Genomic DNA, 72089 nt, shown 5'->3' on the forward strand with positions numbered 1-72089 from the left:
GTAACTGCATATGTGTCTTTATTTGAAAATGTACAAATGTTTTGTCAGCAAAATGTGATGTGGGTATACCCCCAGTGTAATGGACAGCAGAAGAAGGCAACTTCTGCAGGAGACACAGTACAACAGATATGTCCCAGTGCAGATGTATGGAAGTGACTAGTCCAGGCACACAATACAGTGAATTCACTCATCCAACCTACATAATAGACCATGACACAGAGTTACATCAGGATAGAATGCATGATGCCACATGAAGCACATATGTAGTAGTACACAGTTGACCAGTCCAGTGTAGATTGCCACAGAAGCAGGCCAAAATAGATGACATTTCTATATTCCCAGTCACAGGAAATACATCACAATACACTGTAACTGCCATCTGTCATGTCCAAAACTCCATTCTATATACAGTTGCCAATGGCCAATGAGCATGAATGTATCAAGCCATAGGTAGCAGATGCATAGATTTACAGAACACAGTCAGTGGGTGGAATGACATGGGGACCTGAGAATGCAGGACACAAGGCTCACCACAGGAGCTATGAATCTAGCAACTTGCAGTGTGTACACATGTTAGATAAGATACATGTAAAATCAGCACCTTACAGTCAAGCACTCACGTCCCTCAACACACACGCAGGTGTTCCTGTTCATTGGCACTGGGAAGGACCAAGGCTAACTGGATGCCATCTATGGCCCCTATCACATGAGGGACATGTCCCACATCATAGAAGTCTGCCTTCACATAGGCCAAATCTCCATGTTGGGGGAACCTGATGTAGCTGTCCAGGTGTTTCAATAAAGCACACTTTACATCCTCCAACACAAGAATGAACATGGCCCGTGACATTCCTGCTATCAAGCACACTGTATTCTGAAAAGACCCAGTGCCAACAAAGTGCAGCACTGACAGGACTCATACTCTGGGAGGGATGGCATAGGGATTTCGTATGGCAGGTAAGAGATCAGGCTCCAACTGGCCACAGAAATCCATGATGGTCTGACAATTCAGATGATAGGTCTGGATGATATGCCTGTCCTCCATGGTAGCAAGGTCAACTAGTAGTCGGTACACTGGTACATGTCTCAATCTCCTCATGGCAGGGTATCTAGGAAAGAGAGTAGAATATGTACTGAGTGAAGAGTACTTCACACATGTAAGCAGTACATGTCATCATCGCACACACCGAACACTGTAGACATGCGTCGCAATGCTGACACATTTCATTATGGGCAAGCTGAAGCGTCACAGTGACATGCATGTCACATGTATTGGCTAAACTCTGATGGCACGACACAGACCTACTCTGCACTTTGTACATAAATTTGTATAACACACTTATTTAAGGACTGCAAGGCATGATATGTGCACAAAATGGCATATTCCTGGTCTGTTGCACAGGATAGTTGGAAGTGACCTAAGTCCACTGGCGTATGTGGTCATGGCGGTAGGCAACTTCTCATTGGATAACATTGCCACCCTTGAGGGATTGGGGCCAATGGCGATCAATACCAGTGGAGAGGGTCCTGTATGCGGCAGCTGTGACCGCCATTTTCTGCCTTCATGCTCACTTGACTCCTGACACTCTTGCAAGCAAGACCTCCACAAGGTGAGCTGCTGTGTCCTGTTTCGGGGAGCCAAAATGCCATGTCCTCAAGGGGATAGGGCCCCAGTTTTCATCCCAGAAGAGATGGTGAAGCTTGTAGACGGTGTCCTACCGCTGTATGGCCAGCTGTGTGGGGCACCAGAGAAACAGGTAACCTCAATGCCATAGTCATGTGTGATAGGGGTGTGTGTGATGGTGTAAGGGGTAAGTGTACTAAGGAGGGGGTACATGCATGCAGGGGGCATGGAGTAGAGGCATGTGAGCCGAGATGAAGGGTATGTGCGGGTATGTGTGGGGACGTGGTGAGTCAGATGAGTATTGTCCACTGCTGTTGGTATGGAGCATGTGTACCTGACTTTCTCCTTCTGTCTGTGTCATCAATGCGTGTGAACACCCATCAGAAGAAAGGGATGTTGCGTGCCATCACCAAAAAGTGTGGACCCTATGGGTCCACAGCCGGCAGAGCACCCACTTCAGAAAGCGATGGGAGAACCTGAGACGATGGGCCTTGAAGACGTCAGAGGCCCAGCTGGGGAATGCCTCCCAAAGAGGGAGGGGTGCCAGTCAGACCCTCACCCTCCTAAAGGCCCACATTTTGGCAGTGGCCTACCTGAGGTAGATATGTGTTTGAGGGCAGCACAGCAGCCACAAGGGGTTGAGTACAGACTGGGCTTAATAGGGATATTGTGCCTCAATGCTAGCAAAGTGACATCGTTATAATGACATCCTGTGTATTGTCAATTGGAAATGGGTATTATGCATCCTGTCTGAGTATAGATAGTAGATGTGTTAGCATCCTTTACTGTAAGTGGATGTACATCTCCAATTAATATACATCTCCATGTCTGAAATACGGAGATGCTCATATGACATTATGACATGTGTGAGACCATCCTGCCAATGCAAAGATTGTCTGTATTAGTGTCACCCTAAGCATTGAGTATGACCAGTTCCATCCATCTGAATTTGTGGCTCTGAGATGTCAGTCCACTCCCATCTGTGCAGCGTACCTGTATATGCTACTGTGTGTCTCTAGTTTTATCATAGGGACTGAATACATCATGTACTGGTAATGCTATTGACTGAATGTGGGGCTACCATCAAAGTTACACTACGGACATGGCCTTAATGGGACTGGTTCATTGATTTGATAGCTGTATTGTCATATATAGGTGAACTGCTAACTGTAGGGTATGTCAGTATTGTATGTACATGGGATGGATGAGAATGGCCTGGCTATTGATGTGCTACATTGCCATGTTAGTGCCGACATCATGTCCTAATGGTAAGTTGGGGACACATCTGATGGGCTGGAACTTTTCTGCTTCCCTTGCCCAAGGTGAAATGGCAGAATAGGAGAGGCTTCCCTACTGCACGTCACATGATATGTAGATGTGATTCTAATATTGCATTCAGTCTCCCCTGGCTGCCTCATGGGGCACAGGCAGTGGTGCTGGTCCATTTGTGGGTAATGCATCCTGAAATTTACCGTCTGAGATGTGTGTTGTCTGACCTCTGTGACAGGTATTGTCTTTTATGGAATGGTGTTTGAGAGTGGAGCTGTCATGTTGCGCAGTCTGACTGGTGTGACTGCATGTGTGGTTGCATTGTAAGTGGACCATGATGTAAAATGTGTATTCCTGAAGTAGATCTGGTGTGATGCTGCACTCAGTGATTGAGTATGGATGTGTCATATATGCTATATGGGACTTTTTAAATGCACTTAGCAGTATGATTAGTTCTAATATATATGGGTTTGGTGTCTGCTAATCTGCCTCTATGATTGGGTCAGACTATTCTAATGTCTATACCACAGACCTCCCTTTTTACACATCAGATGTCAACTGTTTAGGTGTCTCACTTGTAATGTCCAAATCAGTGTTGATTTCCATATTGGCATCACTGTACAGAGTGTTGATCTGGCATGTAATGTGACAGGCAGGTGCAGTATGGACTGTGAGTTGAATTGTCTTCAATGTTAGTATTTTGTTCAGTCTGCTGGACATCCAATGGCTGATGGAGAGGTATGATGTGTATTCAAGCATACAATTGATACTGCATCCAGGGCATGCTGTGCCAGAGACATGGCTTTAATAGTCATCATGTGGATGACTCCAGTTATGCTGTCCTACTTAGGTATTGATGTGGTGATGTAGAAGTTAAAGTTGCAATATAGGTGTGGGTAGTAGGGACATGTTTTGACATGATGTAAGTAATGTTTATTGGCACCCGCGATGGTCTAGCCAGGATAAGAATTGTCACAAATGTACTTTTTAACCAGTGTGCATGAAAGCTACATATTATCCCATTTTCACTCTATCTCTCTCCTTGTCTTTCCCTCCCTGTAGGAAAGTACCATCTTGCCTGGCATGTTACCCCCAATTTCACTGTATGTGTGTTTGTTTTAGCCCCTGTGTCACTGGGATCCTGCCAGCCAGGACCCCAGTGCTCATAGTATGTGCCCTGTATGTGTTCCCTGTGTGGTGCCTAACTGTATCTCTGAGGCTCTGCTAACCAGAACCTCAGTGTTTATGCTCTCTCTGCTTTCTAAATTTGTCACTGCAGGCTAGTGACTAAATTTACTAATTCTCATTGGCACACTGATACACCCATATAATTCCTTTGTATATGGTACTGAGGTACCCAGGGTATTGGGGTTCCAGGAGATCCCTATGGGCTACCTATATGTCTAACTCTCACTTAGTGAAGGTTGGGTGCCAAGTTGCTTAGTGTGTGGGCACCCTGGCACTAGCCAAGGTGCCCCCACATCGTTCAGGGCAAATTCCCCGAACTTTGTGAGTGCGGGAACACCATTACACGCGTGCACTATACATAGGTCACTACCTATGTATAGCGTCACAATGGGAACTCCGAACATGGCCATGTAACATGTCTAAGATCATGGAATTGTCACCCCAATACCAGAATGGTATTGGGGTGACAATTCCATGATCCCCCAGGTCTCTAGCACAGAACCCGGGTGCTGCCAAACTGCCTTTCCAGGGTTTCTACTGCAGCTGCTGCTGCTGCCAACCCCTCAGACAGGATTCTGCCCTCCTGGGGTCTGGGCAGCCCCGGCCCAGGAAGGCAGAACAAAGGATTTCCTCTGAGAGAGGGTGTTACACCCTCTCCCTTTGGAAATAGGTGTGAAGGGCTGGGGAGGAGTAGCCTCCCCCAGCCTCTGGAAATGCTTTGATGGGCACAGATGGTGCCCATCTCTGCATAAGCCAGTCTACACCGGTTCAGGGATCCCCCAGCCCTGCTCTGGCACGAAACTGGACAAAGGAAAGGGGAGTGACCACTCCCCTGACCAGTACCTTCCAGGGGAGGTACCCAGAGCTCCTTCAGTGTGTCCCAGACCTCTGCCATCTTGGATTCAGAGGTGTTGGGGGTACACTGGACTGCTCTGAGTGGCCAGTGCCAGCAGGTGGCGTCAGAGACCCCCTCTGATAGGCTCTTACCTCTCTTGGTAGCCAATCCTCCTTTCTTGGTAGCCAAACCTCCTTTTCTGGCTATTTAGGGTCTCTCCTCTGGGGTATTCTTCAGATAACGAATGCAAGAGCTCACCAGAGTTCTTCTGCACTTCCCTCTTCGACTTCTGCCAAGGATCGACCGCTGACTGCTCCAGGACGCCTGCAAAACCACAACAAAGTAGCAAGACAACTACCAGCAACATTGTAGCGCCTCATCCTGACGGCTTTCTCAACTGTTTCCTGGTGGTGCATGCTCTGGGGGCTGTCTGCCTTCACCCTGCACTGGAAGCCAAGAAGAAATCTCCTGTGGGTCGACGGAATCTCAACCCCTGCTAACGCAGGCACCAAAAGACTGCATCACCGGTCCTCTGGGTCCCCTCTCATCCTGACGAGCGTGGTCCCTGGAATACAGGTGCTATATCCAAGTGACTTGCAGAGTCCAGTGCTACTTCAGTCCAAGTTTGGTGGAGGTAAGTCCTTGCCTCCCCACGCTAGACTGCAAACCTATGTAGTGCATGATTTACAGCTGCTCCGGCTTCTGTGCACTTCTCCCAGGATTCCTTTGTGCACAGCCTAGCGTGGGTCCCCAGCACTCCGTCCTGCAGTGCTCAACCCTCTGAGTTGGACTCCGACGTCGTGGGACCCTCCTTTGTGACTCTGAGCCAGCTCCAGTTCACAAATCTTCTAAGTGCCTGCTCCAGTACTTCTGCGGGTGCTGCCTGCTTCTGTGGGGGCTCTCTAAGTTGCTGAGCGCCCCTTCTGTCTCCTCCTCCAAGGAGTGACATCCTGGTCTTTCCTGGTCCCCAACAGCACCCAAAAACCTTTACCGCGACCCTTGCAGCTAGCAAGGCTTGTTTGCAGTATTTCTGTGTGGAAACACTTCTGCAACCTCCAGCACACCATGAGACATCTTCCTTCCAAAGGAGAAGTTCCTAGCTCTCTTTGTTGTTGCAGAATCCTAGGCTTCTTCCATCCGGAGGCAACCTTCTTGCACCTTCATCTGGGGTTTCCTGGGCTCCTTCCCCCGGACACTATCGCAACTCTTGGACTTGGTCCCCTTGCCTTGCAGGTCCTCAGGTCCAGGAATCCATCTTCAGTGCTTTGCTGGTGTTTGTGGTTCTTGCAGAATCCCCCTATCACGACTATTGTGTCCTTTTGGGGTAGTAGGGGTACTTTACTCCTACTTTTCAGGGTCTTGGAGTGGGGTATCTTGGACACCCTGACTGTCCCAGGGACCCTCTACAAGCTCCCATAGGTCTGGGGTCCATTCGTGATTCTCATTCCACTTTTGGAGTATATGGTTTGTGTTGCCCCTAGACCAATGTTCACCTATTGCATCCTATTGTAATTCTACACTGTTTGCATTACTTTTCTTACAATTACTTACCTGTTTTGGGTTTGTGTACATATGACTTGTGTATATTACTTGCCTTCTAACTGAGGGTACTCACTGAGCTACTTTTGGCATATTGTCATAAAAATAAAGTACCTTTATTTTTAGTAACTCTGAGTATTATGTTTTCCTATGATATTGTGCTATATGATATAAGTGGTATAGTAGGAGCTTTGTATGTCTCCTAGTTCAGCCTAAGCTGCTTTGCCATAGCTACCTTCTATCAGCCTAAGTGGCTAGAAACACCTCTATTCTACTAATAAGGGATAACTGGACATGGTACAGGGTGTAAGTACCACAAGGTACCCACTATAAGCCAGGCCAGCCTCCTACACTCCCTCTCTTACTATATGTGTGCATCAGCATCATCAGGTGAAGGGGCACAGGTGAGTGGGGATGCATCAGCCCACGGGACCCAGTGAGACAGGGGGCGAGGGGAGTGCCACGGGGGAGTCCGGATCTACCACCTCTTCTTCAGAATCCTCTTCCAGTGGACACTCCCTGGGGGAGGCGGACCATCTGGGACCACCCCAGCACCATCATTGTCCCCCACCCCCCTTACTACCACTGCCCTCCCTGTAACTCCCCACTAAGTTGCCCGTGCCCGCTCACCCAGGACGTTGGGCATCTCCTTCACCACAGGCACCTATGCCGCTGCCCCAGTCAGCCCTGCTGCCCTCAGTGAGGAGGCTATTGACCTCTTGAGGTTGATCTCTGTGGGTCAGTCCACCATCGTGAATGCCAACCAGGGACTGGCAGCTCAAGTCCAACAGAGCAATGCATTCCTGGAAGGCATTCATGGTTCCCTGGCTGGCCTCCAGAGATCATTTGAAGCTCTGGCCTCCTCACTGATGGCAGCCAATGTCCTTTTATCTACCGTCCCCCCTCCACCTACCTCTTCCCTATCCCATATCCCTCTCCCAAAACCCATCCAAAGCACACATATACACAGGCATGCATCCACCTCAACAGACAAGGTTACCAGTGACAACCACAAGCACCAAAAGACCCACCAGCGGCATGCACACAAACAACACTCACCTGCAGACACAACAACATCCACTACCCACACTGACTCCCTCACCACCCCCTCATTCACAGACACTACACCAGTCACACCGGCAGCCACCACACCATCATTTGCAGATCCAGCCACAACACCTGCTTACACACAGTCACCACATTATCAGACCTGCAGACATCCACCCCAGTCACCACATCCACACCCATCACAACCGCTGACACCCCTACGTGCAGCACATGTACTATACCTGCAGACATACCCCAACAGATAGTCACCCATCCAGCATGGCATTCCCCTCCACCTCCTCCCCCATCCTCCCAAGACACCTAAAAGCCAGTACTCACCCACCTTACAGACACCCAGTACCCACAAGCATTCCATGCATGCACTTGCACCCAAGACAGCCAAACCGACACATCTTACAACCACTCCCTCTCCCTCCACTCCCAAACCCTTTTGACATGACCATGCCCGTGTGTAAAAAAAAAAATCCTGTCAGAGTTTTCCTTGTTCCCCACTCCTCTCCCACCCCAAGCGTTCTTCCTCCCTCCCTAAATCTGGCCCTTCCACCTCCAAGTCCTCCCCTGCCCCCGCTAGTGCCTATGCACCTCCCCCTACAAAGAAGTCTACCCCTCCCAGGACCAAGGCCCCCCCAAACCCAAACCCAAGGACACCCCTTTCCAAACCCAAGGCCAGGGACCCCTTTCCTAAACCCAAGCCCAACTCCCCCCCTTTCGCCCCCTCTCAATTCCTGTCCCCTTGATGCCCATACCATGTGGAGGTAATTTTGCAGTCAGGAGTCATGTTGGGGCTGTATAAGGTGCCATTTGTGCCTTTGGCACTTTGTACTGGCCATTGGCCTTTTATTTGTACATAGTTTGTTTTAATATTTTCTTATTTATTCACATATCTGGACCAACATGTTGTTGGATTCGATGTTTACATAGTTGTCCTGCTTTTCTTTCTTCATAGCAGCTTGGTGTGAGTGGTCTTTGTTTTGTGCGTGTGTGATGTGTGTTTGTTGGTTGTGCCAGCTACTGTGCCTGGGCTGCATGTGTGGGTGTGGCCCTGCCATTTGTCCCACTGTTATTGCTGTGTAATGTGTGTGTGTTGTTACATGCATGCATGTAGCAAAATTATGTATTGTTTGTGTTGAGATGTGTAATGGTGGTGTTGTGTGACCATGTGTGGTTGTTGTGTGTTCATCCATATGTGTGGTGATGGCTATGTCATGTGCGTTGAGTGTGTGGTATTAGCGTGTTGTGACATCTGCTTCATTGTATGGTGGTGTGAATGTGTTTATTGGTTGTCTGGTGTTGTTATGGGTTGTTTTCAGCATGTGTTAGCATATGGGGGTGTGCAATGACATTGCTTGGCATAGCGTCTGTGTAGTTGCGGTTGTGTTGCTGTTGTGTGTATTGGTGCTGTAGTGGATGGTTGTGTGAGACAGTGCTGGTGTTGTGTGTGCGGGTTGGTGTGTATGGCACGTGTGAGTTGACCGTGGTGTGTGTAGTACGGGTGTGCATGTGTGTAGTATGGGTGTGCATGTGTGTATGTCACTGTGTGTGTATGTGCCTACGGGTGTGTTGTTAGGTATGTGCGTCACCATTGCCTGCCATCCCTGATGTGTGTGTTGTGTGTGCATGTGTAGTTTGGGTTTTCCCTCCAATGTGTGGTAGGTGTGTGTGCTCACGGTTGCTGTCTTCATTGCCAGTTTCTGGAGTCATGGTGTGAGCAGGAGCATTGGGAGGACTTCCAGTTCAGGTTCCATAGCGACTCCAGTCAGGTATGTGTTCCTGAAGGTGACTCTCTTCTTTTATAGAGTAGGTTTCCGCCAGGGTTTTCATGGTAGTGCAACCGCAGCAGAAACCTTGGCGGTGTGCAGCTTTGCAATATGTCCGGCGGAAACATGGTCCCCGCCTGCCTGAAGGTGCCTACCGCTGTCAATGCCGGCATGTCCACACAGGTGGTCCTGGCAGTTGTTTGGCTGTGTTCTACTGGGAAGGCTTTCGTGGTCATAATTTGGCAGTCTTCACCGCCAGGCCATTGGTGGTACGACCGCCACTGCCAACATGGCGGTCCTGAGACCGCCAAACTCGTAAAGACACCCATTGTCTCCTGCTGGTGGAAGAGAGCTCAGACAAGAACTCAAGGACTTCTGAATCCTGTTGGCACCCAGTAACTGGGACTGCTCTCCAAGGGTCAAGTGGCTGACCTCCTGTTTACTTCCTTCAGAGACACAAAAACCAGAAGAACTCCTGACTACAAGAGGACCCGGGTTACTAAACTGGACAATGCAGTGGACATGGCTGAAGAGAAACCTAGTGCCCAGAAGCCTGTTCTGAGGAGGTAATGTGCTGCAGAACTGACCAGAGGAAGCTTTCCAAGCAGTTGGACACTAAGACTGAAGGTAAAACCTTTGATAAGGACAACCCACTTGGTATATCCAACCTCTGCTCCATAACAGTTGGCTTGAAATTGTGCCCAGCTCCAGTCCACCATGAACTGTTGTTTTTCCTTAGTGCTTGACTTCTTTTCAGGTACCTTACAATTTTAAAATTCATAACTCTGGATCTCCTTAAACAATTCTGAAGAACTTGGTGGCTGTTTGCTCATTAAAGTTTTCTCTATTTTTCTAAATTGGTTGAGAATTTTATTGTGTTGTGTTGTGTTCTTTACTTTAACATTATCAATACTGCTTCAACTTAACCATAGTTTCCAGGGGTTGAGCAGAGATTTCTCAGACCTCACATTTTTCACCTAACCAAAGTGCATGTATCGAGTTGGCAGGTGTTAGAAATTGGGTTTCTGGTTGGCAGAGGTATGCACTCTGTCCAAACAGGAACCACAATCCTAGTCAGGCTAAGTCAGGTACACACCATAAATTAAACTGTGCTCACCCACTGGTAGCTAGGCACAGAGCGGGCAGGCTTAACTTGGGAGACAATGTGTAAAGTATTTGTGCAACATTTGAAATAGCAAAACAGTGAAAACAACACACAAAAATAATCCACAACAGGTTAGAAAAATAGAGCTGAATTTAATGAACAAAACAGAACAAAACTGAAACAACAAAAATCCAATAAGTTGAAGTAGAGATAGGATTTTTTAAGGAATATCTGAAAATATAGTGCTTAGAAGCATAAAGCTCTAACCAGGACTCTCTAGTCACGCTAGACCATGTGAAATCTGGAAAGTCAGGCCAACCACGATGGAGAGTGGGTCGGATAAGGGACCAACCTTGTACTGCTGAAAAAGTAGATTGGATAGAGGGTAGTGTCAACATCGAAGACAGATGCAAGGAGCAGAGGAGGCGATGCATCACGTTGATCCCTTTGGATGCAGGTGATGCGTCGGTTCTGATCCACACAGACGGAGATGCATCTTTGTCGAGCTCCACAGCCACTGATGTGATGTCCTTGAGCAGCGTGGCATCAGCGAACCCCTTTGTGAGAAAGGCGATGGGTCATTGTGAAGTCACACATTTGGAGATGAGAAGACTTGTCCTCAGCATCAGCGGCCATACGTCGTCGTTGAGGAGAGATGCGTCCATTCCAACCAGCGGAACAACAAGGGCGATGTTTGGATATAGTTGCAGCACTTTATGCCCACTCGCAAGAGCCTAGGACTGGATTGGTACCACTTGGCAAGGTAAGACTTACAGCAAACAAAATCCAGGCGCTGTTGCAGGGAGGAGTGAAGACTCTAATGTCCCTGAGACATCAGAACAGGAGGCAAGCCAGCAAGCCCTTAGAGTCACTTTAGTTCTCAGGATGTAGAGATGCAGGTCCAGCCCCTCTCACTCCCAGCCAAAGAGAGCAGCAGGCAGCAGGGCAGACACTGCAGAGCAGAAGTCCAGCAGAGGCCAGCAGAGTGAGAGTCCTTTCAGCTGCACAGTAGTCCTTCTTCCTGGCAGAATGTCCTCAGGTCTAGAAGTGTAATCAGTTGGTGGGGCCAGAGGTCCAGTTCTTATACCCAGTGGTGCCTTTGAAGTGGGAGAGGCTTTAAAGAGAGACCTTTGAAGCGCACAGAGACCTGCCCTTCTTGTCCTAGCTTCAAACACACTAAAGGGGGTTGTGCAGCCCTTTGTGTGTGTTCAAGACATATCCCATTCAGGTGTGCCAGCTCCTCCCTCCCATCCTGCCTGGGATGGCCCATCAACATGCAGATGGCCACTTAATCACACCTAAGTGCCCTTTAAGTGTGGCTGTCTGGAGGGAATGGACAAGAGCCCAGCTGTCACCTACCCAGACATGTATTCAGAGATAGGCAGAAGCCACTGGATGATTTAAAGTAAGAAAATGCCAACTTTCTAAAAGTGGCATTTTCAGAATTGCAATTTAAAATCGGACTTCACCATAAGTTGTGATTTAAAACTTTGATTCCAGAGAAACCAACCATAAGTTGTGATTTAAAATTTTTATTCCAGAGAAACCAATATTGGGGGTCCCATCTTTTCCCAATTGGAAATTACACTTATAAAATGTAATAAGATCCCTATGTTATACTATGGAAGAAATAGGCCTTGCAGTGGTGAGAAACGAATTTGACTTTTTCACTACCTGGACATGTAAACCTTAAACGTACATGTCTAACTTTTTGAAATATACTGCACCCAATCCTTGGGCTGTCCAGGGCCTACCTTAGGGGCGACATATCTATAAAAAAGGAAGATTTGGGCTTTGCAAGAGGGTTTACTTGCCAGGTCAACATGGCACACACAGGCTCTGCATTGGCAAGACTGAGTCATGTTTAAAGGGCTACTGAAGTAGGTGGCATAATCATTGCTGAAGGATCTCCTGTAGCATTTAATTTACAGGCACTGGGCACAGATAGTGCAATTTACTAGGGACTTATAAGTAAATTAAATTTGTCAATTGTGGATAAGCCAATGTTACCATGTTTTAAGCAGAGAGCACGTGCCCTTTAGCATTGGTTAGGAGTGGTAGAGTGTCCAGAGTCTTAAAGCCAGCAAAAGCGAGGTCAGGAATACAGGAAGAAATAGGGCAAAAGGTTTAGGGTAAACCATGCCAAAGATGCCAGGTCTAACAGCAGGTCTGCCTCTCTCCCAAATTATTAACACTGTTTGTGACAAGAAGTTCCAGAATGCAGACAAAAAGTAGGATTAAATGAATTACTTATTGATGACCTGGTATAATTTCAGAGCCCTGTGTAGCATGGAAACATTCGCACCCACGTACACAAAATAGTATACTCCCAACTGTACATTAAAAAGGATATTACAAGTCAGCATAGAATGCTGTTATTTAGTCTGCGGCATTGTGCCTCTATATGGTCAGGGAGTTCCATTGAGGCTTGCAATATTCTTCTAATGTTTAGATGGGATGAGATTATTTAAGCTGCATTGCATTGTGTATAGCTAACTACCCATATAATGTTACATTACTTCCTATGTGGTACTCCTTGGATTTTCCCCTGTTCCACGTTAGGAGTTGTATTTTTCCATCTTCCCGCTAGAGTACATAACATGAACTGTTATATTCTTTCATTTTTGCCATTTATAAGATAAGTTGCACCTTGTCTGTTGTGACACTCACTCATATTAATAGTTCATTTTCATGATTGTCGTGAAAATCAGAAAAGTTCTTATTTTATTGAATATGACACTGATGCTGAATGTGAGCCTACAAACAACGACATATTTCTAATCTGACTGAGCAGTTCTGTGGTTTAAGTACTAAGCCATTTTTAGTTTCACTCTCTCTTGTGTGGCGATGGCACCGTTCATCACGTTCAAAACTTCACTGTTCAAAATAAGTTGCTGTTTTCTTATTAATGCAAATTCATGTCTGAAAGCTGTCTTTAACTATTTTATGTGTGTGTGTGTTTGTGTGTGTGTGTTTGTTCTCCTCCAAACTTCCCCTTGTACCACCCTGTGCATATCCTCTGCATTCTTCTGTTTTTTTGTGCTAATGCATTTTCCCTAATGCATGCCATTCACCAATTGCTTGCCCCTACTTGTGGCGTCCTTTCCCCTTTAATGTCCTCTTGCTCCCTTGAGGCCCTGCTTCAGTGGTGGGCCTCACAACCTCATTCTCCTTGTTCCCCTCTGCCTCATACATCTGTTTAAATCCCTTTATTCTGTCTTAAGGCTGCACACCACCCTTTTTCTCTCTGATTCTTGCTGGTGTTCTCTGTCTGCTTGTCTTCTTTTCAAATTAACCTCAAATGTTTTCAATAGAGAATAATCGTATCAGATTAATTCTTAAAGTGTTTTGCTCTTCTAAGAAGTGCAAAAATCCACTTACACAAGCAGTCATAAACTTGAGTCACAAAATCAGAATGGCATTTGCCAGTATAAATATTCCACAAAATGTTAGACCTGACAGCCTTAGGGTGGTCTTCCCCTAAACATTTTGCCCATTTGCCTCCAATTTTGCTGAATTCATTTTTGCTGGCCTTAGGACTCTGTGCACTTTACCACTGCTAACCAGTGCTAAACTGCTTGTGCTCTCTCCCTAAAACATGGGTTGAATGGTGTATACCTAACTGACATATTTAATTTACTTACAAGTCAATAGTAAGGTGCACTAAGTGTGCCCAGGGCCTGTAAATTAAATGCTAGTAGTGGGCCTGCAGCACTGCTAGTGCCATTCACTTAACAGCAGATATTACCATATATTTGGGTAATATTGCACATAGGTGCAAGTCCAGGATGAACCTCTTTGGTATTTTCTTAAACACTCCATAAAATGCTGTTTATTCAAAATAATATTTAATCCTATTTATCTGGCTATTTGTAGAGGAGAATCAACTTTTGTAAGTGTTTTTCTTTTCTGGAAAGGTACGGTCTTCGTATTCACATCATTTAAATAAAATAGCTTTCTTCTACCACTTGTTAGAGCACTTGGGGCCAGATGTACCAAACACTGGTTGCAAAATAATGGTTAGAAATTGTGGAATTTTGCAAACTATCCTAAGTAATAATAACTGTTCACGAAATTCTGTGCCATAATTCTGAATCATAGCAGGCAGCAATGCAACATACCTCATCAATATTTATGAGGTAAGTCACAAGTTGCACCAGCAGCACAGATGCACAGCCGCCTGAACTACTGCTTTGTATCAACTGGTCTGATGCAGAAAGTGAAGAAGGTTACGTATTTGGGGCCAGATGTACAACCATTTCATTTTGAGAATCTATAATTGCAATTTTTTGCAACTCGCAATTAGAGACTCACAAAATGAAATGTACTAATGTGTCTCAGACACATTTAGCGATTCCCAATGGGGGCGCAAATGACATACCTCATCAATATTCATGAGGTAGGTCGCAATTTCTGGTCCCATTGGAAATGGCCGCACTCACAGGGATGGTGGCCTGCTGGGTACAGCAGACCACCATGTCTGTGACTGCTTTTTAAATAAAGCATTTTTTTAAAATGCAGCCCATTTTACATAAAGGAAAACGGGATGCATTTCAAACAAAAGAATGAAAACTATTCTTTTCATTTTTTCGGAGTAGGCAGTGGCCCGTGGAACCAGTGCCTGCTAGGAAAAAATATTTTTGCTTCCATTCACAAAGGAGAAGGAGTCCCATGGGGACACTTCCCGTTTGTGAATGGGTTACCACCAACATGAAGTTGGTGGTCACTGCGATTGTTTTGTGACGGCATTCAAGGTTGCAAAACAATCTTACATGCCACTGAGAATCGCTACTTGGAAGGGATGCCTTCCAAATAGCGACTCGCAAACCTATTTTCTGATTCGGTAGATAGATTACTGAATCGCAAAATAGCATTGGTACATGCCAAAATGATATTTTCTGGTTGCAAACTGCCCGATTCTGCGACATGAAAACAGCTGCATACATCTGTCCCTAAGGACCATGGACTATAACCCAGTGCCACAACATACAGAGGATAAATGCGTCATTGAGTAAGTGTGGTAGTAATAATACTTAACAGTTCTGCAGTAGCCTTGCAAACTTTGTGCATGTTCTTTATTCTCTCGTGAAGAAGGCATGTATCAAGGTAATGTAATAACCTTCTGCACTGATTCAGGTCAAACATTAACTGGTAACAAATAGCTAAGAGCAGAGAATACCAACTGTTTTTATCTAGAATACTTTGTTCAGCTAAAAAATAAATTTACTTTCTTAATGTGTTTATATTACAGAGAGTCGTCAAAAGTCGATGTGTGCTGTCTCACAAGGTCGATAATGAAAGAGAACAATGGACATTCTGTCAAATTGGTGCAAGAACGAATTAGGAGTCCATATTTTATTCAACATACGAAGCAAGCACAGTATAATCTGTATGTTAAATAAATTCATGTGGCAAGCAGATAACAGAAAATACCCAGGCACTAAATACAAAAGTAATACAGAGATACTATCTGGGACCTAACCTTAGTCATCTACAGAGTAAACTAAAATGGCTGCACAAATTACTGTGTCTGAATCTAAATGCATCACATGATATAACTGAATGACCCATGAGCCTTACAGACAGTCATTATTCTGTACTGTGTGTTGCAGCATCTCAATGGTCACAGTGAATGTGTCAAAGTGATTTAATTAGCGTGGGCCAGGGTACCATTCGAGGACGGAATTTTCCAATCACAATATGAGCTGTATGGAATGAGCCTGGGGGGCATGGGGCAGAAATCATGGCCTTTGTGTGAGTTGTGACTAAGCTTGGGAACGTCCATGACAGAAGTAGCCCAATTTTGATTTCCAAATGTGCAATCCCTAAAAAACTGGTTGTGGTGCTGTGTGTAACAAGCAATCAGGAATTCAAGCTATGTAAAAAGAGAAAATATTAATGAAAAAAATCACAAAAATGAAATACAACGGATAAAAGTTTAAAAACTTACTAAGCATGCCAACCAATCGGCCGAGTGAATTAGTCCTCATTGCTGAGGTCTGCTGTGCTGTGTGTCATGATTTTGAATCCGGGCAAGGCTTACATCTATCTTCTGAGGATTGTAACTTGAGATCTATTTAACTGGTCAACATGATCACTTATTATAATAAGCTCTTCTAAAATTTCGAAGTGTGATATTGTTAACGCGTCCCTTTATGATAAATTATTACACATTGGGACTCGTTTTAGGCCAATGAATCTTTTGACCCTGTTGAGAGACACCTTAGGACGAGATAGCTAATCAACATGTCAATTAATACGTCAATAATGTCATCAATATTTATTAGAATAATACATTTCACTTTAGTCAAAGACATTAATCAAACTCAAGACATTGCCATGACCTTGCAGCCATGAATAACCACACCAGTTTAGTATGAATTTAGTAATATTTATTTCCTATTGGTTACAATACTACTAGCAGATTTATTAATCTCAAAACCAAGAAACACAATAGCATAGTCATGATATGGCAACTTTGATAAGATTTCATCAAAGCAAGAATCAAGAACATCAGAACATAGCAAAGCGTGAACATAAGCTATTTTTAGCAGAGTATCGTCAACAAAGCATTGGTTCAGTCATTTGTCTATTTGCGTCAGTTTTAGTGAACCCTTCTCAACTAAACTCTAATTAGCATTGGCATGTTGGACTTCATGCAAAACAATTTAGAACACCAATTTGGAAAACATCTAGCTATGGTCTCTGTCAAAAGAAAAGCAGTTGGTACCTAGAAAGGAAAAGCAAACAGACAATCACAATTTCATTGTCATATAGTTACCCTCCAAGCTTTGAGTTAGCACTCAGGTTTGGTCTTCGTCTTCAGGACATCAGTTGATACACCATCAGTCAGGAATTCAGCTCTCAGGTAAGTAAGGGGCACTTCCCTCATAAGGAGGTAAAGTGTAAATGGGCAATCTAAGGACAAGTATGATTCTAGGTAAGTCAGGCAGTCACTAATAAAAGTGACAGAGTTTCTGGATCATAAAATATAGCATCAGCATCTCCCCCTCTCCTAGTCTATTACTCCCTAATTCAAATTCACTTCCTGGTGACAGGGGTTTTTATCCCATTTTCGTTGTACATTCCCCTAAAATTTGGTTGGACAAAAGTTGCACCCTACTATCTTTAACCAATTAAAAAACACATTATGACATTAAATCTTTCACCCCGCATTAGTTCTCAGACAGTTTATTGGTCCATATAATTGACGTCTTCAGAGGTAGAATGTCCGGTATGATTTCATCCTTTTGTAATTCTTTGCGCATCTTTGGTCAGTAGCTCCATTGTCTGCACCGGTTTGGTCGACCTTGTATTCAACATTAGTCTACACTGTTGCATTTAGCTAGTTCATTTCTACAAGCAATATGAATTTTCATGAGAACGGATCTACTATAGTTACATTCAGCTTCTAGTTTGGAGAAAAAAACAAGAGTCATGTCCTTTAGCGAGTCAGCACACTGCACGTTAGAAAAAATACATTTAGGTGGTCATTACAACCCTGGCGGTCGGTGTTAAAGCGGCGGTAAGACCGTGGCGGAAACCGCCAACAAAGACAGCCACTTTAACACTCCGACTGCCCTGGCGGAACAAACAAACAGCGCAGCGGTCACCGCCAACAGACAGGCGGGAGACAATGTACCGCCCACACTATTATGACAGGCCAATCCGCCACCTTTTCCGGGGTGGATTCACCATGGATAAAAACATGGCGGAAACAGGAAGCCGGAAGGAAAAACGCTCACCTCTACACACCCCACGAGGAACGAGGACGCCATGGATCTGGAACTCCAAATTCTACCTGCAATAGTCTTCTTGCTCCTCTACCAGGAGCACGAATGCCGGCGGCGAAGACCACGGTGAGTACTACACCTACGACACAGGGGAAGGGGGAGGGGAAAAAACAGGGACATACACACGCAACACCCCCACCCTCACCCACTACAACACACACACTAATGCATATCAATACATCACAGTTACACCCCCCAAACCCCCCCGGAAGACAATAGAAAATGAGTGTAACCATTGTAATATATTAAAAGCAAGTAGGCAGAAATATAGATATACACCATGTACAAAATGTATACCAAGCATAGTAGTCCAGGTAGTGCTCTAAGAAAGTCTGTGGAACACTTGGACCACACGGTATGGGCAAGGCCCACACAAGATCCCCGACCATGACGGAGAGAACACTGCAGGGGCATCAGAGAGCAACTAAACAGGCACCTCAGGGAGAGGGAAATGGGGGGCACCTCAGCCGCTTGAGTGCACAACGCCAAATCCACGAGGGGGCCACATGCCCACTGTTCAATCCTGGGGAGTGCAAAGCCACAGTCTCTCAAGTCTCTACAGTGGGTGGTTTGCCCACTGTTCAATCCTGGGGAGTGCAAAGCCACAGTCTCACAAGTCTCTACAGTGGGTGGGTTGCCCACTGTTCAATCCTGGGGAGTGTAAAGCCACAGTCTCTCAAGTCTCTACAGTGGGTGGTTTGCCCACTGTTCAATCCTGGGGAGTGCAAAGCCACAGTCTCTCAAGTCTCTACAGTGGGTGGGTTGCCCACTGTTCAATCCTGGGGAGTGCAAAGCCACAGTCTCTCAAGTCTCTACAGTGGGTGGTTTGCCCACTGCCATATCCTGGGGAGTGCAAAGCCACAGTCTCTCAAGTCTCTAAAGTGGGTGGTTTGCCCACTGCCATATCCTGGGGAGTGCAAAGCCACACTCTCTCAAGTCTCTACAGTGGGTGGTTTGCCCACTGCCATATCCTGGGGAGTGCAAAGCCACACTCTCTCAAGTGGATAACAGTCTCCACTGGTTCTGGAGGGGGCATGGTGCCCAGAGTGCTTCATCCTGCTAAGGACAGAGGTACTGAATGACAGTCTCCACTGGTTCTGGAGGGGTCATGGTGCCCAGAGTGCTTCATCCTGCTAAGGACAGAGGTAGTGGATGGATCTCTCCACTGGTTCTGGAGGGGGCATGGTGCCCAGAGTGCCTCATCCTGCTAAGGACAGAGGTAGCGGATGGATCTCTCCACTGGTTCTGGAGGGCGCATGGAGCCCAGAGTGCTTCATCCTGCTAAGGACAGAGGTAGTGGATGACTGTCTCCACTGGTTCTGGAGGGGGCATGGTGCCCAGAGTGCTTCATCCTGCTAAGGACAGAGGTAGTGGATGGATCTCTCCACTGGTTCTGGAGGGGGCATGGTGCCCAGAGTGCTTCATCCTGCTAAGGACAGAGGTAGTGGATGAAAGTCTCCACTGGTTCTGGAGGGGGCATGGTGCCCAGAGTGCTTCATCCTGCTAAGGACAGAGGTAGTGGATGGATCTCTCCACTGGTTCTGGAGGGGGCATGGTGCCCAGAGTGCATCATTCACCCCGTGACGAACTCAGTTGCGTCAGTGCCCTTAGCGCTCATGGGCCAGCGGTGCTTGAGACAGCGGTGCCCTGTTCAGCGGTGTTTGAGATGGCGGTGGCCTGTTCAGCGGTGCTTGAGACGGCGGTGCCCTGTTCAGCGGTGCTTGAGATGGCGGTGCCCTGTGCAGCTGTGCTTGAGACGGCGGTGCCCTGTTCAGCGGTGCTTGAGACGGCGGTGCCCTGTGCAGCGGTGCCTGAGACGGCGGTGCCCTATGCAGCGGTGCTTGAGATGGCGGTGCCCTTTTCAGCGGTGCTTGAGGCGGCGGTCTCCATTGCAGGGACTCAGCTGCTGGCGGTCCTTCATGGCCCAGCGGGGCTTTTGCTGGCGGTCCTTCATGGCCTAGCGGGGCTGGTGCTGGCGGGCCCCTCCTGGGCAGGTGGGCTTGTGCTGGCGGTCCTGTCCTGGGCAGCTGGGCTTGTGCTGGCGGGCCTGTCCTGGGCAGCTGGGCTTGTGCTGGCGGTCCTGTCCTGGGCAGCTGGGCTTGTGCTGGCGGTCCTGTCATGGGCAGCTGTGCTTGTGCTGGCGGTCCTGTCCTCGGCAGCTGGGCTTGTGCTGGCGGTCCTGTCCTGGGCAGCTGGGCTTGTGCTGGCGGGCCTGTCCTGGGCAGCTGGGCTTGTGCTGGCGGTCCTGTCCTGGGCAGCTGGGCTTGTGCTGGCGGGCCTGTCCTGGGCAGCTGGGCTTGTGCTGGAGGTGGCCTCCTGGGCAGCGGGGATGATGGTGGTCTTCTCCACTGTGCTGCTCTTCCCAGACTTTCTGGGTTTCTTATGGCCCTTCCCCACCTTGGAAGGTGTCACAGCTGACTCCACACTCCCACCGGGACCCCTAGGAGCGGCTTTGGTGGCTGGAGTCTTCCCCTCTCCCGCCGGGCACTGGCCAACTTCTGATGCTTCACAGGTGGGGGACTGTCTGTGCTGTGGCTCCGTGCCACACTGGCTGCCCTGGTGGCCGGTGCACTCCAGATTCCGGTGACTATAGGCACCACTGGTCCCGGAGATGTTGTGGCTGAGGTGCTAGTTTGGGACCTAGGAGACGGACGGGTGGGGGAGGTGTGGGAAAGAGGTCAAGGTTGGACAGGAAAAGTTTTGTGGACACACTGGGACGGGTAGCTGGAGGGGGTTTGGGAGTGGAGGAAGAGGTGGTGTACGTTTGCTGACTTTGGGTGAAGGTGCATGCGCTGGAGTCTGTTGTGAGGTGGATGGCTGTTGGGTAGGTGCGTGCCTGCGTTTGTGTATCTTGGGAGGGGGCGTCACGGACACACTGGGAGAGGACACAGGGGACATGTGAATGGTAGTGGGGCTGGTGACTGCACGTGAGCGTGGTGTGGTGGTGGGTGTGCTGGAGAGGGACGTAGTGGCTGTAGAGGTAGTGCATGCAGGTGTGAGTGTAGACAAGACTGGGAGGGAGGAGGGAGACGAGGAGGAGGGGGACACAGTGGAGGCAGTGGATGTTGGTGTGTCTGCATGTGTGTGATGCTTGCGTGAGTGCCTGTGGGATGTGTGGTGCTTATGTTTGCCTGAGCTTCCCTTGTGTGTTGACGTGGGTGCATGCTGGTCTGTAGGTGTGCTTGGGATAGGCTGAGGTACAGGGCATTGGGTCAGGGTGGAGGAAGTTGGAGGGTGGAGGCTAGAGATAGGGACAATGGCTGCCATCATTGCTGAGGCCAGAGTCTGAAAAGCTCGCTGAAGGGCCGCCTGACCAGAATGAATGCCCTCCAGGAATGCATTGTTTGTTGCAACTGCCTTTCTACACCCTGGATGGCATTCAAAATGGTAGACCGCCCAACAGTGATGGTCAATGACCTCCTCACTGACGGCAGCAGGGGTGACTGGGGCAGGGCCTGAGGTGCCTGGGGTGAAGTTGATGCCCACCCTCTCGGGTGAGCGGGCACGGGGCGAAGGCTGAGGGGCTGCTGGGAGGGCGGTGCTGGAAGGGGGGGTGGCGGCTGTACCTGTAGATGGAGCTCCCATCAGAGGACGAGTTTGTGTCACTGATCTCAGCTCCTTTCCCCACCGTGGAGCTCCCCTCGCCCTCTGTCCCACTGGTGAAGTCCGAGTCCGTAGTGTGGCCCTCCATGGCCATGTGGGATGCAGCCCCCTGGTGCTCCGGTGCCAGTGCTCCTCCGCCTGATGATGCTAATGCACACAAGAACAGGGAGACCACAAAAAGGGGGGGACGACAGAAGAAAGACATGTTGAGTGCATGCATTACCGCTACTATTGGCGGACACAACAGACACAGAAGCCCCCTGCACTATGCCGCGCTCCTGGGCTCCACTGTTCAATTCCTGGGAAATGGCCTACAAGGCTATGGACGACATCTGCACACATAGATGACACAGGGGCATGACTAGGTGTAGTTGTCACTCTACAGAGGTGGGGTGGGGTGCCACATGGCCTGCCTTACGGAGGGGCCTTGCCTACGGAACTCGCCCTGGCCTAGGGAAACCCACAGCCCACCTCCCCCAGCCAGACACCTCCACTGCGCGCAAAGTCAGCAGAATGAGAGTGTACTCACCCCCTTGTGGCTGCTGTGATGCCCTCAAGCGCCCATCCAACTCCAGGTAGACCACCGCCAGGATCCTGAACATTAGGGGGGTCATGGTGCAACAGGCATCCCTCCCACGTTGGGAGGCCATCCCCAGCTGAGCCTCCGCCGTCTTCTTGCTCCAGCGGCGAATGTCCTCCCATCTTTACCGGCAGTGGGTGCTCCGTCTGTGGTAGACCCCCAGGGTCCGGACGTCCTTGGCGATGGTACACCAAATATGTTTTTTCTGGTGGGCGCTGACCTACATGAAATGTACAGGGGAAAAAGAGAATTTATTACTAACTACACCGTTATTACTAACTGCACTGTCAAACTGATTGGCCCCCATCCCTACCCTTGCCATGTGGCACATGCATTCACCGTCTTTCATGCACGCAGCACTCTCCCCCTTCCTTCTTACATCCAGCCTTCTCCACACAGGCATAGCCCATACAACATGCTCCCTGTGTACTTACTGTTTGTCTGGAGGACCGTAGAGTAGCGTGTACTGGGGGAGGACCCCATCCACGAGTTTCTCCAACTCCTCCGATGTGAAGGCAGGGGCTCTTTCCCCAGACACTCGAGCCATTGTCTCTTCCAGACCGAGGTCACAGCAGCAGTTGCAGTGTAGGTCCTCTCCTGTCGAAGATCAGGTATTGAGTGATTGAACAGATAGAAAATGGCGGTCACGTCCGCGGCGGTGCGTACCGTCACCGCTGGTGTACATCGTCATTGGTTCCTGGGACCCATAGGGTCTAATGTTAACCAATGCAGCATTGCGCCGCGGTCTTCAACCGCCTACCGCGACGGTGTACAACGCCAGCGCAGTTACCTCACATCCCATTGTCCCACTTTAGAGGTCAGGCAGCCGCCATTTCAGAGGCCCACATGGCTTCATTTTCAACTGCGTCACACATCCCTAGGCCTAGACTCAACACACATACAGGCCACCTTTGTGTATGATTCATGTTCTGTGTAAACTGTGGGTACGTACCTCTGAGATGTTTGACTCTGTGGTCGCTGTTGTCCTTCATAGGCACCGTCCGCTGGGACATGTGAGGAGATGGCGGCATCCTCCGGTGTAACGACCATTGGTGGACCTGTCGACAATGGAGGAGCGATTATCACATACAGACTTGACCGTGCCACAATCAAGGAACTGTGTACCCAGTTGGAGCCAGACTTGATGTCAGCAATCCGCCATCCCACAGGAATCACCCCTCAAGTGCAGGTGCTGTCAGTGCTCCATTTCCTTGCAAGTGGGTGTTTTCAAACAACAGTGGCCATAGCATCAGGGATGTCCCAGCCTATGTTTTCCAACGAATTGTCCAGAGTGTTGTCTGCCCTTCTGAAACACATGCAGAGCTACATCGTTTTTCCTCAGGTGGAGGATTTGCCTACAGTGAAAGGTGATTTCTATGCCCTGGGACACATCCCCAACATCATAGGTGCCATTGATGGGACCCATGTGGCTTTGGTCCCCCCCCCACAGGAGTGAACAGGTGTACAGAAACCGGAGGAGTTATCATTCGATGAATGTACAGCTGGTATGTTTGGCAGACCAGTACATCTCCCATGTGAATGCCATGTTCCTTGGCTCAGTGCATGACGCCTACATCCTGCGGAATAGCAGCATCCCTTATGTGATGGGTCAACTCCAGAGGCACTGTGTGTGGCTATTAGGTGAGCACCTGGAAGCAAGACAGTGGGAATGGTTGTCTGGGTCTGGGGATATCCCTCCAGGTTAGTGCGTGTCGAACAGTTGTCCCTCACCATTTGCAGGTGACTCTTGTTACCCCAACCTGTCATGGCTACTGACCCCAGTGAGGAATCCCAGGACAAGGGCAGAGGAACGCTACAATGAGGCCCATGGGCAAACTGGGAGGGTGATCGAGTGGACCTCCGGCCTCCTGAAGGCCAGGTTCTGGTGCCTCCATATGACAGGTGGATCCCTATTCTACTCACCAAAGAAGGTGTGCCAGATCATCGTGGCCTGCTGTATGCTTCACAACTTGGCTTTGCGACGACAGGTGCCCTTTCTGCAGGAGGATGGTCCAGATGGCGGTGTTGTGGCAGCTGTGGAGCCTGTGGACAGTGAAGACGAGGAAGCAGAGGAAGAAGACATGAACAACAGGAACTCAGTGATCCAGCAATATTTCCAGTGAGACACAGGTAAGAGTACAGACCTGCCTACTACATGTACTTTAACACTACTACCTCTCTACTGTCTGTCGTTTTCACCCAGTGTATGGTCACTGAGTTGTCACTTTCCCTTACGATTTCACAGATCTGGGTCCCGCTGTGTGACATCTGCTTAGTTTCCTCATGGACTAGAGCTGTGTGACATAGGTATGTTGACATTACAATTGAAAGAGCATTTTGTCACTGTAATTGCTAATACACTATTTCGAAATCACAGACAGACTCCAGATTGTTTTGTGCTTTAAGTGTGTTTTATTAAGTGCTGAATATGGGAGCGGTAGTGAAATGGTGAGGGGTGATGGCGGTGGAATGTCCATGGCAGAGTCCAGTCTATTAGTCTCACAGGTGCATTGCCCATATGGGCATAGGAAGTGGAGCTGGGGCAGTTTAAGTATGGACAGGGTGACAAAGTGGGAAAGTAGGATGACAATCAGGGTGGTCTCATTTCTTGACGGGGGTCTTGGCATCATGCTCTGTCTTGTTCCTGGATCTCAGGGACCGTTTGCGGGGTGGTTCTCCCTCTGCAGGGGGTGGGGTGCTGGTGTGGTGGTCCTGTGGCGGGGCGTCCTGTCCACTAGCGCCGGCGGACGTGGTGGGCAGTCCATGCTAGTGTCAGGGGCCCCTTGTAGTGCCACAGTGTCCCTCCTGGTGTTCACAAGTTCCTTCAGCACCCCTATGATGGTGCCCAGGGTGGAGCTGATGTTTCTGAGTTACTCCCTGAAGCCCATATACTGTTCCTCCTGCAGGCGCTGGGTCTCCTGAAACTTGGCCAGTACCGTTGCCATTGTCTCCTGGGAGTGGTGGTAGGATCCCATGATGGAGGAGAGGGCCTTGTGGAGAGTGGGTTCCCTTGGCCTGTCCGCCCCCTGTCGCACAGCAGCCCTCCCAGTTCCCCTGTGTTCCTGGGCCTCCGTCCCCTGGACCGTGTGCCCACTGCCCCCAGGTCCCTGTTGTTGTTGGGGTGGTGGGTTAACCTGGGTTCCCTGTAGTGGTGGACACACAGCTGATTGACGTGTCCTGGGGACGGAGGTATGAGCCCGCTGGGAGGGTGCTGTGCTGGTGTTTCCAGAGGAGGGAAGGTCTGTGGTGGCCTGTGACTCGGTGAGGGGAACCGACTGTCCTGAGGTCCCCGATGGGCCGGGCTCGTCATCTAGATCCAGTTGGACAGAGCTGCTGTCATCAATGTGGGCCTCTTCTGTTGGTGGTGTGGACATGTGTGGACCCTCCTGTCCAGTGACGTTGGGTAGGGGTCCTGCAGCGGTATAAAAGGATGGTTATTACATCTGTGTGTGGCATGGTGTGCAATGGGTGGGTGACCGTGTACCCCAGTGCTTGCATTCCTGTGTGGGACCTTGTGTGATGATGGTTTAGGGGGTTGTTTGAGTATGTGCAGTGGGCATGCGTTAGTGATGGGTGTCCATGCTTTGTTGTTGCATGCAGGGCTATGTGTTGGTATGGGTGGTTTGTGATGTTGGGACATATATGAGGAGTTGGAGTGCTGGGGGTGAGGGTGGGGGTATGTGATGGCATGCAGGTAGGGTGGGGGATGTAATAGTTAAGATTTGTCTTACCAGAGTCCATTCCTCCACCTACTCCTGCGAGGCCCTCAGGATGCAGAATCGCCAAGACCTGCTCCTCCCATGTTGTTAGTTGTGGGTGAGGAGGTGGGGGTCCGCCGCCAGTCTGCTGAACGGCCAGGTGGTGTCTTGAGACCACGGAACGCACCTTACCCCGTAGGTCGTTCTACCTCTTCCTGATGTCCTCCCGATTTCTTGGTTGCTGTCCCACTGCGTTGACCCTGTCCACTATTCTTCGCCATAGCTCCATATTCCTTGCAATTGAGGTGTGCTGAACCTGTGATCCGAATAGCTGTGGCTCTACCCGGACGATTTCCTCCACCATGACCCTGAGCTCCTCCTCCGAGAACCTGTGTCTTTGCCATGCCATGGGGTGGTGTAGGTGATGTGTGGGGTGGAGTGTGTGGAGATAAGTGTGCTGATATGTAGTGGGGTGTTGTGTGAGGTGCGTGGAAGTTCTGTGGGTGACGGTGTTGTGTGCCTCTGGATGCCGTTGTTCTTGCTGGTGCTCTCTCTCTCTGGCCTTCTTTCAGAATTTTTGGTAGTAGAGGTTTGTGGGTGATGTGGGTGTGTGTTTTATATTGTAATGGGTGTGTGGAAGTGGTGTGTGTATGTGTATCAGGTGTGTGTATTTCGAATTGTCCAATGTGGCTGTGTTTTGTAAAAGTGTGTGTATTTTGCGCACGGCGGTGTGTACCGCCAATGGAATACCGCAGTTGAAAGACCGCTGCGTGGATTCGTGTGTCGTGATAGTGTGGGCGTTTTTCTGTAGGCGTGACGGTGGAGGTTTTGTTTTCGCCAGTTTATCACTGACCTTTGGTGTGGCGGACTTGTGTGGGTGTCTGAATTTTGTCGGATTCCGAAATGTGGCTCATAATAGCTGTGGCGAAATTCCGTGGCCGCGGTGGTGTGTTGGCGGTCTTCTGCACGGCGGTAAGTGGCTTTTACCGCCAATGTTGTAATGAGGGCCTTAATATAAGAGTCAGGCAGCTAGGCCCCAACTCATGCTAACTAAGGCCTACAAGATTTATTAGTGAAACTTTAATAACATAATCATTAATAATTAGTATAAAACTATTCAAATGTAATAATTCATAAACATTAGTAATTTTCATTAGTCCCCGTATACATTGGCGGCCACTCCCCTTGGTCACATTTCAAAGGCACGTTTTGGCAAAACATGTCAATATAGTTTCTATGCGGCATCATTATACATTAGTTCATAAACATTTCATGTTCATATAGGTTATTTAAGCTACGCTCTCTCAGTCCCTCCTCTGATGACCCTAGTCATCACACAAACCTTTCCCTTTCAACCTTTCACTTTCAATTTTTCACTTTGCGCATAATACGCATTTCAACATCGTGCCCCTTGTGTGAACTTTCCCAAATTTCATTGAACATTTTCTCCCTTTCATTTTCTTCATTTCTTTTGCTTCGTTTTGTCCAATTTCTTTTGATTCTTTCATTCATTTTGCATGCTCCCCATAAACCCAATAAACAGACCAAGACAATTAGTAGACCCCCTAATATTTTTGCAAGTACCCCATTCCAAATATTTCTAAACCATCTCCCTACTCTGGCAATTCCCTTTCCAACCTTTTCCCAAACTCCAAGTTCCTTCAGTTCCTTCAAATCTGCACTATCTCTCGTTAAGTTAGTAAGCATACCTCTAATCTTTCTGCTATTATCAGGAATGAACGAGCAACAATGACGCTCATTAAGCATCTTACAGACTCCGCCGCTCTTTGCTAAAAGAATGTCTAAAGCAAACCGATTTTGAAGAGTCATAGCTCTTTCTGCAACAAGTTAAGTACCCATCAGGAGTATAGCCCCTGTAAAATTTGTCAGCATGTTATCCACAATAGTAGACAACTTTCAAATCTTTATGGAGTTTAAAATAACCCCTACTGAAGGAATTATGGCTCCAAATATGTCACCAACGACAGCAGCTGCTGTCTCTCGTTTTTGTCTAGCGTGTTGTAATTCAGACATTTTAGGTATTTGTTTTAAGTCATCAATCTAGTAAATCTTTGGGAAAACTATTCCCAAATAACATGTCCCATACCATCCCTTAGGGAGACGGTAATAAGCATTAAGCCCACAGATATAATAGATCCCAGGGATCGCTGGATCCTGTCCATTTAACATGAATGTCCATTTACTCTGAAACAAAAACACATGCCTGCATTCACTCGTTCCCACAAATAAAGTGTCATGATCAGATTTTGGCCTGTATATACAAAGCCTTCCTACATGTAATGCATCTATAGCTAATTTGCCCTGTGTCTTTATTGCGGTGTAAGCATAATCATTTGCATATGTGCGTTTCTCTAGTCCCTTTTCTAGCCTCTCTTTCAGTGCCTTGTGTCTATCATCAGTGTGATCTAAAAAACTTTTCTCTACAGGCGTTAATAAGCAAGTCAGATTGTTGTGGTGAGCATAAGCTGTCCCAAATGTTAGTGTCGGCTCAAAGAAACCTCTAACTAATTTTATACTATGCTCCTTAGCTTATTTGTTCAGAAATTCGATCACAGGCACAAAGGAAAACACTACATCTAAATTAGAATAAAAACATTGCACATGTTCCTGGTCATAGAATCTTGTTAGCAGCAACTACAACTTATGCCGTAGGTTAGTGGCAGGCTATGGTAGATGACCCCTTCTTGTACTGATGAAGGAATCTTTGTGCATACATAACAGTTTCTCACATCCATTGTATCAACATACTCGTTCAACAAGCGATAGAAGACATTAGTCGAAAGTTCCCCTTTTGAATTAGTTCCCTCATGCAAGTGTTTTGTATCTTGCTCAAACTTTTCCCATGGTGTTAGTGTAGCAGTCTCAGGTTTTGAAGCATTGTTAGTCACTTTCTTATCTAACCATGGCATTCCCACAATCACACCCACAATTATTATTGTACATACAATACCTAAGATAACACTTAACCAACCACACACTTTACACCTTTTGCTACTACCTCTAGTCAAAGCCATGATCTATAAAGAATCAGACAGCAGAATGATACGAAGCAAACAATCAGCTTGAGGATGATATGGAAGCTCTTTTTTTTCTACTAAGGCAAAATCTCTCTTTCTCTCTGCGTGTATTTACAGCGTTTCACTCACCCCAGGACCCTTTTGTCAAATCAGGTTTAGCAGCTTGTCATAATCGTTTTTCAAAGTCAATTCAGGTTATCAGTGTCACATCCGGTAATTTTTTCAGTCTCTTTTTCTCAGCTTTTCAGCCCTTTTTTTATTTTCAATTTCGATTTTAACACAGTCTCAGGTTGATTTCAGGTGCCGTAGTATTGACCTGGTACCTCTCGATCAAAAGAGAACGCTAAGAATTATTGTTGCCATTCAGGTGTTGCTGCATATGCCCATTCAGGACATGCGTACCTTTTATTTGTGACTCTCTTTCTTTTCAATCTGCGTTCATTCTGCAACTCTCCTTCACTGAGATTCTCTTTTCTAGTGTTGTCAATTTCTTCCACTATTTTGTCACCAGGGACCACTTTCTCTATTGCAGCTTGTTTCTTTGGCCAGTTATCACCTTTATGTGTTTTCTTTCTGCCTGGTCTTTCAGGACGCTGAACAGCAACCTCCTCTTGTACTATGGTGTTTTCTCTTGATGGACCTGCAAATGGCTCAGGAGTCGGTGTGCTTTGACCTCCCTCTGCCCTTTCCCCCTCGTCTTCAGGGTATGTAACGGGCTCAAGTTCTAACCCGTACCCGTCTACTTCTGGGAGAACCTCTCCTTGGCTTAGTTCTCCTGCTGCCTCTGCTGAGATAGGCTCATTGACACCTCTCTCGAACTTGTTTACTGCTTGAGGGACTAAGCCGTCCTCAGTGGGCTCTCCTTCAGTCTCAGTTCCCCTTTGAATGTTCTCCGGTCCTGAGACTTCCTTTTCTGGAATTGCTGAGTCGGAAACTTCAGGTTCCTCATCAGTCAGACATGTCACCTTCTTTGTGTGACTGGCATGTATCCAGTTTGGAACACCTGCACATTTCATAGCAGTGGTTGTTGTCAGTATTACTTGATATGGCCCTTTCCAGCACAGCTCCAAACACGACTTCCTCACGTGCTTCTTGACAACCACCCAGTCACCGGCTTGCAGGGTGTGACCTGGATCACTGATCGGTGGTAACGTGTTAGCTTCCACCTGGTGAGAAAAAGAGCAGACCACATCAGCCAGACCCTTGCAGTAGTCCAACACCATATCATCTGTGATATTCACAAGAGCATTTGCAGGTACTGCGGGTAACCTCATAGCTCTGCCCATGAGTATCTCATGGGGGGAGAGTGCTGTCTTCTTATCAGGTGTGTTTCTCATTGACATCAGCACTAAGGGCAATGCATCTGGCCACTTCATATTGGTAGATGCGCACATTTTTGCCATTCTCGACTTCAAGGTACCATTCATCTGTTCCACTAGTCCTGATGCTTCAGGGCGATAGCTACAATGCAGCTTCTGTTCAATGTCTAATGCAGCACATAAGAGCTTAATCACCTCATTGTCAAAGTGTCTGTCCCTATCTGATTCTAAAGAGACCGGAAATCCGAACCGTGGTATTAATTCTCTAAGCAACAGCTTCGCTACTGTGAGACTGTCATTTCTGCGTGTAGGGTAGGCTTCAATCCAGTGACTGAAAACGCACACAATCACCAACACGCATCTGAAGCCTCCACACACAGGCATCTCAATGAACTCCATTTGCATCTTGCTAAACGGACCTCCAGCTCTCCCTATGTGGCTCAAAGTCACCACAGTCCCTTTTCCTGCATTCATCTGTTGACAGATGAAGCACCTGTGACAGGTAACCTCTGCGGCTTGTCTGAATTTCAGATTGAACCAATCAATTTTGAATAATCTGATCATTGCATCTCTCCCAAGATGTGCCTTCCCATGGTAAAGTCTCGCAAACTGGGACAAAAGACTGTTTGGCAAAACCAGCTTCCCCTCCTCTGAAACCCACAAATCGTCAGCTCTTTGTACACATTGCATTCTCTGGCAGGAGCACTTTTCCTCTCTACTAGCACGGCCCTGAAGTGATTTTAGCTCATCTAAAGTATCAACCACTCTTAATGCAAAGTTCAAACATGTTTCATTTTCAGTTTGCAGTAATAATTCCCACTGATCCTTGAACGATATACAGTTCAATGCGCAAAATCTTGCAACTTGATCTGCATAGCCGTTTCCCATTGACACAAAGGCCCTCATTCTGACCTTGGCGGTCTTTTCGCAAGACCGCCGAATTACCGCCGCGGTAAAGACCGCCGACCGCGGCGGTATGCCGCTGCGCGTATTCCGACCGCTGGGAGCGTTCCGCCGGAAAACCGCCAGCAGCCACACTGGCGGTCGGCGGGAAAGTGGAGACTGGTCAACCTCCACCGCCACGCCAGCAGAACACCGCCCCCAGAATTACGACCCACATTTCTGTGTGGCGGTCTTCTGTTGGCGGTCTTCTGTTGGCGGTCACGTCCCTATGGCTCCCGTCGCCTCCCGGAGGACCAACGCACAAGGTAAGTTGATCGTCCGTGAGGGGAGGGGGTGGGGGGGGTGTTGTGTGATGTGTGCGTGCATGGGGGTGTGTAGAGGGGGTGTGTGAGTGCGTGCATGCGGGCGGGGGGTGCTGCTGTGCCTATGGGCAATGTGTGTAGTTCGGCGGGTGCGCATGTTGGCATGTATGTGTGCGGGTATGTGCCCCCGTTGTGTATGCGTGTGTGTAGGGGGTGTGCATATGTGCATGTTGGGGGTGCGTGCATGTCGGGGTGCGTGTATGTGCATGTCGGGGTGGGGGGGCAGGGGGTTCGTACCACCTCTGGGGGGGTGGAGGGTGTGGGGGGAGGACTCGTGGGGGGTAGTGGGGGGTGGGGGAGACCCCTATCAGTGCCAGGGAAGGAATTCGCTGGCCCCGATAGCGCCTACCGCCATGGTTCGCATGGCAGTTCCCGACCGCCAAAAACCGCGGCGGTAAGCAGGGTCATGATACGGTTGGCGGTCTTGGGTTGACCGCCGGGCCGGAGTGCGCAAACTCCAGCCCGTCGGTCATGACCGCCGTGGCGGTCGGAGTGGGAAAGTGGCGGTCGATCGCGGCGGTGACCGCCGCGGTCAGAATGCCATTTTTTGGACCGCCGCCTCTCCGCCGACCGCCAAGGTCAGAATGAGGGCCAAAGTCTTGTGACTTAACATGAGCATTGCATTCCACCACGGCAATTTCAAGAGGTAACTGAATCGCATGCAACAAATCCTTAATTTGTTCGCCAATTTTCACTGGTGAGCCTGAGGAGGTCATGAAACCCCTCTGTGACCATAATTGGCCAAAATCATGTACAATTCCAAATCCGTATCTGCTGTCAGTATAGATAGTGACTTTTGGGTTTATAGCTGCATGGCATGCTTTAGTAAGGGCAATTAATTCAGCCACTTGTGCAGAGTACACTCTTTTGAGCCAGGAAGCTTCTAAAATACTGGTGATTGTACACACAGCATAACCAGCTCTCAATATTCCGACTGAGTCTCTCAAACATGATCCATCAACAAACATAATATAGTCATTTTCTTCCAACTGTGTATCTTTAATGTCAGGTCTGGGTTTGGTGCATAGTTCTGTTACCTCAAGACAGTCATGTTCCACTTCCTCTGTGTTTCTAATCTCAGCATTTTCAATAGGAAGTAGAGTTGCCGGATTCAATATTGTACACCTCTTCAATGAAACATTTGGAGACCCCAATATAATGGTCTCACATCTTGTTAACCTGCTATTTGTCATATGCTGAGTCTTAGTTCGGGTTAACATAATTTCGACTGAATGTGGAACCATTACTGTTAGGGGATGTCCCATCACTATGCCTTCACACTGCGTGAGGCTCTGACCAACTGCTGCAACTGCGCGCAAACAACCCGGTAAGGCTGCTGCGACTGGGTCCAAAGTAGCTGAAAAATATGCTACAGGGTGGTTTGCACCTCCATGGACCTGTGTTAAGACAGACAAAGAACAAGCATCACGTTCATGACAAAACAGTAGAAAAGGTTTTGTGTAATCAGGCATACCCAGAGCTGGTGCCCTGCACATGCACTCTCTCAACTCCATGAATGCCTCAAGTTCTTCTTCGGACAGAATTATGGTACACGGGTCATCCTTAACTTCTTTGCCTGTCAGTTTTATCAATAGCTTAGAGATGATCTAGAAGTTGGGAATTCACTGGCGCCCACCATTCCCAAAAACATCCTGACATCTCTCTCTAGAGTCAAAGTCTAATCGGTAGCTTCTTTTCAAATGTTTAGTATTCTCTATGACTATATTGTATTTGTCTGCCAGGTTCGCCAACCTCTGATGCACCTTGTCCACTTCTTTGGTAATTTTAGGGCGCAGATACCTCAATTCTGCTTCTGTGTATGACTCTAACCTGTTTACCCCCATTGTCCCTTCCACTAGTTCTGCAGCTTATACTCCCAGTCTCACAAAATTTAGATATTCTTCCCTTTCTGGCTTTTCTGCAGTTACCGCAGTATTTTGTGAAGCATAGGTCTTTTCTAACCACTCATTCAATTGTTGCACTGAAAAACCTTGCAACAAAATGTTTCCTGACTGCATCAATGGTGACTGTGATGTCTCTGCACTCATTGTCTGTGGGGCTAGCACACTCAACCCTGCTTGTCTCATTGCCTCTAGAAGAGCTCCAATCGGACTGAGGTCTAACAAAGATCTGAGTCCTTCTTCTGCTTGTTCTCTTGGTAAAATGAGCTGGGGAGTTCCTGTGAACCCTCCTCTTGTTATTTCTGCGGTCCTCACTCCCTAATTGCATGTGCCAGGCTTATCTTGCGCATACAGCAGTACTGGCGGGCCAACAGTAATTGCCAATGATATGCCAGCTGGTGTATGACCTGGCCCCAAACTCCGTGGAGCGGTAACTCCCAGAGCTTGACTCACTGTGGCTGGTGCAGGTACAAACGGAGGTCCTGCTGCCGGACTATAACCCAGAATCAGCTGTTGCTGTGACTGGGGCAGCAATTGCGGAGTTGGCTCTATCTGCACTAACCTTGATTTTGTATATATCGATCAGGTGGCACCATCACACTCATAGTAGTCTCTAGTACTGGGACGTCTAGATAGATTCTCTGTATCTGTGGCAGAGGTTGCAACTGTATCTGCATGTCTGGCGCAGTGGGTACACTGACACCATTTTGTGTCAAAATCATATCACTAGTCTGCACCGTATCTGTGACTCCCTTACTCTGTGTCTGGTTCCAAGGACCCGCACTAGTGCTCGGGCATTGTCATCTATCGCATAAGGTGGTGGGCAATCATGCAATAATTGATTAAGGAACTCTTCATCATCTGAATCATCTTCATCTACCCAGGACCTCTTAGTCTCTTTAGGCTTATCAGAGCCCTTGTCTGTCTTACAGGTAGCTTTCGTTCCCTGTGTTTCGTCTTCCTGTGTTATTGCTGGAAACAATTTGAGGCCGTCAACTATTCCCCTTCTCCACATTTTGCTCTCATTGTCCCATCTAGCCTCAGCTAAAGTCTTTTCTGCCCTCTTCATTCTCCTCTCAAATTCCTGCTGTCTTTGTCGTATGGCCATTAAATCCCAAACTGCTAATGCCTCATACTGAGCTGGCCTCGGAGGTGGCTTTTGTACACTCAACATCCATCAAAAATTCTCTAATACTCTCGTATTGAACGTTCCGTGTTCCGGAAACGCCAAACATACCTCTTCTCTGTTAATTTGCGCCACTGTTTCATCCATAGGCAAGGCGCGACTCCCTTTTCTTCCATTACTACATAAGCTGGAGTACCTTCAGGTGTTGTAGGCTCCCCCTCACTTGCCATAATGTATGCGTCTCCTTTCAGAGCACTTCTTAAAGCTTTTAAAAAATTCATTTTTGCGTCTCTTATTTTGTTTAGAATCTAATCAGAAAGTGACTTTAATTCCCAGGACACTCTTCACCCACCCTTCTCAATCTATTGCCTCTCGCTGACGGCTGCCAATCCGTGCGCGACCCCTCTCGGCAACTGACCTATCCCAGCGCTGCACTACTGACGTCACACTCACACACTGCGGCTGACAAAGTCTTGCGGCTTGTCCTCCTCACACTAGATTCACACCAAACTAATGCAATATATTGCGAGCACCTTTAAAAGTAACAACAACTCAAATTTGTCGGTTTACTACAGGAAGGGTAACCCATTCACTTCAGAACTTTACAGAGATTTCACTTGAAGCCTCGGCCGCTACTCTCTCCTTCTCAGCTCCCGCAGTCGCAAGCAGAATTCGACCCGCAAATCCTACTCTCGACTTGTCAATGGTTTGTTCTAGTGCACTATAGAACTTGCCAAATCTTCATCGAAGGTTTCCTACACACAATTTGACTCAAACTCGACTTGTCAACCACGCCCGATTGACCTATTAAACCGTACAAATTACAACATAAACCCAAGTGTCTTCTACACTTGTCAATGTACTCTGGAGTCTTAGACTGCGACGGGTCCGTGCATTACCAACCAACCACGTGGATAATTTTTTAGCACAAAGCGCCACATTCACATGAAGTACGCCGACTTCCCTACTCTCATACTGCGGAGTACGCCCACTCCTCCTAAAACAACATTACCTGGCCTAAACATACACAAACTTCACAAATCACCTGCAAATGCATAAGCTGAGCAAGCGCAAATTCTACACCACACATGCTAAAACGCCGAGAACATTCCCAACTCACTTAGGTAGGCTCCGAGATCCCAGGAAAGTCATGGGGAATTTAGAAACACATCATACCTCCAATTTGCATTATCTCAGAAAAACAATCTAAACAATAATTCTCCGTCCTAGGGCCCCAAAGGGCCTAACCGTCTCTCTGCTACCAGAACTGTTAACGCATCCCTTTATGATAAATTATTACACATTGGGACTCGTTTTAGGCCAATGAATCTTTTGACCCTGTTGAGAGACACCTTAGGATGAGATAGCTAATCAACATGTCAATTAATACATCAATAATGTCATCAATATTTATTACAATAATACATTTCACTTTAGTCAAAGGCATTAATCAAACTCAAGACATTACCATGACCTTGCAGCCATGAATAACCACACCAGTTTAGTATGAATTTAGTAATATTTATTCCCTATTGGTTACAATACTACTAGCAGATTTATTAATCTCAAAACCAAGAAACACAATAGCATAGTCATGATATGGCAACTTTGATAAGATTTCATCAAAGCAAGAATCACGAACATCAGAACATAGCAAAGCGTGAACATTTTTAGCAGAGTATCGTCAACAAAGCATTGGTTCAGTCATTTGTCTATTTGCGTCAGTTTTAGTGAACCCTTCTCAACTAACCTCTAATTAGCATTGGCATGTTGGACTTCATGCGAAACAATTTAGAACACCAATTTGGAAAACATCTAGCTATGGTCTCTGTCAAAAGAAAAGCAGTTGGTACCTAGAAAGGAAAAGCAAACAGACAATCACAATTTCATTGTCATATAGTTACCAAGGTTTGGGTTAGCACTCAGGTTCGGTCTTCGTCTTCAGGACATCAGTTGATACGCCATCAGTCAGGAATTCAGCTCTCAGGTAAGTAAGGGGCACTTCCCTCATAAGGAGGTAAAGTGTAAATGGGCAATCTAAGGACAAGTATGATTCTAGGTAAGTCAGCCATTCACTAATAAAAGTGACAAAGTTTCTGGATCATAAAATATAGCATCAGCATCTCCCCCTCTCCTAGTCTACTACTCCCTAATTCTAATTCACTTCCTGGTGACAGGGGTTTTTATCCCCTTTTCGTTATACATTCCCCTAAAATTTGGTTGGACAAAAGTTGCACCCTACTATCTTTAACCAATTAAAAAACACAATATGTCATTAAATCTTTCACCCCGCATTAGTTCTCAGACAGTTTATTGGTCCATATGATTGACGTCTTCAGAGATAGAATGTCCGGTATGATGTCATCCTTTTGTAATTCTTTGCGCATCTTTGGTCAGTACATCCATTGTCTGTACCGGTTTGGTCGACCTTGTATTCAACATTAGTCTACACTGTTGCATTTAGCTAGTACATTTCTACAAGCAATATGAATTTTCATGAGAACGGATCTACTATAGTTACATTCAGCCTCTAGTTTGCAGAAAAAAACAAGAGTTCATGTCCTTTAGCGAGTCAGCACACTGCACGTTAGAAAAAATACATTTCGTATAAGAGTCAGGCAGCTAGGCCCCAACTCATGCTAACTAAGGCCTACAAGATTTATTAGCGAAACTTTAATAACATAATCATTAATAATTAGTATAAAACTATTCAAATGTAATAATTCAGAAACATTAGTCATTTTCATTAGTCCCCGTATACATTGGCGGCCACTCCCCGTGGGCACGTTTTGGCAAAGCATGTCAATATAGTTTCTATGCGGCATTATTATACATTAGTTCATAAACATTTCATGTTACTATAGATTATATAAGCTACGCTCTCTCAATATGAATAGCTATATATTAAAATCAAGGTATCCACGTTCCCAATGTATACTGTCTGGGACTGAGGTTGGAGTGGAGCAATCACTCTGACTGTGAAACAGGTATTTTAGGCTGGAGGGGGCAAGCACATCTCCCCTGCCTTAGCGGTAACAAACCACAATCAAGAGAAATTGTGCCCTTCAAACTTAGGGCATCCAGGATGTATTTTGCACTAATTTTTTGTTTCATCATGCGTAGAAGATCTGGGAGTAAATCCAGAGCTGAATTTATCCCTCAGTAAATATTAAGTGCCTGATTAGATATTGGCAGACTAGTTACTCCATCACAATGGTGAAGATATCCTGTCTGCCGAAATCTAAATAGTATTATTTCTTTTGGGATTTAGATTTCTGCAGACGGGATATCCATCACCGTTGTGACAGAGTAAACCATCCGCTAACATCTAAATCAGGCATTAATGCATTGCTTTCTTGTTTCTCAACATTTTGTGTGCAGTATTTAGTATTTATGGGAAGCCTTACTGAGTTCTGAGTTTCACGCCCTCACCACCTCTGTTTGTGAGCATGGAGCGCTCAACTTCACTACCCTGGGGGTCAAGTGCTAAAGGGGTGTACTCGGTGTTCAGTTTTGAGTGAAAGACTCTCAATGTTACAATTTGAGCCCAATAGACTCTAAGTGCCCTGGGACCCTACAAAACTCTTACAATGCAACATGGGTGCTTTCTATGACAGAAATTAATGTAGATGCTGTTTTTTAGAGGTTTGGTGGAAGTTTACTGTTTGAAATTAATTCTACGTTCCTCAGTTAAGTCCTAAGGGCTGACAGTGATTTTGGGATGTAAAAGTTGATGCTAAACATGGAGAGAACACATTTTCAACAACTAATAATTTGACATATTTATAATTCGATCATGCTTCAGTCAAGAAACAATGCCCAGGTGGGATGAAGGATTTAAAAGCTAATTCTTTTGCCTCAAAAATGCACTCCTTTATGAGATCCTAGGTAACATGAGCATTTATTCGCGGCTGTCTGACCCAACCATTTGCTCCAGACATGAGATGTGCCAGATGACTGTGGCCCATGTCTGTTGCCACAGATTTGTACATAGTAAAGGGCCTCCCATTCTGTATTCCCCATCCATAGAGATATGGGGCCTGCCACGACTCATTGCTGCAGCACGATGACACAACACGGCTCGATGGTAGGAAGCGGGAGTCAACCAACTGGGGGAGGTCTATCACAATGGCACCCTCATGTCTTTTCAAGACGTCATGGATACCTATGGCATAGCGGTTGGCCACTTTTTGATATTCCAAACCATACAACATGTATTGTGCTCCACATGGAACACACAGGAAGCAGAACCTTCTACAAGTTCCACATTACATATAAGCTTGAATCATGATAGTACATGTCACAATATCCCCACCCTATACACTTCCCTCAATTCCACACTGCTGGATTATGCAGTGGGGGTATGCACTAGATGGGATGGACTGTTGTGCCGACTATTATCAGCTAAGGCTTAGTCCAGGGCCCTTCAACAGGTGAAAGAGGTATCCCGTAATCCTAGATTCAGATTCGCGTAGTTTAACTATGTGCATCTTGCTTACCTCTCCCCGCTTTAAACACATGTTCCCGACCATGACCTCTGAGTGCCCCTGGTGTAAATTGGTGAATGCTGTTTTTTATCACATGGTAGGGGACTGCCCAATGCTGCACCCGTCTTGCAAGCAATCATTATCACAGTTGCTGAACTCATGCCCACACCCGAATCCTGCCTGTTGGGGGTTTACCCCAGAGTGAAGGGTGACAAAAACCTCCATAGGTTCATCGGCCTCACTTTCATCCTGTTTAAAAGGCAGGTAGCTATGTGGTGGAAGGCATTGCCCCTCCAGACCTTTAGTGCTGGCTGACCACACTACTGACATGGACACGCACGGAAGCAAGCACCCTTAAATTGCTTCGTATGAAGGGGGGCTCACAGACTGGTGGTGAATGTTGGAACATTAATTAACTAACACTGAAGCAAAAGTAACCATACACATCTACCCAGAAATGCACCATGACACTACTGATGTAGGCCCGCAATTGCATAACGGATAGCAAGTTATCCATCATTGGGTGTAGGGGAGTGTGGAGGAACCTGGGAGAATCACACTGAAGGGTCACACACCATGACATACTAATTGATGGGCCTGGGGTCCGCCACTCCACAAGTTAGACACTGATTTATTTCCATGAGTGCCGACCCACCGACTCACTCGCCACGCCCATGAGATGCCCTTGTCATATGGGCAAAGTTTGGGACTTCTCGTTCTTCGCCAGCCCAGTTGCACAACACAAATTATTCTTATAATTAGTGAACTCCACCATTACAATTGTTATTGTTAAAAGCATTTGTTTGTTTATATTGCACTTTATTACCAAAGAAAGAAAACAGGTGCACTATCAAGACAAGCTGGCATCCCATTTATGACATGCTGGATTGCACTGTAGTCCTTGGATCGCCACAGATTACTGTTGTCATAGCACGCAAAGAAAATCAATAAAACACATTTTAAAAACAGGATAATTCTTCTTCTTCTCATGTTTTACAAAATGTGAATTTAACAAATGGTTCCATTTGCATAAGGTGTTAATTTAAATGAACTGAAAAATAAGAAGCCTAAACATCTGCTCCTATCTTGCCGAATCATTTTATCCATAATTTCACTACTGTACATGTTAAGTGTGGGACAACTTACTATAGGCTGTCTTTACGTTCCATCTTTCCTCTGATACAACAATGAGGACATTTTTCTTTATCTAATAACACAAATTTATAACATAACAGAGTACAAGATGATGTATGATTCTGTTACTCCCCTCTGTACCTTAAATGCCAGTTATGTACCTTTTATAATCATCAGAAAGTAGGATGAGTTCGATTTGATGGACAGGTGAACCTCCTTCTAAACATAATGGTTTCATAATAGATAGAGAGAAACTTGTGTTTTTTGGGCACAAGACAATTTAGGTCGATGCCAGAGCATCCGAATATTGGCCATCCCATGAGTACATCTATGCAGACTAGTTGATTGAAAACTGCATTAACCAAGATATAAATACTGTTGCGAGCCAAATTTGGTTCATCTTTTTAGTGAAGACTATCTTTGTAAAGAACATATTACAAAGGTGTAGGCACAAGCTACTGTAAATTAGTTCATAGGTGCTTTCTGGCCATTTAGTATAGGGACAGAGGCCAGGCTATTGAATTGTATGCCATGGGCCAAGACTTTGTGGTTGCATATGGTTCCCTCTGATCTTTAGTCAGTACAAAGATGTACTGAGTACTTATTGTATGACATTGGTGAATGCAATAGCATACTGTAAGCCAATTCCACAATCATAGAAAGGAACTTTAGTTAATCAAAATTTCCAAAGACAATTTTCATAGCCCTTGTAAGTATTGTCCAATTTCCATGATCATCTCCAACTGTGAAATCTCTCCAAAGAGTGTTTTCAACCAACTTAACCTCTGGTTTATGCAAAATGAGATCCTTATTGGTACTCAGTTAGAGGTTAGTAGTGAGATACACATGGATTGTGAAGCCCTGGGATTGTATTTCAATTATTATAAAGACCACTAAATTACAGCAGGCACGATCTATCTGATGTTTATTAATCTTAAATCTTCCTAAGAAAAGGCCGATTTCCTGCACCCCTGTGAGAACTTTATACCAAATTAAATCTACATTCAGAAACCTTCTAAGGGGAGTAGCCAGTTGAATAATCTAACTCAGAACAATAGATAGAGGGTGCAAATACATTTAAAAACAATGTTGTAGTAGGTGCTTAATCCTTCTAGCTGAAACAAATTGGAGTCGCCTCACATAAGCTACCAGAGTGAGCCATTTGGTAATTATCCCACTGGTTACTGCTGCTCATCATAGGTGGAGTTCTGAACTGCAGGGAAGACAGTATGGAATACATCCCAGAGAAAAAATTTACTTCTGTCGCTATTACATTGAACACCAGGGAGGGGGGCCAACATATACACGCTCCTTCAATATCATCCTGCAATTAATGTGTGTCAGTCCCTCAAGAAATTCATTACAACTGCCATGAAGGGGGCATGATAATGCCTGAGAGAAGAGTTATTACATACAAAAGAGAAAACAACATTAGATAAACTGGTATGTGTTACTACCTTCTGCCCCCTGACTTAGTGCTATTCGGAAATTAATTATTAAAAACTAGCATATTTTACAAGGTGTTGACAAGAATTTACAACCCCCTATGTTTGCCTTGAAGAAGGGCAAGAGTATTAGAGATCATCCTGTTCACTCTGCTACTAAAATGCGGGCCCAGGGTGACTCTCCTACTTTTGACACAATTTGGGGCCTTCCATCAATATTGGGTCATTACCGTTGTGGGAATTGCATAGCAGGTGCCCGCACTACTGATATAAAAATGTTTGATCATTGGTCAATAAAAATGGATCTAAAGTTTTTTTCTAATTCTAACTCTAAGAATGTTGTGTATACTGTATGGTGCCCCAGCTCATTAATTTGCATAGGGCAAATGTCAGAGCTGGTAAAGACATGCATTGGCCAGCATTCCAGCGGGATTAGATGCTCAGTCACTACTGCACCAAAGATATACATTTTTTTTGGAGGAGCATCATTCGCCTGAGGATCTGAGATGGCAGGTGACTGACCTGGCTTCAAATCCTACAAGAGATGGAGACCTCTCCTTGATTCTTAACAGAATAGAAGTAAAATTAATTGAAAGATGTGACTCAGTAAGCCAAGGACTAAACACGACAGAGGAATGGCATTCGTAGGTCGCTGACTTAAGTGGTTAAAGCTATGATGGACCACTTTGATAATACATCAAAGACTGAATACAACAATGGACTGGTAGTCATTTGGGACTCATTTAATTATGACCTCTACATTATGCCCCCAGGGGTATTTTCCACTGCAACTATAATATTACTAAATAGAACTTTTGTATATTTTACACTATAATTAATTCTGGCCTGTATCAACTGTGGCATTTAAATTGTCTAGAAATGCACCCTATTTTTCAAGGTCATTGATCTGAGTGACCCTTCCCCGACTGTATTAATTAACCTTATGATACACATTGTGTGTTATTGATTTAAATTTCTTCTCTGCTTTTGTGTCCCCCTTTCTTTATGTATATATTTGGTATCCAGTTATTATTTTTGTTCTATTTTGAGTTTTAATTTTCTTTTCTGTACATCCTTTGGCCCGTTTGCCTGCTGTTCTCCTATAATTTCATGTGAATATGTCTTAATATCTGTGGTAGTCGGTTTAACATCAGAAATTGAGGTGTTGATTCCTGATGCATCATTACTCCTGTAAACATCAAAATTGCGGTTATGATTCTTGATGATTTAATTTTCACTACTGATTGATTCCTTTTTCCTTTGACTGTTCCAATAGGCCCCAGTCGTTATTTGTCCCCACTGTATACACTACACTATGGTGTAACCACACCCCCACCCAGCCTCTATAGTGTTGAGTGTTGTATCTCAAGTCCCACTCAAGAGTGTCACTCTTATCTTCTCTTGAAGACGCTGTGCTCCTTCAGAGAAACTTTCTTGAACTGTTGTGAGGTACAGTACTGCAATCCGTCTCAATCTTTGCCGATCAGTCAATTTCATTGCTGGAAGCAGACCGCCATTATTTATATGGGGTGGCCACAATCAGGCTTATTTTGGTAATTTGACTGCCCGCTTGCCATAATATTGATTCCTTTATTTGGGGGTATTGCCACACAGTGCTTCTAGTGACTCTGTTGAACTCTACATCAAAACATAACTAAAATATTTGAACCAAAAATCTTGCTAAGGTGACAATTTGAAGTCATTGTACTAAACTCTCTCTTCCATCCCATTATAAGGTGAAAGAGAGAGAGAGGGAGATAGAGATAGAGAGAGTGAGAGAAAGTGACATTGAGAGAGAGATACATTTAGAGGAAGGCTTTGACAGAGAGAAAATTAGACAGACAGAGAGAGAGAGAGAGAGTTTTTCTAGGCTTTCATGAATGATATAATTAGAAGGGATATTTTAGAACAAAATGACAATAAAAATGAATTTTTCAACTACGAGTGTCCTCACCTTTCAGTATCTACCTTAAACATTTCTAGGGGAAAAGAAATTCAAGCAGGGAAACAACCACAACAGAACCCTCAACCTTCAGGTATGAGCATCTAAGACCTTAACCACTACACACCACTACTGACTATGAAGTGTCGAGACATAACTATGACATTCAACCCAAATATTTTGTTGGGAAAAAGACTTCAATGTTCCATCACCAGGAATGTTTAACCTTCAAAACACTAGCAAAAAAAGACATACTACAGTGAGATAGGAGAATCTGAATCTTCGACCTACAGTCCAAGAGCTCTACTAGTAGGCCACCAGACTCTGCTGTACTCTTTATGAAAATATAGCTATAACATACAAACCACACATCTTGCTGGTGTGACATTTTGAGTTATTGTATTGAGTGACCATTCCAATAGCAATTCTATCTCTCTCTCTTCCATCCCATGCTGTGATGGAAGAGAGAGAGAGAGGGAGAGATAGAGTGAGAGAGAGAAAAGAGAGAGAGAGAGAGAGAGAGAAAGTGAGAGACAGACATTTGGATGAAGACTTCGACAGAGAGAAATTGAGAGGCAGAGGGAGAGAGAAAACGAGAGAGAAAGTTTCTAGGCTTTTATGAATGATATACTTATACTGAGAAATTTTAGAACAAATTGAAAAGAAAAATGTATCTGTCAATTAAAATGAGTGACATCACCTTTCAGTAGCTACCTTGAATATTTCAAGGTAGAAAGATTTCAAGAAGGGAAATGACCACAGACACACCCCACCTTGAACCCACAACCTTCACTATAAGAGTCTGAGATTGTCAACACTGCACTGAAGGCAATTCCAGACTATAGTGTACAGACATAACTATGACATTCAACACAAAGATTCTGCTGGGAAAAATACTTCAGTGTTCCATCCATAGAAATGTTTGACATTCAAAACATTAGTAAATGAACAGACAAACTACCATGAACTTGGAGGATTGGAACCTTCAACTTAATAAATGACAGCCCAAAGGCTTCGCTAGTAGGCCACAAGTGACTCTGCCATGTGCTATTTCAAAACATAACTATAACATTCTAACTAAATATTTTGCTAGTGTGGCACTTTGAAGTCATTTTATGGAAAGACCATTGCAGTACCAATCTCTCTCTCTCTTCCATCTCATTATGCCATGCAAGAGAGAAAGAGAGAAATAGAAAGTGAGAGATTGAGAGAGAGACATTTAGAAGAAACAGAGAGAAATTGGGAGAGAGAGTAGTGAGAGAGAAAGAGCAAGTTTTTCTATGCTTTGATGAACAATATACTTAGAATGGAATATTTTAGGACAAATTGAAAAGCAAAAAAGAGTGAGATCACCTTTCATTATTTATCTTAAAAATTTGAAGGTGAAAGGAAATTCAAGCAGAGAAATGACCACACACTCATTTCAAATGGAACACCCAGCATTCAGTATGAGTGAAAGGGACCATAACACTATACCACAGGTAATTGCCAAGTGTGAACTGTCCAGACAAAACTATGACATCCAACTGAAAGATTTTGCTGGGCAAAAGACATCATTGTTCTATTGACAGGAATGTTTGACATTCAAAATATTGGTAAATAAACAGTCTTCCTACCATAAAGGAGAATAATTTGAACCTTCAACATACTGAGTCACAGTCCAAGAGCTTTACCAGTAGGCCACAAGTGATTCTCATCTGCTCTTTATCAAAACATAACTATAACATTCAAACCAAATATCTTGCTAGTGTGAAACTTTGAAGTCATTGCATGGCGGGACCATTGCAATGGCAATCTCTCTCTCTCTCTCTTCCATTACATTATAGGATAAGAGACAGAGAGAGGGAGAAAGAAAGTGAGAGATTAAGAGCGAGAGACAATTAGAGGAAGATTTTGACAGAGTGAAATTGAGAGGGAGAGAAGAAAGAGTTTTTCCAGGCTTTCATGAATGATATACTTAGAACAAGATATTTTAGAACCAATTTAAAAGGAAAATGTATTCGTCAATTTAAAAAGTGACATCACCTTTCAGTATCTACCTTGAACATTTCAAGTTGAAAATAAATTCAATCAGAATGACCACAGACACACCTCAAATAGACACCTCAAACTTCATGAATAGGACCTGTAACCACCACAACAGAGGTAATGCCTAGCTATGATGTGTACAGACATAACTATGATAGTCAACCCAAAGATTTTGCTAGAAAAAAGACTTAATTGTTCCATCACTAAAAAATTTAAACATTTGTTAAAAAATAGACACACTACCATGCAATTAGAGAATTTGTACCTTCAACCTTCAGAATGACAATCCAAGAGCCTCGCCAGTAGGCCACACATTACTTTACCATACACTGTCTCAAATCATAACTATAATATGTGAACCTAACATCTTGCTAGTGTGACACTTTGAAGTTGTTGTTTGGAGAGACAATTGCAATACCACTCTCTCTCTCTCTTCAATGCCATTATGGGATAGAAGAAAGAGAGATAGAAAGTGGGAGATTGAGAGGGAGAGACATTTAGAGGAAGATTTTAACAGAGGGAAATTGGGAGAGAGAGAGGGAAAACATTTGTCAACTGAAATGGGTGAAATCCCCTTTCAGTATTTACCTTAAACATTTCAAGGTGAAAAGAAACTCAAAGAGAGAAATGACCACAGACACACCTCGACCGGAACCCTCATCCTTCAGTATGAGTGTCTGAGACCCTAACCACAATACCACATGTAATCCCTGGCTATTCTGTGTCCGGACATAACTATGACATTCAACACAAAGATTTAGCTGGGAAACAGATTTCATTGTTCCATTGCTAGGCATTTTTGACATTCAAAACATTAGTAAACAAATACGCAGTCTACCATGAGATAGGAGGATTTGAACATTCAATGTACTGAGTCATAATTCAACAGCTTTAACAGTAGGCCACAAGCAACTCTTTTATGCTTTTCATGAATACATAACTATAACATTCAATCTGCACTTCTTGCTAGTGTGACACTAGTCATTGTTTGGAGAGACCATTGCAATACCAATCTCTTTTTCTCTCTCTCTTCCATCTCTTCATGGGATGAAAGCGAGAGAGAGAGAGAAACAGAAAGTGAGAAATTGAGAGAAACATTTAGAGGAAGACTTTAACAGAGAGAAATTGGGAGAGAGAAAGAGTTTTTCTAGGCTTTGATGAATAATATGCTTAAGATGAAATATTTTACCACAAATTGAAAAGAAAACTGTATTTATCAATTAGAAAGAGTGGGACCATCTTTTAATATTAACCTTAAACATTTCAAACTGAAATGAAATTCAAGCAGGTAAATGACTACAAACACACACCTTGACCTGAACTCTCAACGTTAAGTAGGAACATACAAGAGACCTTACGCACTGCAACGTTAAGTAGGAACATACAAGAGACCTTACGCACTGCACCACAGGTAATTTGTGGCTATGAAGTGTCCAAACATAACTATGACATTCAACCCAAAGATTTTACTGGGAAAAATACTTTATTGTTCCTTTACTAGGAATGTTTAACATAAGAAAATAAACTGACTGTGAGATCGGGGGATTTGAGCATTTAATCTACTGATTGAAAGCCCAAGAGTTTTACCAGTAAGCCACAAGTGTCTCTGTTCTCCTTCCTATCACAATATACCTATAACATTCAGACCTAACCTCTTGCTTGTGTGACATTTTGAACTCATTTTATGGAGGGACCATTGCAATACCAATCTCTCTCTATCTCGCTTCAATTACATCATGCGATGGAAGAGAGGGAGATTTAGAAAGTGAGAAACTGATAGAGAGAGACATTTAGAGGAAGACTTTGACAGAGGGAAATTAGAAGAGCTAGAGAGAGGGAGAGAGAAAGAGAGAGAGAGAGAGTTTTCTAGGCTTTGATCAATGATGTGCTTAGAATGAGATACTTTAGGTCAAATTGAAAATAAAAATGTATTTGTCAATTAAAAAGAGTGAGATCACCTTTCAGAATGTACCTTAAACATTTGAGGTTGAAAAGAAATTCAAGTACATAAATTACAACAGACACGCCTCAACCTTCAGTGGGACAGTCTAAGACCTTAAGCACTACACCACAGATTATTCCTGGCTGTTTAGTGTCCAGGCATAACTACGACATTCAACCCAACAATTTCACTGGGAAAAGACTTCAATGTTCCATCACAAAAAATGTTCAACATAAAAAAAAAATAAACAGACATACTGTCATGCAATAGAAAGATTTGAACCCTTCACCTCCTCAAAGACCATCCTAGAGCTTCACCAGTAGGCCACAAGTGACACTATTACCCTGTGCCTAGAGCACCTGTGGATGTCTTCTTACTGCCCTGGGTTCAGAAACTGCAAGCACTCTGGTGAGATACCAGTACGTATTCTACAACTAGAAGTTGACTGGAACTTGGGATTCAGTGAGGAGTGTGGTAATAGGATTAATTTATCACAAATCAGTAGCATAGAAAACATAAACAATTTTTAACAACATGATAAATTTGACTACAAAATCAAACTCCAAAATGAATAGAGGTTCAAAACATTATTACAACCACAAAGCTAATGTATCATAAATGGTGCACAAAACTAAGTTATAACCATACATGAAAACCATAGGCTGACTAAAATGTCTAAAACGATTAAGGCCCTCATTACAACCCTGGAGGTTGGTGTTAAAGTGGCGGTAATACTGCCAACAGGCCGGCGGTAATTACCGCCAAATTATGACCATGGCGGTGTTTTCTCCGATAGACAGCCAAAGTACCACACTGACTGCCAGTGCAGAAACAACAACAACTGCGGCGGTAGCCGCCTACAGTCAGGCGGAAGTCAATGTTCTGCCCACCTTATTAAGACACACTATTCTGCCACCTTTTCCGGTGTGGTACCAACAACATCAAAAGCCTGGTGGAAACACTGCACAGAAGTGAAAGGACTCACCATTGGAGACACAGGGAGCAACCACGCCGCCATGGAGCCCGAGCTGCATGTCTTCCCCATGATTTTCTACATGCTGCTCCACTACGAACATCAAAGCTGGCGAAGACGACGATGGTGATTACAGCTGCCTAGCACACAAGGGAGGGAGGGAGGAAAAAGAGAGTGACACACACACGCAACACACACCACCCCCAACACCATACACACAACCAGCTGCATTACCAAAACATTTGTACCCTGTAACTCAGATGAATAATGCAAGGACAAAACGATTTTGAGAAAGTGAATGTAATGAGAGAAACACAACAAGATAAATAAGTGAGGCAAGACAAGAGATATATACATATGTACACAAAAAGGGACACAGCCCAGTCCACAGTGTGTAGTCCACATGGCCACAGGCCAAAGTCCAAGGCCAAACATGGCACCTGCATCAACACGGAGAGAACACTGCAGGGGCATCTGTTGGTAAATAGGCAGGCACCTCAGGGGGCTGGGGTATGGGGGGCACCTCAGCTGGGTGATGGAAAAACAGCACTGGTTCTGGAGGGGGCAACATGCCCTGTGCTTGGTCCTGGGAGTGCATGGCCACAGTCTCTCAAGTGGGAGAATACCCCACTGGTTCTGGAGGGGTGTTGTGCCCTGTCCTCTTGATCCTGGTGAGTCTGGGGTAGGTGGGTGTCTTACCCACTGGTTCTGGAGGGGGCATCATGCCCAGTGCTCTTGATCCTAGCTAGTCTGGGGTAGGTGGGTGTCTTACCCACTGGTTCTCGAGGGGGCATCGTGCCCTGTGCTCTTGATCCTGGAGAGTGCAAGCTCACAGTCTCTCAGGTTGGTGTCTTAGCCACTGGATTTGCAGGGGGCAGGCCGCACAGCAGCCCATGGAGGCAGAATTACATACCGTCTGCCGGCAGTGACGGCTGCTCAGTGGTGGTGCTGCTGCTGGTGGGGGGAGGCTCCTGCCAATCCCCTGCAACCTCGATGGCTGCTCAGTGGAGGCGGTGGTCGTGGTGCTGCTGGGGGGGAGGCTCCTGCCCATCCCCTGCACCCTTTGATAGCTGCACAACCATGGTTGGTGGTGGGGGCTCCATCACAGTTCCTGCCCCAGGCCCCTTGGTCTTCCTGCCTGCTGGTGCAGGCTCCTTTCCCTTCTTGGCAGCAGCTTGGGCAGGCTCCTTTCCCTTCTTGGCAGCAGCTTGGGCAGGCTCCTTTACACTCAGGACATGTGCCCTGGTTCCTTTTCTACCACGAGTGGGTGTGGTGACGACTGGGCCCATGGACTGGGTGGCTGAGGTGCTTGGCTGGGTTCTTCACACCCTGGCCAGATGTGCAGGGGGGAGAGGTAGGGAAGAGGTCAATGGTGGATAGGAATAGTTTTTTGGGGACACTGGGGCGGGAGGAGGGAGAAGGTTTGGGAGTGGAGAAAGAGGGAGTGGTTGTTGGAGGTGTCTTTCTGCTGATTTTAGGTGCAGGTGTATGTGCTGGATGCTGTTGTGAGGTGGATGGCTGTTGGGTGTCTGATTGCCTGCATTTGTGTACCTTAGGAGGGGGGGACAGGCACAATGGAGAGGACACAGGGAACGTGTGCATGGCTGTTGTGGATGTGTCTGCCAGTGACGTGTGTGTTCTGCTTGGTGTGGTGATGATGCTGGTAGTGGATGATGATGTAGTGCATGCAGGTGTGAGTGTGGACGAAACTGGGAGGGAGGTGGAAGAGGAGGCGGAGGTGGAGACAGTGGAAATAGTGGATGTTGGTATGTCTGCATCTGGATGGTGTTTGTGCCTGTGGGATGAAGTGTGGTGCTTGAGTTTGCCTGAACCACTCTTGTGTGCATGCTCATCTGCCTGTGTGCTTGGAATGGGTTGGGGTTGAGGAAAATGGGACTGGGAAGTGGAAGTTGGAGGGGGAGGGTAGAAACAGGGACAATGGCTGCCATCAGAGAGGAGGCCAGAGCCTGGATTGATCTCTGTTGGGCCACCAATCCAGTGTGACTACCCTCCAGGAATGCATTAGTCTGTTGCATTTCGGCTGCCAGCCCCTGGATGGCATGCACAATGGTTGACTGCCCTACAGAGATGGATCTCAGGAGGTCAATAGCCTCCTCACTCAGGTCAGCAGGGCTAACTGGGGCAGGGCCTGAGGTGCCAGGGGCAAAGGAGATGCCCACCGTCCTGGGTGAGCGGGCATGGACAACTCATGGCCGCTGAGAGGGCGGTGCTGGTACGGTGGTGGCGGCTGTACCTGTAGCTGGGGTAGTCACAGAGGTGTCCGCCACCACCAGGGGGCTTCCATTGGAGGAGGTATCTCTGTCCGAACTGTCCTCTCCAGTCTCCACTCCCCTTGCCCTTCATCCCACTGGTGCCCTGGTGTCGGTGGACTCTGCATCCTGGGTCCTGTGGGATGCAGCTCCCTCCGTCGCCGGTGCCTCTGCTCCTCTGCCAGATGATGCTAATGCACATAAGGACAGGATGGCAAAAAATAAGGGGGGGGAAGAGACAAAGGATACACTTGGTCAATGGCTGCACCAACACCACAGTTGGCGTACACAGCACCCTCACACACAGGGAACAGGCCTACGCAATATGCCATAGCACTACTAGAAAAAAAGTTAGCATCCAAGGCAATGGGGAGGGGCACACACCGCCAAATGCAGCACACCTGGGACCCATGCAGCCCTGACCAGTAGTGGATGCTTACAAGCTAGGTAGCAGGATTATCCCCTCAGAACCATAGCCACCAGCGGACTGATGCGGCAATGTCAGGCCTGGCCTAGGGGCACCCACTGACACACAACACCCACCCAGATACCACCCTGCCATGTGTAAGTTGTAATGATGGGCACTGTACTCACCCCTTTATGGCTGCTGTGATGCCCTCAAGATCCCATCCAGCTCAGGATAGGCCACCGCCAGTATGCGGGCCATCAGGGGGTCAGGGATTGACGGGCACCCCTTCCTCGTTGGGAGGCCATTCCCAGCTAGGCCTCAGGCGTTTCCATGCCCAGTGTCTCAGGTCCTCCCACTGTTTCCGACAGTGGGTACTCCGCCTACCATAGACCCCCGCACATTCTTGGCGATGGCACGCCATATACCCTTCTTTTGATGGGCGCTGACCTGCAGAGGAAATACACGCAGGAAAATAGTATTAGTCAAACAGTCCTGCCTGTTACACTTATGCCCACAATACCCCTTCACAGCACCATTTTCACACACATGGCCCAGCACAAAACCAATTTGCCGCTCAGATGACAACTACCCACCACCCTTACCCAAGGCCTTCACTCACAACTCCATGCATTCATGCCACATGCATCGTACCCAATGTGTACTCCCCTGTTGGTCTGGAGGCCACTACAGCAGTCCATACTGGGGTAGGACCCCATCAACCAGTCTCCCCAACTCCGCCAAAGTGAAGGCAGGGGCCCTTTCCCCAGTCACACAGGCCATGGCAGGTTCCAAACACAGGTCACAGCAGCACATGCAGTGTAGGTCCTCTCCTGTGGATGATCAGGTAGCAAGTGAGTGATATGATACAAAATGGCGGTCACGTCCGCGGCAGTGTAGTTCCCCATTGGCCACTGTACCCCATAGGGCCCAATGTTACCCAATGAGGAGTTGCATGGTGGTTCCCGACCGCCTCCCGCAACGGCTCATAACGTCAGCAGAATTACCTCACTTCCACCTGTCCCTCCAAACAGGACAGGCGGACTCCATTTCAGGAGGGGTGGGGGGCAGGCCCTTGATATTTGCTGCATCACTGTTGAAAATTGGATATACTCTACTAGTCACACTTACCCATTGAAAGTTAACAGCATGCAAAGTTCTGTTGTAGCCCCATTGTTCAGTTTGTGACCAGCTCCTCACTCTTTTGCCTCATAGATTGCTACAGCTGCAGATGAATAGGATATGGAGACATACCCCATGTACAGACCCCTGGTGGACTTGGCAACAATGGGGGACAGCCACATCATCCTCACCTATAGACTTGACAGGGCCACAATCACAGAGCTGTGTGCCCAAGTGGAGCCTGACCTGATATCTGCTATCCGTCACCCCACTGGGATCCCCCCTCTTGTGCAAATTCTATCAGTGCTCCATTTCCTGGCAACTGGTTCTTTCCAAGTAACAGTGGGCTTGGCAGCAAGAATGGCACAGCCAATGTTCTCAATAGTGCTGACCAGAGTCTTGTCTGCCCTGATTAAATACATGTGCAGCTACATTGTTTTCTCCCAGGTTGGAGATTTGGCCACAGTGAAGGCCGGATTCCTCTGCAATGGGTCATATCCTCAACATAATTGGGGCGATTGATGGAACACATATTGCATTTGTCCCCCCGTCAAAATGAACATATGTTCAGAAATCGAAAGAGTTTCCACTCTATGAATGTACAGATGGTTTGCTTGGCGGACCAGTGCATCTTCCACGTCAATGCTAAGTATCCTGAGTCAGTGCATGATGCATTTGTCCTGAGGAATAGCAGCATCCCAAATGTGATGGCCCAACTACAGAGGCACAGGGTGTGGCTAGTAGGTGAGCCCTGGTCCCCGCCCAGTATATGTTGGTCTATGGGTATGGTGTGAGCCATATAGGATAGTGTGTGGCTGAATGTTGTCCCTCAATATTTCAGGTGACTCTGGTTACCCAAACCTCTCATGGCTGCTGACTCCTGTGAGGAATGCCAGGACAAGGGCAGAAGAACGTTATAATGAGGCACATGGGCAAACCAGAGGGATAATAGAAAGGACCTTTGGCCTCCTGAAGGTCAGGTTCTGGTGGCTCCATCTAACAGGTGGATCACCGTGTTACTCACCCAAGAAGGTCTGCCAGATTATAGTAGCATGCTGCATGTTGCACAACCTTGCCCTGAGACTCCATGTGCCTTTTCTGCAGGTGGAGGAGGCTGGAGATGCCCGTGTGGCAGCAGTGGACCCTGTGGACAGTGAGGATGAGGAGGCAGAGGATGAGGATGAGGACAACAGAACATCAGTCATCAGACAGTACTTCCAATGACACACAGGTAAGACAGTGTTACTTCACATTTCAGTGAAATGTTTTGGAATTTCTGTGGCACTGGCATGCTGTTATTTCCCACTTCTATGCTCACTTACTGTACCCTTTGGCAATTCATTTTACAGATGTTGGTGACCTCACATATGCTCCTGGTATGATCACTGCCGCCAGCTACAGGTCATACACCTATGCTCATTTTTTGTACAGTTGAATTGCAATGTCTGTACCTGTTGAAATGTATACATACTTTAAAAACTTGATATACTCAAAAAATCATTTTTTTTCCAAGGGTGTTTATTGAAGTTCTAAAATATGGAGGGGCAAGTGCAATGGGATGGGGTGATGATGGAGGAAAGTCCAGGGTATAGTTCCAGTCTATTTGTAGGACAGGTGCATTGTCCAAGGGGATATAGGAAGTCCAAGCAATGGCAGTTCAAGGTGGACAGGGTGACAGAGTAGGACACAAAGGTGACAATCAGGGGAGTTTCATTTCCTGGTGGGGGTCTTGGCAAGTGTTTCTGGCTTCTGTCTGGATCGCGGGGAACATTTTCGGGTAGTTCACCTTCTGCAGGGGGAGGGGTGCCGGTGACCTGTTGGTCCTGGGGTGGGGCCTCCTGGCCACTAGCGGCAGCGGAGGTGGAAGGCTGTTCAGATATCTGACTAGTGGCAGGGGCCCGCTGGTGTGAGACTGCCTCCCTCATATTGTTGGCCATGTCTGCCAGCACCCCTGCTATGGAGACCAGGGTGTTGTTAATGGCCTGCAAGTCCTCCCTGATCCCCTGGTACTGTCCCTCCTGCAGCCGCCTGTTCTCCTGCACATTGTCCAGGATCTGGCCCATCGTGACCTGGGAATGTTGATATGCTCCCAGGATCTATGCAAGTGCCTCCTGGAGAGTCGGTTCCTTGGGTCTGTCCTCCCCTGGCGCACAGCACTCTTCCCCGTTTCCCTGTTGGCCTGTGCCTCTGTCCCCTGAACCCTCTACCCACTGACCCCAGGTCCCTGATTGTCTTGGGTATGAGGGGTGGCCTGGGGTCCCTGTAGCGGTGGACACACTGCTGACTGACGTGTCCTGGGGACAGAGGTGTGGGTACGCTGGATGGGTGCTGTGGTGGTGTTTCCTGATGGGGGAGGCTCTGTGGTCGTGTGTGACTGGGCCTGGGTAACCGGTTGTCCAGAGGTCCCTGATGGTCCAGGTTGGTCATCCAGATCCAGAAGACCAGAGTTGCTGTCATCACTGTGGGCTTTTTCTGTTGGGGGACTGGATATTGCTGGCACCTCCTCTCCGCTGACATTGGCTTGGGTACCTGTGGGGATGTAAATGCTGTGTTATTGTTTCTTTGTCTGACATATTGTGCATCCATCAACAGAATGGGAAGAACAATTTAAGGGGAAAAGAAAGCGCTCCCAACTGTCCCCTATAGTATAAGCTTAGGTGCTCCCGGCCCTAGAGGATTCTTCCCTTCCTCCAAAATCTGTGAAGACACAGCTATAACAAAATTTGTAAAAGAAAGGACCTAGGCACACTATAACAATAAACTAACCATTACATTTTTAGAAATACACAATCCAACAATACATAATGGATAAAGAAACATTATAGAAAAAAGAACAAAAAAGATCCCATAAGCATAATCAATCCGTCTTTAATATGGCGAAAGGCAGCTATTGTGCATCCATGGCTTGCCCCCTTTTGTTGTATTTGTCCTGGCAGCTTTCACTTGTGTAAGTTGGTATATGGTGGGATAGCTGATTCTCTCTAGTGTGCATGCTTTAGTGATAGGTGTCCATGCAGGTGTGAGTGGTGTCCACGCATTGGTATGGCATGCAGGGCTTGGCATTGGGATAAGTGAGATGTGATGGTGAGGTGCGTGGGATGTGGTGGAGTGATGGGAGTGAGGGTGGGGGTATGTGATGGCATGCAGGTAGGGGGTAGTAGTAGTATAGAGTTGACTTACCAGAGTCCAGTTCTCCTCCGACTCTGGCCAGGCCCTCAGGATGCATGATTGCCAAGACTTGCTCCTCCCATGCTGTGAGGGAGGAGGTGGGGGTCCACCGCCAGTCCTCTGTACAGCCTGTTGGTGTCCTGCTGCAACCCCCGTAGGTCATTCCACCTCTTCCTGATGTCATCGCTAGTTCTTGGGTGCTGTCCCACGGCCTTGACCCTGTCCACGATTCCCTGCCATAGCTCCATCTTTCTAGCTATCGATATCTGCTGCACCTGTGCTCCAAATAGCTGGGGCTCTACCCTGATGATTTCCTCCACCATGACCCTTAGCTCCTCCTCTGTGAATCGGGGGTGTCTTTGTGGTGCCATGGGTGTTGTGTGAGGTGTGTAGGTGAGGGTGTGTAGGGTGATGTGTTGGGGTGTGTGATGTGGGGTGCGTGAGTGGTGTATGGGTGTAAGTAGTGTTTGGCTCTGGTTTTGTCTGTGGTCTTGGTGTCTATCTCGTGCCAATGGTTTGTATTCGTAAAGGGTTGTGGGTAATGTGGGAGTGTGTTTTATAGTGGTGTGGGTGTGTGGGTGTGGTGTGTGTGTAGTTGTCAGGTGTGTGTTGTTTGAATTGTCCAATATGGTGTTTTTTTGTATGTGTGTGTGTATTTTGAGCACAACGGTATGTAACGCCAATGGTTTACCGCCATTGAATGTCCGCCGTGGTGATTCGTAAGTCATAATGTGGTGGGCATTGTTCTTTTGGTGTAACGGTGTGGGTTTTAATACTGCCAGTTTATCACTGACCTTTGGACTGGTGGATTTGTGTATGTGGCTGAATAGTGACGGATTGGTGTATGTGTGTCATAATATGGTGAACAGATATCCGCCGTGAGGGTGGTGTGTTGGCAGCAGTCATCGTGGCGGTAATTGGGATTTACCGCCAATGTCATAATGAGGGCCTAAGTCTCCCAGACATCAATACTAATAAACACAAAGTATAACACAGATTAACAAAACTATGATATGCACATTACCGGCAGATTTAAAAGCAGATGATGGTGACATTAGTAAATCATCGAAATTCATTTAATGATTTCCAGTTTTCCGAGCTGGACTATCCTTATCTCTAAAACAAATTTGGACTTGCATGTGTGAGAATGGACTAACACATGTGCGCAAAAGCATAATAAAGACAAAAATCATTTGGAAAAATCCTCTTACAAGGGTGACTCCATATAAAAATACACTGGTGTAATTATCTAAACTGTAAAAAAAACAAGAAACCACATCTAATTTATACCCCCCCCGGAACAGAAGACAGGAAAGTTTCATCAAGCAGAGCGTTCAACATTGCGCGGTATCAGTAGACAGCAGCATCAGGACAATGCAGAACACGAGCTGCGCATAGGACAGGTCAGCAGTTTTGATTTGGCATATTAGTACTGAACAGCATAAGCAAGTGGGCAAATAGGACTAAAAGGAAACTCATACATAAAGACTAAATATAGTAGAAGATTTGGAGAGTGACAGGAGGTGACAGCATGAACACCCAAGAAGAACTCTCAGGCATCGGCAGACAGCATCAGACTGACTAAAACTTTCGAAAATCTCTCCGTAACTAGAAATGTCTAAGAGTTTCTGATTGGTCCTCCAGGTCGGCTCATCTTGCGCAGAGGAATCAATATCCAAAAATAACTCCACACGCCCATCAGGTTTGCAACTAACCTGGATTTTCTCAGGTAAGATGCATAGTTATGCTGAACTCAACAGTTCTGCCAAATTATGATACTAAATTGTTTGTTGTAACTTTGGGATCCTTTCTCACAGCTCACAGAATAAGTTGACCAGTTCTCATATAAAATTAATACGGCTTCCTGTCTTGTTGGACAGCTAGAACAAATACTGTTACTGACCACGACTTCCCTGGGAAGCACTAAGATGTCATGCGGTTGGCTGCCCAATTGTCTCTTCCTTTCGGGAGAGATAAGGCACTGCTAGTTAGCCGGAGCTCAACCCGGATTTGGGGTGACAAGGGTCCTTTGCCGTGGGTTAGACTTAGTCCCCCACACTGTGAACGATCTTGCCGCCCAAGAATCCAGTAGTCTCTTTAGGATAATGAGAGCCTACGCGACATGGCACCGCCAACGATTGGTCTGGCTCTAATTTTCGGGTCCGCCAGGTTCTCTAGGTCTCATATCATATAATGATCCCTCAGTTTTTTTAACGGAGACGTCCGTGGCACTGAGGACTTCCACCACCACGGTATAGGTAACCCTAATTACAGCGGATGGTTGTTCAAGCTTGAACCTTAAAAGGAAAGACCCCGCCTTGGTGTGCCTTCTCTGAACTCTCGCTGTTTTTCTAAATGGCGAATCCCCAGGTAATACAAATAGCTCTTAATGTGAGACAACCGCTCACAGCACATTTGCTGCACATGGTCTTACGATCCAGGGTGGTCCAGTCACGTTTGTGGTGGCCGCCCACACAGCCTATAGAACAGAACTTTTTTACTCCTGGGTCACATTTCCAGCAGTTGATGGGAACACAAATACATTTCACACATATACAGCTGCGAACGCACCTGGCCAGTACAGGGCATACGCATACCTAGAGATACCTCTATCTTATCAAGAACATAATAATTGGCTTGATGGCGCCCTACCCCATACAATATTACCAGTAAGGTTATGTCCACTGAGTAATAATGGTCCAACCTGGCCTTTATTGGCCACATATACACCACATCCTGCGGTTGCAAATATGCCGGTGGTTGAAGTTCGTCGTTTATATACAGACTTAACGGCTACATATAGACGTTTAGTACAGTTTGTGATGCAGACACTAAATACAAACCCAGCGCGTGCTGGTCCAGCACAACCACATGCAGTAGCACCAGGTATAAACCCGGTGACTGTACACTCTATTATGGGTAAAGTTCCGGCAAAACGGGAGGAGACTCAATTTTGGCTGGCACAAAATTAAATACGCTGGAGGCGGTAGTTCCCCATACGGGACCTCAGGACAAATATAGAATATTAACTATGTGTTTGCCATTTGGAATGGTTCCCACAGTGGAACATTGTAATACATGGAGTACAGTGTTTGCCGCGCTCTATACAACGGCACACGGTACACCGACATTGGCCAACCTACCGGAAGTACTTAAACAAATTCAGGATGAATACGGGGCTGCCCCGGCCTTAGATTTAGGAATGCATCTGATGGGCAACTTTGCCACGGTTTCTTCAATAATCCTAAATAATCTTAAAGGGGAAGCAGTTGCACTTGCAGTGCGTATGCGTCTTCGTGACGTCCCGCAACAAGATCAGGAGCCGGAACTGCCAAAAATAATAGTGGAAACATATTCCAGTATCGGTCGAGATAGCCTTGGGGCTAGACCACAAAAACCTAAATTTCAGGGAAAAGTAAGTAAAGAAAATGCTAAACAGCAACCTGAGGGTAATAAGAAGCGCTGGGAGAAAAAACAGCAGACACCTAAAAAAGAAAGGGGAGAATCTCCACGTACGGAGACCCCGCAGAATAGGTATAATCTCAGAAATAGGGATAATCTAAAAACGCCTGATAGATATCAATATACTGATACACGCCAATCTCGTTCCTTTCAGGACTCATCAGAGAAGAGAAATGAGAGAGGTGGGTGGTCAGACCGAAGAACAAAGTATGTGAAACCGAGACAGGAATCACAACGCTCTTCAGAGGTTTCTGTCAAGAAGGAAGAGAAACCGATACAACCAAAACAACAGTTTAAAAAGAAAAAGGTGACAGCAGTCTCAGTAAGACATGCCACTCAGGAAGAGAGTTCTCTTGAAGAACAAGACATGGGAACCAGCACTGCTAGACAGCGCGGCAGAGGTCACAATAGTTCGCCGGAATCTTCTAGAGCATCTGGAGGTGATAGCAACTGATGACTTCATACAAGTTGAAACAGCAGATATGCGTGTCTCTGAATCCAATAGGGTATATATAGTGACTTTACAATTGGAAGGAGACATTGAACGCACTATACATGCAATCTTTTGGGATCGTGTAGTCAAGATATATGACATTTTGCTGGCTGAACAAGATTGGCCGCCTGATTTTGTCCGCACCTGCCCAGTTGGGGAGGAGGTTATTAAACCTTCGTTCTCGTCCCTTGTTCCAGGGGAACTCGCAGAGTCCTATTGTATCAAATGGGCTCTAGCACAGGCACCTGCCTTATATAGAAATCACATAGGGTGGGATAAGGATTCTCCATATCATGTAATTCCGATTAAAGGTGAACCTCAGCCACAACCGCAGTATTCAATAAAACATGAAGCAAGGGCGCCGGTGAGGGAAATACTTACACAACTGGAATATCAGGGGGTGATTGAACCCTGTGTCTCACCGATGAATAATCCCTTATTCCCTGTAGCTAAACCGGACCATTCATATAGAATAGTCTTAGACTACAGACATTTGAACGGACATACACATACATATGCTATACAAAATTCACATAGCGCCGCACTGATGAACAACATTGTGCGGAAAAAATATAAAACGACTTTAGACATCTCGAATGGATTCTTCTGCCAGAATATAGCACCCGAAAGCAGGGATTTGACAAACTTTAGCGCGTTCGGCTCTCAGAAAAAATTCTGTTGTTTGCCTCAGGGGTATAAGAACAGCCCAGGACTGTTTGCAGCTCGTGTGACTGAAATTCTACACGAGTTGGACCCTGAAGCATTGTCATATGTAGATGATATAAATCTCTCGGATGACGAGTTGCTACAACATTTAAGACGAGTAGCCCGCATTGTTGTCGGATTTGCCAAAATTGGCTACAAATTTAACTTCAAGAAATCTAAAATTGCCTTCCTCAGCGTCATATTCCTGGGATACGAGCTGTCGAATGAAGGTAAGAGCCTAGCGCCACAATTTTTTGAAAAATGTGCACAATTGCAACCACCTAATACGATTAAGAAACTCCAATCATTGTTGGGCTTTCTAAATTTTGGCAGAACATACATTCCTGATTATGCTACACGCATAAAACCTTTATATGAATTAATTTGTCCCGATTTTTCAAGCAAATTCTGGACAATTGAACATACACATACTCTTTGGGAGTTACAAGCAGATCTCATAGCCGCAAAACACTTACATACACGGGACAATAAGACGCATTTGGTCATCAGGGTAATAGCTGGGGCCATTGGGTTTACGTATGTCACATTTAATGAAGGTGAGACAGTCCCGATTGTATACAAGTCTCACTTGTATTCAGCTGCTGAACAACGATTTGCACCCACAGAGAAAATTCTCACTGCTGTGCAGATGGCTGTTATTAAAGAAAGACCTCTTGCCCAGGGTAAACGCATTATTGTTGTTTCCCCTATTCCGGCCCTCGAGACTGTTACAAAAGCTAGCGTTCCGAACGCAAAAGCACTCCACCTGCGATGGATACAATGGGCTGCGTCTTTAACAGCCACTGATGTAGATTACATTTTTGACCCAAAATTACAAACTCAAGAATTTCTGCAATGTGAAGTTGAATATCCAGTTCCCGCTGGCACGTTGCCTATTGATCAATATCGAGTAGTCATGTACACCGATGGCTCTGCGCAACCGGCAGTTGGGACAAAACACCAATATTCGGCTGCATGTGCGGTGGTGAGCGGCCATATGGAAGGGGAAAAATTCTGCCCCCAACATACTTATACACAGACCTTAGGGGATTGTACGGCACAATTGGCTGAGCTGAAGGCTCTGCTGATGGCATTAGAACATACAGATCTGACGCAGTTTACACTGATTGTTTGTGATTCATATTATTGCGTCCAGTCTTTTAATGAATACCTACATTACTGGCGCTTGAATGGGTTCAGAGATTCGAAAGGCAACACCATAAAACACAGACTACTGTGGGGGAAGGTAGCAGACCTGAAGGAGACGCTACCTAAAGTCCATGTTGTACATACACTTGGACACCAGCGCATTGGAATACACGTTGCTGGGAATACTTTGGCTGATGAAGCCGCGAAGTCAGCAGTGGCAGTTGCCACTGTAGCTGCAGTGACTCGTTCGAGTACCAAACCAGACACAGAGATTCTGGCTGCCATAAAAGCCACGGTTGATGGCACACCTTATCCTAAAGGATTTCCTAATAAATACCAATACTTTATGGGAAGTATGCTGAACGGTGAGGTTAAGATTCCTAGCGTGGGCGTACGCGACATCCCCAATAAAGTTGTAAGACCACAGTTGATGAAAGCAGCGCATGAGGGAGTGGCATCTGCACATGCTGGCGTGGCTGCCACGATTTCGCTATTACAGGCCCGTTACTGGTGGCCTGGTCTCTATAAAGAAACTAAGCAGTATGTCCTTTGTTGAGACATCTGTCAACAAATTAAAGTTTCCACAGCTAAGCGCCTGCCGCAGACACCCCTCTTAATATCCAACAGACCATTACAATGTGTGTACTTGGATCATTGCGGTCCATTAACACCAGATAGTGCATAGAAATATATACTAATCGCTGTTGATTCTTGCTCCAGATTTGTGTGGGTGTGGCCACAGCGCTCGGCTGACACTCAGACTGTTATTAAAGATTTGCGAGTCTTTGTCGGTACATAAGCAGTTGCGGCGTTCCATTCGGACCAGGGCCCCGCTTTTGCCTCAAGGGCATTCAGGGACACCATGGCTTCGTTGGGGGTCCAGCTCCAGTACTCGTCTCCATTTCATCCCGTGGGAAATTCTGTTGTGGAGCGATTGAACCGCGATTTAAAGCAATCCTTAACAGCCAGAGTCTTAGGTACGGGTCGTAGTTGGCTAACCCACCTGTATGGAGTTCAGAGAGCACTCAATAACCTGCCTAGAAGGTCCCTGGGGGGGTCGTACTTCATATGAGTGCCTGTTTGGAACACAAATGTTTGTTCCGGATCTTGATGGTCCTGGTGTGGAGGTGGCGAAAACGCCTTTTGACATAAATGATCGTGTCACTGTTTTGCAGGAATTACAGCAGTTCCGTGAAGATAACTCTTCTAAAAGTGCTGCCTCCACAGGAATTAAGGATGTACCAGTTACACCTACCGGCTGGATTCCCAGGGTTGGGGATCTTGTGTGTGAAAAGGTTGCAGTGAAAAAAGAATTTGGCCCTTCTTATCGAGCACCAGTCCCTGTGTTGGGGATATACGGAACGAGAACTGTTATTCTACCCCCGTTGCCAGGTGCCAAAGAAAATCGCTTTGTTTCTATTGACAATGTCAAGTTACAACATGTGGCCGATTCTACACAGCAGACCAAGAGGAACGTCCAGTAGTTCCCGAATCCCTCTCACTACTGGGGAAGATGTTCCGCTTCAAGTTATCTATACCAACACTGTTGCCTCTACGAGCTTGGGGAGGGTGGATGATGATCTCGCATTAGTTCCACTAACAACAAATAACTTAGAGACCTTTGATCAAGTCACCATGACTACTGATGTGACGAATGGTGCTATCTACAGTGTACCACCGTGAGAAACACCAACTCCTCCATTGAATACGGCGACACCTTTTGCACGAACTGCCTCTGGGTACTTTGCCAACAACAATGATGGTCTATCGGACTCATTAGCATCTTCGACTACTGACCTGTCAGGTCCACGTAAGCTGATGTGTTGGCTTAAAGATACGTATTTTGTTTTTCCTTGGAACTATCTGTGGCTCTTATTGTCTATGTCAGCATTTTTTCTCTGGATAGGGTTTGTCATTACCTTTGAACTGTTAATACATGGTCATTTTCTTCCTGAGAGATCAGCGGTCTGACAGGTGGAGGAGGTGTTGAAGCCACATTTTTCATCACATAGGGTTAGAAGAGACTCGTCCTTTGTGAACATTTCTGCAGTACCGATTCCGGATGGGATTGTGTGGGATAAAGTAATGTTCGATATATACGGTCCCACTGAGATAATTCAAATACCGTATGTCCTAAAGTTCTCTATGAATGATATAGTGATACCAGGCATTGTATCTGATGATTGGGATGTGAAGACAGTTGATTCCATGATGACTGAATTACAATATTATACTGTCTATGAAAATGAAGATGTTTACCAGTTTAAAGACAATTACGGTGACATGTTTTGCTATAATTATTATGGACACCATTTTATACATAAAGCAAGTAGTCCAAAAACGATATTTGACTATGCGCAATGGGAGCATTGCCCAACTCCCCCGCAAGGGAGTTCCAAAACTTATTCTGACAAATTTACGTATTTTTCTGGGCATCATCAAATGAATGCTAAGTCATATTATTTTAGGTTAACTCTGTCTAAAGATAAACAAATGTTGTTGACTAATACGAAATTCATATACTCAGATTCTTTTGTTTCCCGACTGTCAATTGAAGGTTATGAATATTGGTCAAATAATGTTGATTTGAAAAGTGTTTGGGGAACAAAACATTGGCAGACAAAGGGTGGAGAAACATTGTTTAGAGCATGTCTCATTCCTGTCCAAATGATTTTTTTAAATGAAACAGTACAACAGACTAGCTGTTTAGGCTTAGCAACGATCAGAGAGTTGAACATGCCTAGTATACCTGTCCCTGCAAAAATTAATAACTGGCAGAGACACATAAATGCCACTTTTAGTGAGCTTACAGACTGGGTCCAGAATGGTACATTTAACACTTCATTGACACGTCCGGGCGGGTGGTTCTTGTGGCCCATAGACACCAACGGGTGTCATCAACGTTTTGTCACCTCCTCAGGGGTTTTACGGACGAGTAGGTCAGACCCTCGCTATATATCACCAGAACATGCTGAAATAATTACTACATATAGTGTGGGAAAATTGTGCCAACAATGGTTAAAATCATCCTCACTAGATGCAGTTAAGACACATCTCACTCTCCTGTCTAATAACACTGACTTACAAGATTTTTTGTCAGAAGGGAGCGTTTCTTGTATGAAGTATACCATGAAATATGGAAACTTTCCCAGCAGGAGGCTGCAGCCCGGTTAAGGCAGATAGATCAGGAAAATTTGAAAAAGGCATTAGCTGTTGTTGATAATGGAATTCACACATTGTCCGACCGAATATATACGATTAACAACATTGTTTCTTCTGCTATAGACATAATACGATCTGATATGTCTTCTTTATATCATGGACAAAGTCAGACCAGGTCCATTATGCAGTTGGGTTGGGCACTTCAGGCATTGAAGGCGGGTCGCGTTCCGTGGCAGCATATCAGTGCCAGGGAGATTTTTTTTCCTTTAATTTAACGCGACAACAACAATTAATGGCTAAGAAGGAGGCGACTTACGTCATGCTCAACATTGAAAAATTTGAGAGATTGCCTTTTACCGTGGCCGAGATCCCCTCTGCAGAGTGGTTGATACACAGGGTTATTAATCTGCCTATTTCTACCTTACAGTTCACTTCCTGTTTGAAACATGTTCCGGTAGGCAGATATGAGAAGTTGGGAGATAGTTATATCCATGAGATGTGGGAGCTTCCCTTCTTGTACAAATGCCTCAATGGCATGAAAGAGGTCTTTCTTAGCAGTAGTGAATGCGAGACTTCAGTCAGCCATTCGATGATTTGTAAGCAGCTGTCCTTGCATGGGGCATGTAATGCCTCGGTTGCGAACTTGGCTTGCTATCTGAAGGGAGTTCCGGTCCCCTTGATTAAACGCACATTCCAGGTGCTTTCAAACGGCAGCTACGTCCTCCTCAATAGTGAAGACTGTTGTGGCATGCGGGCCGGAATAGTTTACGTTGTTTCGGTCACTAAGGTCGTTACTTGCTGCAGGAGTGTATTGTTTCCTCCCACTAAATTAAGGGAGGTAGCAGATATCTGGCCTCACATTGCTACTTCCAAGGTGAATTTCGACAAGTTAAGTAGACTAAAGGCTTTATTGTTTCAGAAGCATGTGGCCCTTACATCTGCACGCAAGACCTGCGCACTTCAGGTGGCAAGGTCATCAGCGGAAATACAGTCCCTGTTAAATACCACCAACTTTCCCAGCCACTTTGGTGAACTAGTGGGACGTATATTTAATGCATCTAGCACGGCTGGATTAGCAAATTTTTTCAAAGCCGTTGGTGTTGGTTTCGTTCACACCTTCTCTTCCATATTCAGTTTAATACCTTCGGCTATTCATTCAATTTTCGGTAACATTTTTGGGGGATTTCCGATAACTTTCGCCTTATTAGCCGGCATTTTGTTGTTGCTGTTGTTTTTCCGCAATGGCTGTCCCGCCGCAAAAAGGACTAATGTGGGCGCTCCCATCAGCGCAGCTGTGTCGTGAACGTATGATTCAGCACTTTGGAGCAACACTCCTGGAACATTTGGAGTGTGACTGGTCTCTGTCATTCAGACCGGTTTTGGATTGTGTGCAGCCCGTGTTTCGGTGCCGTTGATGCGATTTTGAACATGCACTGGAAGTCTGTCTCTCACAGCAACGCCCCCCGGTGGTTGATGCTGATCTGTTAATGTTCCCGATGAGTGCTCATTCCCAGACATGCGCGCTGCGGCTGCGTTTGCTTAGTGAGGCTGACTACGAGATACCCTTCCTGGAGGAAGTTGATATTAACTAGTTCACAGGCTCTGTACGGGATGCTGCCCTGGTTGACACTGGGGCTTGGGAACACACCTGCTCCTTGATAGTCTTTGGCGTGGATTTTCCGGTTTTGTCATCTGCCGAGGTGGAGAACCTCCTGCTTTCCATGACCACTGTTTGAATTGGACTTAGTCTAAATTGACACTGTTAAATGAATTTGGCGTTTAGCTACATGCTTATTTTTAAATTGAGGATTAATGTGCGTTGGTGTCAGCTTGACTTGTTGAAATTCTAAAGGGTTTTTAATACTCTTTTTAGCTTAGGGCATTTTTTAGCTTCGGCTTAAACCACTTTCTACCGACAAGTGGAGGGTGTAGTGTAGCCATTTTTAATGTAGCTTTTTGCGCGTTTGCTTAAAGTATTAAGCCTCTGTGCACTTTGCCCTAGATGCATTTTATTACACAGTTTCACAGTCTTGTTTTATTTTCTTCTATCACACTGTTTAGCTTACTTCAGCACTGAAGTTCTCAAACAATACATTCTTGCTCACTCTGTGCTTCAGGAAAGGATACAGTCTGGTACATTGTCGATAGACGTGGTAGAAGTTTAGTCTTTGGGGTTCGTACACATTCTTACGTAGGGACGTTTCTTAGAACACCGGCGTGTTAGTTATAAAAACACTTTCTAGTCCTGGTACACGTAAGAGGGAGATTCCGACCAGGAACCTACAACTAGATGCTGGCTGCTCTGTTGCAGATGCTGATCCAGATCACAGGCCTTTGCTCAGGAATGAGGGTCGATGTCCTCCCGGGGGAACCTGAAAGGCAGGCTTAGAGCTTCACATGCTGTGCTCAAAATATAACTTAGAGAGAGAACGTGCTCTAGTTACACTATGATAGCATTATTCTTATGTTTCACTCTCCTCGTTACTATTTCAATCCTACTGTGTTGTATGGTTCTGGTTATTGCGGCTCACGCCTTGTTATCTAAAATGCAGTCGTTTTAATAAACCAATCTTTAAAACTCAAACTGCCTTTGTCATTTATATATGAGGCCGCACTGTGTATGAGAGAACTGGTTGTGACCTGAGCGACCACGACTTCCCTGGGAAGCACTAAGATGTCATGCGCTCGGCTGCCCAATTGTCTCTTCCTTTCGGGAGAGATAAGGCACTGCTAGTTAGCCGGAGCTCAACCCGGATTTGGGGTGACAAGGGTCCTTTGCCGTGGGTTAGACTTAGTCCCCTACACTGTGAACGATCTTGCCGCCCAAAAATCCAGTAGTCTCATTAGGATAATGAGAGCCTACGCGACAATAGAGGTCAACAGACAATCGGGCAACACAACTTTCCCTTCACTTGAAATCCACACATTATCTTCCTCCTTTTGTGCACAGCCTGCTCTACTCCAACTTCTGTGTTTTTCTTTGTTTCCTCTTCCTGCAATATCTTAATTTCATCCCAGGTATCAACCACTAACATCAAGAAGGTTTGATTTGGCTCACGAGTGCCACACCCACCAACCAATTCTTCTATGAAGGTGATGCAATGGAGGACAAAAGATCTGGCAATTTGGTCAGCATAAGCATTGCCTAACGAAACATAATCATTTGATCTCTAGTGAGCAGTGCATTTTACAACCTCAATTTTCTCGGGTAACTGCAATGCATTCAATAGACTGTGAATTCTCTCACCATTTCCAATGGCTGATCCTGAAGAGGCCATAAAACCTCACTGGTGCCATACCTGCCCAAAGTCATGAACAACACCTAATCCATATTGACTATCTATGAATATTGTCACTTTGAGCTGCTCAGATACGCAGCATGCTCTTGTAAGGACAACCAATTCAGCTACTTGGCAGAAATGACTCCTTGAAGCTTCAACTACACCTGAGATGATGCAAACTTCATAACCAGCTTTCACAGTTCCCTCATTGTATCTTAAACAGGAGCCAGCAATAAATACAACCTGATCATTTTCCTCTAGAGGAGTATCCTGAATATCAGGTCCGGGCTTGGTGCATAGTTCAGAGTGGCAGTCATGTTCCACTTCATTAACATCATTTGAATCATCAGCTTTAACAGGTAACAATGTAGCTGGGTTCAAATACGAACACCTCTTGATCGTCACATTGGAAGAACCAAGAATTAGTAACTCATAACGAGTAAGGTAGGCACTAGTTAAATATTGGATTTTGGTTCAGGTCAAAAGGACCTCAACCGAGTGTGGGACATGAACAGTTAAAGGGTGTCCCATCACAATGTCTTCACATTGACCAATGCTTACACCAGTGGAAGCCACATTTTCTAAATAGCTGGGCAAAGCTGCAGGGACATGATCCAAGGTGGTGGAAAATTTGCCACAGGTCTGTTCCTTCCTCCATGTGACTGTGTCAAAACAGGAAGAGCACAACATCACATTCATGACAAACCAGTGAAAAACGTTTCATGTAATCAGGCATTCCCAAGGCTGGAGATCTGCACAAAACCTTTCTCAACTCAGTGAAAGCTTTCATGCATTTTTCATCAAATGGAACGGGGTCCGTAACCTCTTTGTGCGTTAGCTTCTACAGTGGTTTCGGAAATTATTGAAACATTTGGGATCCATTGGTGACAGTAGCTCACCATGCCCAAAAACATTTTGACATCTCTCAGTGTAATTGAGGGATTAATTTGCATAATAGTCGTAAGTCTCTCGGGACACTTTTCTTGCACCTTTCTCAATTTGGTGATCCAAATATCTTATGTCCTTCTGGAAATACTGTAATTTGGTAGGGAAAACCTTATGTCAGTTTTTGCCCAAATGATTCAACAATGCTATGGCATGTTATCTGCAAGCTTCGCATGTATTGGACGCAACCATCAAATCATCAACGTATTGTACTAAAGCAGACTGAAATGGCATGATTAAGGACTACAGATTATTTTTCAGTATCTGATAAAAAATGGACAGACATTCTGAAAACACCTGTGGAGTACAGCACCCCAAATACACACGGCTGCTGAATTTGAATGAGAAAAGGAACTGACTAACCTCGTTTAAGGGCACAGAGAAGAACGCTGGTGACAAATCAATAACAGAAAACCACTCTGCTTCACATGGGATCTAGAATAAGATTACTGCTGGGTTCGGTACCACAGGACATTCACCTTTCTCAAATCCTGTGCTATGCGGTATTTCCCACTTGGCTTTCGCAATCCCATGATTGGAAAATTACACTGGCTACCCATTACTCCCATTAGAACTCCCTGCTCGACAAAGTCTGTGATTATTGGAGTAATTGCCTCAATTACTTCTAGAGTCATGTTATATTGTGGCATTTTGGGAAAGACTACATTTGGCTTAACAGTTACCTTGACTGGCTCAACACCTCGTATGAGTCCAATATCTTTTCCAGAGAAATCCAAAACACTCAACATTACCATGTTGTGTAATTCATCAGGCAAGTCTCTAACCGTCATGACAGGAAACAATGAAATTAGACGATACATCTCATCAATCTGGCTGGAAGTTTCATCATCACAGACTACAAGTTGGTGCAAATACTCAAAGGTTCCTGTTTTAACTGGAATGAACTTTGGTATGGGCTTTACCAAATGTTGATTTGGTACTCCTACTACCTGAACTGTCCTGCCAGAAAGGGGTATATTAGGGACTTCTGCAGATCTGTCAGTGGAACGCGTTGCTCCAATGTCAACCAGAAATGAAACATCATGACCCATAATACTTGCATTCACATAGGGACCACACTGATCTACCTCTAGTGAGGTAGCCAACACATATTCTTCCTCTTCTGAACTCTCACTCAAATATTCCTCACGCATTTCATCATCACTGAAATCCATTTATGGGTATTGTGTGATTAACTGATTTACATTTGCATTTGCTCTTTGGTTTGCGTTCTGTTGAGGAACAATTACCTGCTGCTGTGTCATCACAGCTTGTGGAATCTGCATTTGCTGTGGGGCCTGAATTTGCTGCGGGGGAAATTGTACTTGTTGTTGGGGAACTTGCATTATACTGCTCCATAAGTACATTCATGTTTTGATTTTGGGGCCTTTGAACTCTTTGATTTTGAAATTGACTGTTGTCAACCATCTATGCAATACCATCAGCTTGCACCAAAATACATTACGTTCATCTTTGGACACTTCCATTTCCAATGTCCGACATTGCCTTATGCATGACATGGTAGCATTCTCTTCATAATTTGGACATCAGCCACACTAACATTCAGATCTACTCGAATCCCACAACCTCGACTTCTAAACTGAGGCACCATATTGCCCTGCTGTGGTGTTCCCTGCATTTCTCCTGTGTTCACTATTCCTTGGGATTCCTGCATATCTGCGACCTAGGCAGATTTGACTTGCATCAACGTCGCCTTCTCTTTTCTGCTTCAATTCAATTTCATCACTACAGTATTTTGCATACAGCAGTACTTCATCAATCTGTTTTCCCTGCCAGTAAATCAGATGATTCCTAATCATATTGCTAACTTCAGGTTTCAATCCTTGAACAAATCAGAAAACAAGAATTGATTCAATAATTTCTGTGCCACTGTATTGTTTGAATGCCTGTAACAATCTCTCATAATAATCATGAACAGACTCTTTTGACTCCTGCGCTGTCCTGTCAATTCTCTGCCAATCAAAATCTTTAGGAGAAACTCTAGTTTTCAAAAATTCAGTCACCCTGTAATAGCTTTTCATCACCTTTTCAGAGGGTGCACCTGTTACTGCATCCCTTGGCTGCTCACACGTTGGCCAATCAACACTCCGTTTACACTCAACCCACAAATCTGCTGGAACCACAATTTCAAATAAAGTGTTCAAATCTTTCCACAAACACTTTGCAAGCTTAACATACCTCTCTGTCTGCTGGTACCATTCCACTGATTTTTCCCTCAACTTCAGATAATCATCAGTAACTTACAATATGTTACTTCTGTTCCATGGGACATGAACAAAATTCCCTCTTGGAATGTCTCTCATTGCCATAATTTTTACAGGTCCCTCAGTCTGCTGTACACCAATTGAAGATGCAGTCAGCTTTTTCTACTGTTCTCGTTTTCTATGCCCATCTGCTCTCCCATTGATCTAATGCTCCCCATGTTTGAATGCTGTGAATCTATTCCTTAATGCGAATTTCATACCAGGTCATCTCATATTTGCAATGTCTCTAGAATTGAATTCTAACCTGTAACTTCGTTTTAATTGTTTGAATTTATTTATCTCAACTTCATACTTTTCTGTCAAATCAGCTAATTTCCCATAGATCTGTCTTGCTCGAAGTGTTACGTCCTTGCACATGAAGCACAACTAATTTTCATTGTATGGATCAAATCTATCCAGTTTGAGTGTTCCGTCAATCATTCATTTAATTCCAATTTCAGTCTAGCCATGTTTCATGTTTTCTCTCCCACAGATGTCTTTCCTAAAACTGACACTCCATTATGACTATCTAGCCATTCAGGTAATTGTTGAGTTGTCAATCCTTGTAGACTAATATTATTACTAGTATCTTCAATGGACTGACTCTATCATATGTCTGGTTCGAACCAAAATAATTCATAGGGGTCATGGCTGGCACAGTAGTGCTCAGTATCTCCATTTGTGCATTAGTTCCAAAAGGGAAATTCGTTGCTGATGCTGCATTTGCAATCTGTGGACCACTTTCATTATTACCCTGGGAAAATAACAGGACAACTGGACCTATTGTCACTGGAACTGTCAATGAATCTGGTCCTGACAAATTCGTAAAACTTGGTGGGAACATTAGTCCTTTCCCTTGACCAGTTAGTACTGTACCAAAAGTCTGATTAAACTGATTTGGGGCAACATTCTGTGGTGTTGTTACTGGGGAAGACATAGGCATTGTCTGTCTCTGGTTTACAATTTGTGAAGGTGTCTCTACATTAGGCGTAGACTCAAATTG

This window comes from Pleurodeles waltl, chromosome 1_1 (assembly GCF_031143425.1).
Source record: "Pleurodeles waltl isolate 20211129_DDA chromosome 1_1, aPleWal1.hap1.20221129, whole genome shotgun sequence".
In the NCBI taxonomy this organism is placed as follows: Eukaryota; Metazoa; Chordata; class Amphibia; order Caudata; family Salamandridae; genus Pleurodeles; species Pleurodeles waltl.